This window comes from Triticum urartu, chromosome 5A (assembly GCF_056163025.1).
Source record: "Triticum urartu cultivar PI428250 chromosome 5A, HENAU_Tu73, whole genome shotgun sequence".
NCBI classification, from domain to species: domain Eukaryota; kingdom Viridiplantae; phylum Streptophyta; class Magnoliopsida; order Poales; family Poaceae; genus Triticum; species Triticum urartu.
In genome coordinates, this window is record NC_141877.1 from 620,581,809 (window position 1) to 620,653,897 (window position 72,089).

At 43.0% G+C, this 72,089-nt stretch overlaps 2 protein-coding genes across 3 annotated transcripts; one reads left to right on the plus strand and one right to left on the minus strand.

Moving 5' to 3' along the window:
* The first annotated feature begins 16,618 nt into the window (after positions 1 to 16,618).
* On the plus strand, positions 16,619 to 19,635 carry LOC125511116 (ADP-ribosylation factor). Of its 2 annotated transcripts, XM_048676404.2 has the most exons (7): positions 16,619 to 16,795; positions 17,147 to 17,339; positions 18,166 to 18,236; positions 18,591 to 18,710; positions 18,810 to 18,928; positions 19,163 to 19,244; positions 19,386 to 19,635. In XM_048676404.2, exons 2-7 carry the CDS (start codon positions 17,192 to 17,194, stop codon positions 19,389 to 19,391), a joined length of 546 nt encoding a protein of 181 aa, XP_048532361.1. In that variant the 5' UTR covers positions 16,619 to 16,795; positions 17,147 to 17,191; the 3' UTR covers positions 19,392 to 19,635. The 2 variants fall into 2 exon arrangements, with proteins under 2 accessions (XP_048532361.1, XP_087378202.1); XM_087522076.1 differs by lacking the exons at positions 19,163 to 19,244; positions 19,386 to 19,635 and having other exon boundaries at positions 18,810 to 18,932.
* Positions 19,636 to 21,290: 1,655 nt separating this feature from the next.
* Positions 21,291 to 36,246, minus strand: GYRA (DNA GYRASE A). The gene is made up of 27 exons (XM_048676403.2): positions 35,781 to 36,246; positions 34,685 to 34,754; positions 33,096 to 33,161; positions 32,432 to 32,533; positions 32,302 to 32,346; positions 32,090 to 32,188; positions 31,888 to 31,974; positions 30,703 to 30,773; positions 30,508 to 30,616; positions 30,319 to 30,381; positions 30,068 to 30,133; positions 29,846 to 29,934; positions 28,792 to 28,840; positions 28,353 to 28,439; positions 28,189 to 28,282; positions 27,298 to 27,368; positions 27,120 to 27,209; positions 25,100 to 25,225; positions 24,657 to 24,814; positions 24,222 to 24,303; positions 23,973 to 24,137; positions 23,779 to 23,880; positions 22,867 to 22,991; positions 22,437 to 22,557; positions 22,156 to 22,207; positions 21,964 to 22,063; positions 21,291 to 21,680 (listed from the first exon to the last, which is right to left on the minus strand). Exons 1-27 carry the CDS (start codon positions 36,152 to 36,154, stop codon positions 21,587 to 21,589), a joined length of 2,757 nt encoding a protein of 918 aa, XP_048532360.1. The 5' UTR covers positions 36,155 to 36,246; the 3' UTR covers positions 21,291 to 21,586.
* Positions 36,247 to 72,089: the final 35,843 nt, after the last annotated feature.

Here is a 72,089-nt window from a genome sequence, read left to right on the forward strand (position 1 = left end):
CCATAAGAAAATCATGAACATATTGCAAACCCTACATCGGGAATCCCTCACGCTTGCGCGACACGGAGAGCACCATAGGACAGCACCAATAATAAAACATGCAACTCAAACCAATCACGATCATCAAATAACCCATAGGACAAAACGGATTACTCAAACATCACAGGATGGCCATACATCATTGGGGAATAATATATAGTGTTGCGCACCATGTTTAAGTAGAGATTACAGCGGGTAAAAGAGGGGTTACACCGTTGCATAGAGGGGGGAAGAGTTGGTGATGATGGCGGTGAAGTTGTTGGTGAAGATTGTGGTGATGATGATGGCCCCCCTCCTTCTTCTTCATTGACCTCCTCCCTAGATGGGAGAAGGGTTTCCCCTCTGGTCCTTGGTCTCCATGGCGTGGGAGGGGCGAGAGCCCCTCCGAGATTGGATCTGTCTCTCTGTCTCTCTCTATTTCTCCGTTCCCAGATTCTACCCTTTCACCGTTTCTTATATTCCCAGAGATCCATAACTTCGATTCGGCTGAAATTTTAACATGATCTCTATCCAGATATTAGCTTTCTTGCGGCAAAAGAAAGGGCATCAACCGCCTTACGGGGTGCCCACGAGGGTCAGGGGCGCGCCCCTGCCTCATGGCCCCCTCGGGCATCATCTCGCTTGGATTTTTCTTCCAAAAAATCACATATATTCCAAAAAAAATCTCCATCAGTTTTTATCCCGTTTGGACTCCGTTTGATATGGATTTACTGCGAAACAAAAACATGCAACAAGTAGGAACTGGCACTGGGCACTGGATCAATATGTTAGTCCCAAAAATAGTATAAAAAGTTGCCAAAAGTATATGAAAGTTGTAGAATATTGGCATGGAACAATCAAAAATTATAGATACAACAGAGACGTATCAAGGACACTTAGTCCTCACCGTATTCCCCTTGAGCTAAGGTCACACAGACCTCACCCAATTACTCATGGTAAGTCTTCAGGTGACTTCCAAACCTTCACAGACTTGGTCACCCGGTGATCCACAATTTCCTCTTGGATGCTCTAGACCATGACGCCTAACCGTCTAGAAGATGCATAGTCTTCAAAGGTAACAAGCGTCGGATCCACGCAGGATCAATCTCTTCAGTGATGCTCAATCACTTTGGGTTTGTAGGTGTTTGGGTTTGGGTTTTCCTCACTTGATGATTTTCGCTCAAAATCCTCGGAGGATGGGATGCTCTCAAATGACAAGTGTCAGTTTCTCTCGGAGCAGCCAACCAGCTAGTGGTTGTAGGGGGCGGCTATTTATAGCCTAGGGAGCAGTCCGACATGATAAGACATAAATGCCCTTCAATGATATGACCGTTAGGTGGAATGATATTTTGGGATAGCTGGCGCGTAGCACAGCAACGGTCGGAAATTTGACTATCAAATTCCTCAGGGCTATCATGTTCCTCACTTGTAGGCAATCCGCACTGGCGAATTCCTAACTCCTCAGTCAGAACAAATTCCTCAAGGACCAGAAGAACTTCGTCTCTGTCACTGAAGAAGTTGACTGAACTACATGAGATTTCCAATGGCTTCACTCGAAGGGATTGGTAGGTGTAGGATTTTGAGTTGAGCATCACTTGGAAACTTTTCCTTAGTATTTCCTCGACCCCCTTTAACAGTACGGTGTTTCCTATGACTCGAGAAAGAGAAAAATGAAACTATGAAAACAAAAGTCTTCACGCTTCATGTTCCTCGAATGAATACCAAGTCTTCATGGTCACACCAATTTCTTCACTTATAGACCTGTGTACACTCACAAACGCATCAGTCCCTTAACCTATAAGTCTTCAATACACCAAAATCATTAAGGGGCACTAGATGCACTTACACTTATAATAAGCTAAGCGTTCTTGAGGACACACAGGAATTTCATCTAGTCACTTTCATAATGTTCGTTTTACTCGTGTTTGCTACTTTGATAATTTGATATGTGAGTGGACTGGTGTTTGGGTGTTGTTCTTACTTGAACAAGCCTCCCACTTATGATTAACCCCTCTCGCAAGCATCCGCAACTACGAAAGAAGAATTAGGACAAATCTAACCATAGCATTACACATATGGATCCAAATCAGCCTTACGGAATAGCGCATAAACTAGGGTTTAAACTTCTATCACTCTAGCAACCCATCATCTAATTACTACTCCACAATGCATTCCAGTGTCGACGTTCACATAACACCACTAGGGGAATCAACAACATACATATCATCAAAATATCAAGAAAATATCAAATTCACATGATTACTTATGACAAGACTTCTCCCATGTCCTCAAGAACAAAAGTGACTACTCACACATCATATTCATGTCCAAGGCCAGAGGGGTATTGAATAGCATAATGGATCTGAACATTTGATCTTCCACCAAATAAACCAACTAGCATCAACTACAAGATACCAATATGAGGTTTTGATACAAAGATTGAATACAAGAGATAAACTAGGGTTTGAGATGATGGTGTTGGTGAAGATGTTGATGAAGATTGGTCCTCCCACGATGAGAGGGTTGTTGGTGATGACGATGGCTTCGATTTTCCCCTCCCGGAGGGAAGTGTCCCTGGCGGAATCGCTCCGCCGGAGAGCAAAAGTTCTCCTGCCCAAGTTCCGCCTCGAGACGGCGGCATTCCGTCGCAAAAGCCCTCCCCTTATTTTTTTTCTAGGGAAAATGGGCTTATATACCAGAAGATGGGCACCAGAGGCTAGGCGCGCCTTGGTGCCTCGTGGGCACCTGGGTGCCCCCCTCTGGTACTCCTTTGCTCCAATATTTTTTATTTATTTCAAAATCAATCTCCATGAAATTTCAACTAATTTGGAGATGTGCAGAATAGGTATCTCTGGCATAGTTTTATCAGGTCTAGAATTCCAACTGTAGGCAATCTCCCTCTTCATGTAAGAATAGGTATCTCTGACATAGTTTTCTCAGGTCCAGAATTCCAGCTGTAGGCAATCTCCCTCTTCATGTAAATCTTGCATATTAAGAGAGAAAATGCATTAGAATTGCTCCACAAAGTGTTATATTGATTAAAAACACTATAAATAGCAGTAAGAAATCATGGTGCAAAATGGACATTGATACGTCTCCAACGTATCTATAATTTTTTATTGTTCCATGCTATATTATATCCTGTTTTGGACATTATTGGGCTTTATTATACACTTTTATATTATTTTTGGGACTAACCTATTAACCGGAGGCCCAGCCCATAATTGTTGTTTTTTTGCCTATTTTAGGGTTTCGAAGAAAAGAATATCAAACGGAGTCCAAATGGAATGAAACCTTCGGGAACGTGATTTTCAGAACGAACATGATCCCGAGGACTTGGACCCTACGTCAAGCAATCAACGAGGAAGGCACGAGGTAGGGGGCGCGCCTACCCCCCCCCCCCCACATACGCGCCCTCCACCCTCATGGGGCCCACGTTGCTCCACCGACGTACTCCTTCCTCCTATATATACCTATGTACCCCCAAACTACCAGATACGAAGCCAAAACCCTAATTCCACCGCCGTAACTTTCTGTATCCACGAGATCCCATCTTGGGGCCTTTTCTGGAGCTCCGTCGGAGGGGGTATCGATCACGGAGGGCTTCTACATCAACACCATAGCCTCTCCGATGAAGTGTGAGTAGTTTACTTCAGACCTACTGGTCCATAGTTATTAGTTGGATGGCTTCTTCTCTCTTTTTGGATTTCAATACAAAGTTCTCCCCCTCTCTTGTGGAGATCTATTCGATGTAATCTTATTTTGCGGTATGTTTGTTGAGATCGATGAATTGTGGGTTTATGATCAAGTTTATCTATGAACAATATTTGAATCTTCTCTGAATTCTTTTATGTATGATTGGTTATCTTTGCAAGTCTCTTCGAATTATCAGTTTGGTTTGGCCTACTAGATTGATCTTTCTTGCAATGGGAGAAGTGCTTAGCTTTGGGTTCAATCTTGCGGTGTCCTTTCCCAGTGACAGCAGGGGCAGCAAGGCACGTATTGTATTGTTGCCATCGAGGATAACAAGATGGGGTTTATATCATATTGCATGAGTTTATCCCTCTACATCATGTCATCTTGCTTAAAGCGTTACTCTGTTCTCTCGAACTTAATACTCTCGATGCATGTTGGATAGCGGTCGATGTGTGGAGTAATAGTAGTAGATGTAGGCAGGAGTCGGTCTACTTGTATCGGACGTAGGATGCCTATATACATGATCATACCTAGATATTCTCATAACTATGCTCAATTATGTCAATTGCTCAACAGTAATTTGTTCACCCACCGTAATACTTATGCTCTCGAGAGAAGCCTCTAGTGAAACCTATGGCCCCCGGGTCTATTTTCCATCATATTAATCTTCCAATACTTAGTTATTTGCTTTGCTATTTATTTTACTTGCATCTTTATTTCTCTTTATCATAAAAATACCAAAAATATTATCTTATCATATCTATCATACCTCACTTTCGTAGGTGACCATGAAGGGATTGACAACCCCTTTATCGCGTTGGTTGCGAGGAGTTTATTTGTTTGTATAGGTGCGAGGGACTCGTGCGTGGCCTCCTACTGGATTGATACCTTGGTTCTCAAAAACTGAGGGAAATACTTACGCTGCTCTGCTGCATCACCCTTTCCTCTTCAAGGGAAAACCAACGCAGTGCTCAAGAGGTAGCAAGAAGGATTTCTGGCGCCATTGCAGGGGAGCTATGCAAAAGTCAGCATACCAAGTACCCATCACAAACCCTTATCTCCCGCATTACATTATTTGCCATTTGCCTCTCGTTTTCCTCCCCCCCCACTTCACCCTTGCCATTTTATTCGCCCTTCTTCTGTTCGTCTTTCCATTTGCTTTGATGTCTTACTTGGCTCGTTTGCTCGTTTGGTTGGAATAGTTATTTATTTATTGCTAAACAGATAACCTAAGATCTATGGATCCTCATCCGCTTGCTAATCTTTTTAAGAGATCCAATTATGATGAACCAATTGCTAGTGAGTTTTGTGCACTAGATTATCTTTATGAAGTTTTGCTTGAAATTCGTGAATCTGAAAATTGTGATAAAGTACTTTATGGAGTAATTCACGATGAATCTTTGAGTAGAAAGCATGATTGCAATTATGATAGTATAAATTCTATTAATGTCAATTGTGCTTATAATATGCAAAACCCTAAGCTTGGGGATGCTAGTTTTGCTATGACTACTATGTGTTGCAATGATCATGATTGGGGTGATTCTTCTTATGATCTTGAAAATTTATTCATGCCCCATGATAAATATGAGATTGATTATAATGTTTGCAATAATATTATAGGTGGGTTTAGAAGAGTGTCAACTTTAGATCCCACATATTTGTAGAATGTTCAATCTTATGAAGTTTTTGGTAAAAGTGGGTTTGGAGAAGTCATGACTTTAGTTAATGTTAATCCCACTATTTTGGAAGAGTGTCAACTTTGCATGCATGTGGATCGTGTTGAAAATATTTTATGTGATAGTTATTTTGTTGAATTTACTTATGGTCCTACATGTAATTATTATGAGAGAGGAAAATATGGTTGTAGAAATTTTCATGTTACTAAATTACCTCTCATTATGTTGAGATTGCTATTGTTTCTTTCCTCTTCCTTGCATATGCTAGTTTTTGCTTGCCTTGATAATTTGTTTGCCTATAAGATGCCTATGCATAGGAATTATGTTAGACTTAGATGCGCTTCTCACGTATTTTATGATGCTCTCTTTGTGCTTCAATTATTGTCTTTCATGTGAGCATCGTTGAAATCTTATGCCTAGCTATAAGGCTTTAAAGAAAAGCGCTTGTTGGGAGACAACCCAATATTTTCCCTTGCTGTTATTCAATAAATAATTTATCTAGCCTCTGTTTTGGTTGTGTTTTTTGTGTTTAATTAGTGTTTGTGCCAAGTAGAACCGTTGGGAAGACTTGGGGAAAGTCTTTTTAATCTTGCTGTAAAAAACAGAAACTTTAGCGCTCACGAGAACTGCTGCCATTTTTATTTGGAAAGTTCTATTTAGTTAATTCTTTTTGAATATGATTAATAGATAATTTCCTCACGTCCAGAAATTTATTTTAGAATTTTTGGGGTTCCATATCTTGCGTTAGCTACAGATTACTACAGACTGTTCTGTTTTTGACAGATTTTGTTTTCCGTGTGTTGTTTGCTTATTTTGATGAATCTATGGCTAGTAAACCATAGAGAAGTTGGAATACAGTAGGTTTAACACCAATATAAATAAAGAATGAGTTCATTACAGTACCTTGAAGTGGTGTTTTGTTTTCTTTCGCTAACGGAGCTCACGAAATTTTCTACTTTAAGTTTTGTGTTGTGAAGTTTTCAAGTTTTGGGTAAAGATTTGATGGATTATGGAACAAGGAGTGGCAAGAGCCTAAGCTTGGGGATGCCCATGGCACCCCCAAGATAATCTAAGGACACCTAAAAGCCAAAGCTTGGGGATGCCCCGGAAGACATCCCCTCTTTCGTCTACTTCTATCGGTAACTTTAATTGGAGCTATATTTTTATTTACCACATGATATGTGTTTTGCTTGGAGCGTCTTGTATTATTTGAGTCTTTATTTGTTAGTTTACCACAATCATCATTGCTGCACACACCTTTTTGAGAGAGACACTCATGATTCGGAAATTGTTAGAATACTCTATGTGCTTCACTTATATCTTTTGAGTTATATAGTTTTTGCTCTAGTGCTTCACTTATATCTTTTAGAGCACGTTGGTAGATTTGTTTTATAGAAACCATTGTTCTCTCATGCTTCACTTAGATTATTTTGAGAGTCCTACAAAACAGCATGGTAATTTGCTTTAATTATGTTAGGCATTCAAGATTAATAATAAAATTTTCTTATGAGTGTGTTGAATACTATGAGAAGTTTGAAACTTGATAATTGTTTTGAGATATGGAGATGGTGATATTAGAGTCATGCTAGTTGAGTAGTTGGGAATTTGAGAAATGCTTGTGTTGAAGTTTGTGATTCCTGTAGCATGCACGTATGGTGAACCATTATGTTAAGAAGTCGGAGCATGATGTATTTATTGATTGTCCTCCTTATGAGTGGCGGTCGGGGACGAGCGATGGTCTTTTCCTACCAATCTATCCCCCTAGGAGCATACGCGTAGTACTTTGCTTCGATAACTAATAGATTTTTGCAATAAGTATGTGAGTTCTTTATGACTAATGTTGAGTCCATGGATTATACGCACTCTCACCCTTCCACCATTGCTAGCATCTCTAATACCGCGCACCTTTCGCCGGTATCATACACCCACCATATACCTTCCTCAAAACAGCCACCATACCTACCTATCATGGCATTTCCATAGCCATTCCGAGATATATTGCCATGCAACTTTCCACCGTTCTGTTTACTATGACACGCTCCATCATTGTCATATTGCTTCGCATGATCATGTAGTTGACATTTTAGTTGTGGCAAAGCCACCGTTCATAATTCTTTCATATAAGTCACTCATGCATCATTGCTATCCCGGTACACCGCCGGAGGCATTTATATAGAGTCATACTTTGTTCTAGTATCAAGTTGTAATCATTGAGTTGTAAATAAATAGAAGTGTGATGATCATCATTCATAGAGTATTGTCCCAATAAAAAAAGAGAAAGGCCAAATAAAAAAGAAGGCCCAAAAAAGAATTAATAAAAAGGGGCAATACTACTATCCTTTTTTCCACACTTGTGCTTCAAAGTAGCACCATGATCTTTATGATAGAGAGTCTCCTATGCTATCACTTTCATATACTAGTGGGAAATTTTCATTATAGAACTTGGCTTGTATATTCCAACGATGGGCTTCCTCAAATGCCCTAGGTCTTCGTGAGTAAGCAAGTTGGATGCACACCCACTTAGTTTCTTTTTGTTGAGCTTTCATATACTTATAACTCTAGTGCATCCGTTGCATGGCAATCCCTACTCACTCACACTGATATCTATTGATGGGCATCTCCATAGCCCGTTTATATGCCTAGTTGATGTGATACTATCTTCTCCCTTTTTGTCTTCTCCACAACCACCATTCTATTCCACCCATAGTGCTATGTCCATGGCTCACGCTCATGTATTGCATGAAGATTGAAAAAGTTTGAGAACACCAAAAGTATGAAACAATTGCTTGGCTTGTCATCGGGGTTGTGCATGATTTGAATACTTTGTGTGGTGAAGATGGAGCATAGCCAGACTATATGATTTTGTAGGGATAACTTTCTTTGGCCATGTTATTTTGAAGAGACATAATTGCTTAGTTAGTATGCTTGAAGTATTATTATTTCTATGTCAATATTAAACTTTTGTCTTGAATCTTTCGGATCTAAATATTCATACCACAATTAAGATAATTACATTGAAATTATGCCAAGTAGCATTCCACATCAAAAATTCTGTTTTTATCATTTACCTACTCGAGGACGAGCAGGAATTAAGCTTGGGGATGCTTGATACGTCTCCAACATATCTATAATATTTTATTGTTCCATGCTATATTATATCCTATTTTGGACATTATTGGGCTTTATTATACACTTTTATATTATTTTTGGGACTAACCTATTAACCGGAGGCCCAGCCCAGAATTGCTGTTTTTTTGCCTATTTTAGGGTTTCGTAGAAAAAGAATATCAAACGGAGTCCAAACGGAATGGAACCTTCGGGAACGTGATTTTCGGAACGAACATGATCCAGAGGACTTGGACCCTACGTCAAGCAATCAACGAGGAAGGCACGAGGTAGGGGGCGCGCCTACCCCCCCCCCCCACATACGCGCCCTCCACCCTCATGGGGCCCACGTTGCTCCACCGACGTACTCCTTCCTCCTATATATACCTATGTACCCCCAAACTACCAGATACGAAGCCAAAACCCTAATTCCACCGCCGTAACTTTCTGTATCCACGAGATCCCATCTTGGGGCCTTTTCTGGAGCTCCGTCGGAGGGGGTATCGATCACGGAGGGCTTCTACATCAACACCATAGCCTCTCCGATGAAGTGTGAGTAGTTTACTTCAGACCTACTGGTCCATAGTTATTAGTTGGATGGCTTCTTCTCTCTTTTTGGATTTCAATACAAAGTTCTCCCCCTCTCTTGTGGAGATCTATTCGATGTAATCTTATTTTGCGGTATGTTTGTTGAGATCGATGAATTGTGGGTTTATGATCAAGTTTATCTATGAACAATATTTGAATCTTCTCTGAATTCTTTTATGTATGATTGGTTATCTTTGCAAGTCTCTTCGAATTATCAGTTTGGTTTGGCCTACTAGATTGATCTTTCTTGCAATGGGAGAAGTGCTTAGCTTTGGGTTCAATCTTGCGGTGTCCTTTCCCAGTGACAGCAGGGGCAGCAAGGCACGTATTGTATTGTTGCCATCGAGGATAACAAGATGGGGTTTATATCATATTGCATGAGTTTATCCCTCTACATCATGTCATCTTGCTTAAAGCGTTACTCTGTTCTCTCGAACTTAATACTCTCGATGCATGTTGGATAGCGGTCGATGTGTGGAGTAATAGTAGTAGATGTAGGCAGGAGTCGGTCTACTTGTATCGGACGTAGGATGCCTATATACATGATCATACCTAGATATTCTCATAACTATGCTCAATTATGTCAATTGCTCAACAGTAATTTGTTCACCCACCGTAATACTTATGCTCTCGAGAGAAGCCTCTAGTGAAACCTATGGCCCCCGGGTCTATTTTCCATCATATTAATCTTCCAATACTTAGTTATTTGCTTTGCTATTTATTTTACTTGCATCTTTATTTCTCTTTATCATAAAAATACCAAAAATATTATCTTATCATATCTATCATACCTCACTTTCGTAGGTGACCGTGAAGGGATTGACAACCCCTTTATCGCGTTGGTTGCGAGGAGTTTATTTGTTTGTATAGGTGCGAGGGACTCGTGCGTGGCCTCCTACTGGATTGATACCTTGGTTCTCAAAAACTGAGGAAAATACTTACGCTGCTCTGCTGCATCACCCTTTCCTCTTCAAGGGAAAACCAACGCAGTGCTCAAGAGGTAGCAGACATATCACTCCCACCACAAAATATCAGCCAAGTATGAAAACTTTCTTGAGCTTGCTGGTTTCTATCATCGGTCTGTGAAGGACTTCAACACCATCGTTGCTCCAATGAGTGAGCTAACAAAGAAAGAAATTCCCTTCAAGTTGGGCAAAATACAAGAGAAGGCCTTCCCAGAATTGAAGGCTAAGTTGGCATCTGCAGCATTCCTTGCACTGCTTGACTTCGGTAAATATTCTGAAATTGAATGTGATGTGAGTGTTCTTGGTATAGGAGGAGTATGCATGCAAAAAGGTTGGCCATTGCATATTTTAGTGAGAAAATAAGTGGTCCAGCTCTTAGTTATTCTATTTATGTCAAAGAATTATACACACTTGTGAGAGCTTTGGAAACATTGCAACGTTCTTTATGGTCTAAAGAATTTTTTATACACTTTGACCATAGGACTTTTAAGCATCTTAGGGGTCAAATAAAACTAAGTCGTCGACATGCGAAGTGGAGTGAATTCATATAGTCATTTCCCTGAATTGTCCAATACAATAAAGGGGAGTACAATGTTGTACATGGTGCTTTGTCTATACGTTATATTTTACCCTCACATCTTGATACCAAACTTCTTGAGTTACAACGCATGAAGGAACTAGACCCATATTTTTCTGAACCATACACCAAATGTAGTGATGGAAAAGGTCGGGAAAAGTTCCACCTGCACGAAGGGTTTTTGTTTCAAGCTAAAAAATTGTGCATCCTAAATTGTTCTGTTGTTTGTTACTTTTGCACGAGACTCGCGCTGGTGGTCGCATGGGGCATTTTGGAGCTAAGAAAACTTAGAGTCTGTTGGTTGACGAGTTCTTTTTGGCCAAGGACGAGGCACGCTATGTGTTGTGTTGTGAGATTTGCCACAAAGCTAGAGTCACACTTAATCCCCTCATGGACGTCATACGCCTTTATCAATTCCTAGTACACCTTGGGAAGATATTTCTAAGGACTCCTTTCTTGGTTTACCATGTACTAAGGAGGGAGTGTCGGTATTTGTGGTGGTTGATAGGTTTAGCAAGATGACTCATTTTATTCCATGTCACAAAAGCTTCACATACTGCTTAATTATTTCTCAATGAAAGTTGTGTTGCTACATAAAGTGCCACATACCATTGTTCCGACTATTACACAAAGCTCATGAGCTATTTTTGGATAACTTCGTGGGCAGAGCTTGGAGCCAACTACTCTTTTCCACCACACATTACCCAAAAACAGATGGACAACCCGAAGTTGTAAATTGCACACTATCCATGATGCTAAGAATAGTTTTAAATAAGAATTTGAAGATGTGGGAAGAGTGTCTACCTCACGTGGAGTTTGCATACAACAGGGCAATACATTCAAGCACTATACTTTGTCCATTTGAGATTGTATATTGATTCAAACCTGCTACTTCCATAGATATTTTGCCTTTACCATTGCAGGAATAGTCCAACCTTGATGCACAAAAAGCGGGTTGAATTCATGAGAGGGCCAAGGAAAACATTGAGAGATGACTAGGCAATATGCAAAATGAGCAAATAAGGGAAGAAAGAATATTTTGTTTTAAGAAGGAGATCTTGTGTGGGTGCACTTGCGGAAGGATCATTTTCCGGATCAAAGGAAGTGCAAGTTGCAACCATGTGGAGATGGCCCATTCAAAGTGCTTGAGAGGATAAATGATAATGCCTACAAGATTAACCTTCCAATGAAGTATGCAGTCGATCCATCTTTCCATGCCTCCGACCTTTCTCCATACTTTGGCCCATCAGAATCGAGGACGACTCTTTTTAAGAGGGCAAGGATGATGAGGACATCACTGCCATCGACAAGACTCCAACAACTATGCGTCCAATCACAAGAAGTCGCGCCAAACAAGTAACTAATTGGGTGAACGCTAACTTAATTTTCCATATAAAACTGATGAAATGGTTGTGCGTTCATCACCTTTGCTGTTGTCTGAACTTAGGACAAGTTGAGGGAAGTCAACAATCTTTGAGCTTGCGAAGAAATAAAGTTTGTCGAAACAAGTTTTGGATATAAATCTCAAGTTCCGGAATGTGCCTATGATCTTTTGCTATCCCGCAATCATTTGCAAGATGAAACATGACAATGTGCTATACCACCAGAATATCGTTGAAGTCTACTTTCAACCCAAAAAATCTTGCATCATTTGGAGTAGTGTATCAAAATTCATGACCATTTGGGTGGAAGTTGAACACATTATCAATGATGCATGAGAATTTGAGAAGCTTGCCAATGACTCTCCAAGTTGACTGCTTACTATCCCCCAAGGAATCCATGCAAAGATGGTTATTATTTGGAATCCTTTCACACCTATCTAAGTGGTATTGTCCTAGTTACAAATCATTTTAGAGAACCTTTTGTCAAATCATTCAGCTACAAGCTTATGCAGTGAGACCGGGAGAGACTCTTCTCACCTTTGCTCTTGTGAGTTCATCCGGATCCACGAGAAGGAGCCTCTAGTTCCCCATAATTCATGCTCTATGGTTCTAGACATTTTATGTGAGTTTGTCCTGCTTTGTGATTCTGTGATTGTACAGACAACATTTCAAAGTTCTTGCAGCTTCAGATAGCCTTCCCCGACACAGGAGTCTCATCCAACCATGATGGTTAAAGCTAGTTATCCCGGGTACTCACAGCTAGTTACCCTCCCTGATTTGATCCTACGATGTGAAGATCAGGACACCCTTCCGGAGTTCCCTCTCCGAGAATTCATCTTTTGTTATTCTAGTATATTTATATTACTTTTTTATACCTTTAATTGATGATCTTTATTTTATTGGAAATCGTGTAAAGATTATTTGGATTTGATACAGCTACGTGTGCAAGCTGGGTGTGAACTCCTCCACCGGACTCATCTCTGCGATCGGGTCTACATCAACAACTTACATGTCGTTGCTTTTACAGGCTACTATGTTTCAACCACATTGCTTCGAAGGTTTGGAGGAAACAATGAGCTTTGGGCGCTCCGCGGAGGGATGCAAAAGAAAGATGGTGTTGTTTTTTAGGAACTTGAATGTAATTTCTTATTCCTGTAAAGGGGCTCTTGAAAGGATTTGCTTATGTATAATACCGGATGATCCGACGCGCTTTGTTGCGCCCGGGAGCACATACATCTCACATGTGGCTAATCAAGCTACATAAATTGTGACCTAAGTTGTGTTACCTTTGCTGCGCCCGGGATCTTCTAAAGCTTTTTCAAATAAACTCCAACTCTCTAACCTCTAGGATATACACCTATAATTTTGAGGGTATGACACAAAAGTTTCATTATTATGTAGGTCTTAATTACATGAATACCAACAAACTATAATGTTCCAAATTTTGGGTATTTGTCATAGCTTAGTTATGTGTACATTTGTTGATAACAGTGTTCATGACTGTCTAGCAAGAACTAACAAAACTTAACTCAGATCAATAGAAAACATCCACACAAACTAAAAAGATCGAGATGGACCTAGAGGGGGTGTGAATATGTACAATTACATTTTTTAATTACTTATTAGCAATTTTAAGAAAGTGTGAAATATAAGTGTGATCCTAACAATTGCAAAGGCGAGTCAAGTACTAGCAATGATAACAACAATATGTAAAAGCTAAACAACACAATGTGATATATCAATTGCAAGGACAAGGTAACAAAGTAACCACAAGTAAGGAGTTAGGGTTAGGGATAACCGAAACTCTCGACATGAGGATGTATCCCGATGTTCACTTCCTTGGAGGGGAGGTAGTCACCGTTGGAGGGATGGATGTTACCACGAAAACACACCAACACAATGAAGGCTCACCCTATTCTCCATGGGATATATGAATGCAATTCACAACCGCTGGTCTAGACCTTAAGGTGCCCTACAAACCTTCACAAACTTTACGGGGGTCATCACAACAATCGGTTCATCTCCGAAGAACTCCTACCGCCTAGGAGTCTCCAACCTCCAAAAGTAACAAGACCAAATGGGGGAAATCAATACTTGATCAAATCACAACTTGATTTGGTCAAAAGAGGGAGAGGGAGTGGATCTATCACTTGGTGAAATCTCTCTCAAGAACTCTCAAAAGTCTCTCCAGGAGCTAAGATTTCGTGGTGGGGGGGTGAGAGGGAGCACCTGGTGTTCTTCGGGTGTCTTGTAATGAAGTGGCAACCCTCTACTAGAGTGTTAGAGGGGTATATATAGTGACCAAAAAACAGAGTCGGTTGGCTATTTTCTATAAGGGTCTAGACGTCCGGGTAGCAACCGGGATATCTGGGACCTCTAACTTTCAAATAGCACAACCAAGAACGAAGAGATATGAGGCATCGCCTGGTTTCCCTGGTAGAAACATGGTGAGTCCGGAGGATGCCTGGACGTCCGGGATGAATCTCGGATGGTCCGTCTAAGTGAAAAAACTACTAGTATTAGTTATGAGATTTCTAGACATACGACTTGCAGTCAGACACGGCTGGGACATGCCAGATGAAAACATTGCTTTGTTTAACTGTCCGGGCATCATATATGAGCTGCCATCGGACACTGGGGGTGGATTCCAGATGGTCTCACTTGGATATAAACCTTATATTGTCTTCGATTGGGTTAGCCGGCATCTATGATGCATCCCAGATGTTCGGGTAGCACCTTGGACAATCTAACAGATGACATGGATTTTGACTTCTAGACAATTTGAACCAAGCGACTAGGTTGTCTTAAGACTTTTTGGTAGTGATGTGAGTGGAATGATGCTAGTACAAGTCATTGATCTCTTAAATTAAACAAATTTATTCCCTCCGTCTCATAATGTAAAACGTTTTTTGGACACTGCAATAGTATCAGAAAACGTCTTACATTATGGGACGGAGGTAGTACTATATTATACCATAACACAGGAAGAATAAGTGTTGTTAGTTACCATCTCATGTTCAAAATCACCAATCAGAATGATGCTAGTACAAGTCATTGATCTCTTAAAAAACAATAAAGTTACTAAATTATACCATAACACGATAAGAATAAGGGTTATCAGTTACCATCTCATGTTCAAAATCATCAATCAAAAGCATCAAGAAGTGTTTTTTTCTCAACCAAGCAACTCTTAGCTGTCCTGATCATCACACCATCTTCATATTAATTCCACAAGGCACAACCATGTTTTTAGCAGATCTACAGTGCAAAAGATCATCTATACTAGTGACCATGATATTAAGCGATGAACAATAAGTGCACCTACACTCGTACCAATTTCATGCAAATCTGGAAATTGATTTTTGAACACGGTGATGCTTGTCGTTGTATTCGATAGCAACAATACAAATGTTTAGCACCCAACCATAAATAGCAGGAAACAGAATATTTATAATTATGTATAAACAACAACCACATATCACCATAAACCTCTCTCACTTCTATCTCAATCTCTCAACCTCCGTCCCAACCTCCCGCTCTTGTCTCACTCTCAATCTTTCTCAAATCGCCCTCTCTTTTAATCTGACGTCTCACCGAAGCTCTATCCTCTCTCTCTCTCTCTCTCTCTCTTTCTCATATGACCGCTCCATCTTTCTCAAGCTCAGTCGACCTCTCTCTTAGTCGCCCTGCCCACCGCAACCCTGCCTCCCCATTGCCGCCCTCCTCCGTGCCGGCAACCCTCCATGGTGCACACGCTCCTCCGCGTGGGATGCCTGCTTTGTCATGAGCTCATCCATGCAAGAAGCCCGCCACGTATCCCATGGTCTCAATCAAGGTGGAAGATGAGACTAATCTGTAGCGGTTGAGTGGCGTGGATGATGATTCCTGGACGCAGTTGCATCCACACGCAGGAGGCAGGGGAGTCCGGGGTCCAGATCGGGAAGAGCGCAAAACCGGGCATGAGAGTGACCAGTGTTGGAAGTGTTTTTTTCGCTTTGTTCAAAATGGTGACGCGGGAGCTGATGAATTTGATCCAAAAAACGCATTTTAATGAAATTGAGCCAACCACAACTCTCGCTAGCAACTCTTATGGCATTTGCACAGGAGGGTTGAGTTGGTGAAGGTGGTGCTCACAATGACGCTTGTGAAAGGAGACCCTGTCCATGGCAAGGCTAGATCACCACCTTCTCTGCATGTCTCCCGTGTCCAATACAAAAGGAGACCAAGTCAAGAATGAAGGAAATAAGAACGAAACACTTTGGGGAGTGGCGACCATGAAGGGGCATTCAAACCATACCAACTAATATGGGCTCACCTAGCAGGTAGACACCGGGCTCAAGCATTGTTCCCGGTCGCGATGGACCAGGAATCAACATTTCCTGTGTCTTTCTAAAAGAAAGCAAAAACATACCACATGGTGTTTCTTAATCTTAATTTGGCAAAAGAATGCCAATATTGTCTTTTTTTTGTCATTCTAACTAATAATATTGTAAGAAAAGAAAAGGTGAGCGAGGAAATTACTGTTTTTTTATTTGAACTGGTGAGGAAATTATTGTTGCGGGCAATGGAAAAGGTGTCGATAGAGCGAGACGCGTTCAACCGACGCGACCCGTACAACACAAGCGCTGGCTCTCCACCCTCGCGTCGCTTAAATACGACGCCGCAGGCCCCAACGCAAAGGCCACTCTCTCCCTCCCCCCTTCTCTCTCGCGACCTCCTGTTTCCGCCCACCTTCTCCGGCTCCGGCGCCGGCGAACCCACCGCGGATCGAGCGATTCCTCCGATCAGGTGACCGACCCGCCTCCCTGGATCCACCCCCTCCCCCTCCCCCTCCCTCCCCTTTGCGGGCGCGCTCCTCCATTCGCGAGATCCGTCCTTTCCGTCGGTGGATCACGCCGAGCGGGTCGCCGGTTCGGTAGATCTCGCAGGGATCCATGGCCATTCCCGCACCGACGTCTCCTCGCCGCGCGCTGGATCCGCATGCGGATCCCGTGCCCGGCGCGTAGATCGCGGGGCCGGGCGCATGGCGATCGGTGATCCCGGGGCCGTTCGGTTGGGGCCCGGATCTGGCGCGCCGCGTTTAGATCTAGCGAAATGGGATGCCGTCTGACGCGTGGGGATCGTGATTCCGTGTTGCAGGAGAGGCGAGCCGGGAGGAAGAGCACCTACGCGGGAGGAGAGGAGATGGGGCTCACGTTCACCAAGCTGTTCAGCCGCCTGTTCGCCAAGAAGGAGATGCGGATCCTGATGGTGGGTCTCGACGCCGCCGGAAAGACCACCATCCTCTACAAGCTCAAGCTCGGCGAGATCGTCACCACCATCCCCACCATCGGTGAGCACCGGTCCTGCGCGCATCGCATGATTCCTGCCTATTTATTCATACCAAGTTATTGCTTAAATTGGGAATCTGTAGCGGAACATGCAAATGCTTGGCAATGTGATCCCAGCCGGTGCTATTTCGAAACGCAAGTTTTGCAAAATAACTGCTAGAATATCAATATGAAGCTATTAATGGCTAGGTAGTTGGATGATCTAAAAAATGGTTAGGTAGTTTTTGTTCATTAGGATCTCTCTGCAGGTCACGGGGGTAGTGCACTTATGCTGCTCATAGGGATATATATTGACATAACGACAGACAAGTCCCAGATTTACCGGTTGTTGCATTTCTTTCTTACAACCATATAAACGTAAGAAAATCGGTCCTGAGCTAGATGTCCTTTGGCGAAGTTCCAGTTACTTTGGTATGGTCAAGTTTCCCTTTAAACAAATGCCTACATGCCAATAGGAAGTCATTGATAGTAACAAACAAATGCCTATATGCCAACAGGAAGTCATTGATAGTAACGCTCATGCAGTTTTGGAGCATCCAGTGAGTAATTAAAAGCCCACTACAACCAACTAGCTACCCTATCTCAAAGTACACTGAAGTTGACTTAATATTGCCTTTTGTAAATCGACTGCTTGCTTCGTATGCCATTGGATGATATTATTTGCCAGTATAATATCCTCATGTGCATTTTATGGACTGTGCTGAAAGGCTAGACCATCTTGTCCTTTCATGCAAATTATATTATACTGTAGGTCAGATATGGACATTTGTTAATCTGCAATACATGTTCTCTCTGTTTTTCTCAAAATTGTCTTTCCTCCGAATACAGGGTTCAATGTTGAAACTGTGGAGTACAAGAACATCAGCTTCACTGTCTGGGATGTCGGGGGTCAGGACAAGGTACATAAATAACATATGATGCGCCTTGAAACTGAATTGTTTTTATAGTACCTGCAATGTATGATTTTCCAGTATCTCACACATAATTTCTAATTCACTATGGAACAATATAGGAATTGTTTTTATAGTACCTGCAATGTATGATGTACCAGTGTCTCGCACATAATTTCTAATACACTATGGAACAATATAGGAATTGTTTTTATAGTACCTGCAATGTATGATGTACTAGTATCTCACACCTAATTTCTAATACACTATGGAACAATATAGAGCTCGTATCTCCCTTCTCTGGATTTGTCACACAGCTTTTGTTAAAATGGATTCTAATGTTTAGCATGTTTGTAAAAACAGATCAGGCCACTGTGGAGGCATTACTTCCAGAACACACAGGGTCTCATCTTTGTTGTGGACAGCAACGATAGGGACCGTGTTGTTGAAGCAAGGGATGAGCTCCACAGGATGCTGAATGAGGTAAATTCTTACACTACGCAACGGTCCCATCTGCATTACTTGTTGTACTTTATCCTAGCGATTTCGAGTGCTCACAGTTGACATGTTCACTGATTGCAGGATGAGTTACGTGATGCTGTGCTGCTTGTGTTTGCTAACAAGCAAGATCTTCCAAATGCCATGAATGCTGCTGAGATCACTGATAAGCTTGGCCTGCACTCCCTTCGCCAGCGACACTGGTAGCCATGCGCAGACTTCCCTTGCTTGTCTTTTCTGTAATTTAAGATATATATGATAGTCATCCTTGTCGTTATAACTGGCTCATTCGCCCCAACCAACACATATAATAATTTTACAGTACTTGTGTGAAGAAAATGAAATTGATCTGCTGCCCTTTGGCTTTGTAATGCATGTTGGTGCTCTTATATTTCTTTACGGAGGGAGTAATAAATTGTTGTTGTTGTTGCTTGCAGGTACATCCAGAGCACTTGTGCTACAACAGGGGAGGGACTGTATGAAGGCCTGGACTGGCTGTCCAGCAACATTGCCAGCAAGGTATGCATAGGCTTTCCTTCTTGGTGGTTGTCTTCAAAACTTCCTTCTCTAGAAGAGGGACGCAGTCTCCCATCTGTGAAATTTATTTACAATGACTTGTTTGTCAGTTCATTAATGCCATCCATTTGAACGCACTTGCAGTCCTAAATTTTCGTCAAGATTTTGAAGGAGCTAGGAGCGCTTTGGATGGACGATTGAATCACCGGGTACCTAGGGATTGTGTTGGGATGGGATGGTGCTATGCTATTCCCGTATGTACTGTGTATTTTCCTGAGATCAACAGTTACTGAGCCAGCTCCGGCTGTGGTTTCACTGTCATACTATTGTTTTATTGTATTCGAGCCCTAAGATGTTTCTGAAGTAAACAGCTAAAGAGAGTCCTGTTCAATTTCGTAATAAGTGTTCAAGCATCTATCTATCTATCTATTCCTGTATATATTCAGCACTGCTCCACTTTTATTTGCGCATTTGTTAGTAGCACCTGGGAAAGAAGATAGTACGATATGCTTTTTTGATGAGGATAAGAACGGAGCTGCTCAAAGGCACACCTCAGAAAGACGAGAAGGTCCCTTGTGCGAGCAAACTATACAGCGCCTGCGTGTCATTGCGACACCCAAGGGCTCTCTGTTAAGTCGACACACAAAGTTATCAACAGCTGCGGGTTGGAAGGAGAAAGTTAGGAGCTCGATCTGGAAAAAGAACTGCCCAGGGAGAGATAGGACATCATTGGATGTGGCGAAACATCATCCCTCGTGTACGAATATCATGAGGCGGCGGTGTGGAAGTGGAACTTATGCGCTCGCGTGCGGCCACAAGGCACAGAACTTATAAGTGCCCGATCTCCACCTGAATAACTTGCCGGAGCAAACGAGGATGCGCACCATCTGCCTGTTAATGGAGCTGCTGGACTGAGCGGAACAGGCCACACGGGGAACAGGCGCCTGAATGCCAACGAGTTCACCTTCCAGCTCTCGGGGGGAATGGTCGGAATTATACTCATCACCTAGCCAAACAAATTGCTGCTCACCGCCCAAGCGGAAGCCACCACCAGAGGTGATGGGGCCTGGGCAGCATTGCTGGGGTATGCCTTTTTGCAGCAGCGGAAAGTTACCCCACACACTTGACAAAGATTTTGGAATGGGTAGTGGACCTTTCACAATTTGCAATGATAACACACTTCCATATTGCAATTGCATGGAGGGCTTCACCATAACATCCCCAAAAGATTGGGAGCTACTCCCTCCGTCCCATAATATAAGACGATTTTTTACACTACACTAGGGTTAAAAAACATTTTACATTATGGGACAGAGGGAGTAGAAGATAGAACCACTGGGTGCTCGAGAAATAGGGCTTCACCATAACATCCCCAAAAGATTGGGAGCTACTCCCTCCGTCCCATAATATAAGACGATTTTTTACACTACACTAGGGTTAAAAAACATTTTACATTATGGGACAGAGGGAGTAGAGGATAGAACCACTGCAGACAAGTTCTACTCTGTGCCATGCGTTGAGTTGCCCGAGAATGCCTCAAAAGTAAAAGCTGTTGCAAGCGCGAGTGTCTGCGCACAAGTTTGCCTGAGTAACTGTTCTTGCACCGCATTACAATGTGGTGGCACTATCAATTCAACTGGAGAAAGGTAAAGATTTGGAGAAACAAAAGTAAGAGCACTAGCTGTATACTGGATGGTGTTCAAGGTTGTAACAGAATCACTGCATTTAGATACACTGATTGACAGCGTGCCACAACAAAATTCACAAAGAAGTTAGGGGCAGGCAGTTTTGGTTCTGTATTCAATGGGTTTTTAAATGAATCTTCTTCGCCACAAACTATGTGCTCTGAAACAAGCTTTGGATCTAACATTTGCTAGGTGGTCAAGGTGCTAGGGCTGTGGTGGAAGGCCATTTCCGTGTGACTTCCAAACTACCCCCTCATGTTAAACTATGCTGCGGATGACGGTAACCACCACTTAATGGAATGCTAGGTGTTCCACCTTCCAAAAAAAAAGGCATCACTCAACGCCAGTGGGATAAGAGCACTGATAACAGAAGGGGTCTCTCTGACCATAGAGAAACAAATTTTGCAACCCAGCGTGCAAGATTTACATCGACTGCTAATGGCATGATGAGTAGTACATCAGTTTCTAGACAAAACGTTAATGGCAGCCAGAGTTCTACTTCTACCCCGCCGAATCAGCGTCAAATCACGATGTCATTCCTAGCTTCTACTGGAGAACAGCATGAGCCACCCAACATAACAAAATTTGCAGCTCTCCCCAGCTTGGAATGCAACACGAACCACCAGAATCTACTTCTTCCGTCTTGTAATGTAAGCTGAATCAATCTTCCAAGATCTCTTCCGCGGCTGTGGCTGATATTAGTGAAGCTGACTGGATCTTCCCAGCATGCTCCAGCCTCATCAGAATTACTCCCCTGTGGCACACCAAGCAGAGCAATTAGTGTCGAGTGTACAAGCATGAGGTAAACACAACTAGAGGTCTGTGATTTAGTGATCTAAAACGTGCATGAGGTAAACACAACTAGAGGTAGCATTTGACAATAGACCTTTAAGGGAATGCGAGAAGAACTTGAATACTACAGAGCTTGTCCTAGATCAATGCTTGAAACAAGGAACATCTCGGCTTTGAAATACTCGGCAGAAGCATTTAGATTACATTATAAACTTGGAGAGAGAGAGAGGGAGAGCGAGTATTACTTTGCCCCACGACCCTGGATGGATATATCTTTGACCTTGATTCTGTTTACAGTGCCACCATGGCTAACTAAAACAACCTGCTCCTCACTTGCATCGTCATCTATCATTTGATTTGTACACACAAAAAATCAACATGTTAAAACAAAGTTTATCTGTCGTTAGGAAACAAAAAAGGACTGCAGCAGAAGTTACCAGTCGGTTCCCCAACGACAAACACAGCAGCTAAGCGGCAATCTTCTGGAAGCTGCAAGCCAAAATAGCATATACTATCAACAACTCCATGAAGCTCAGATGAATGATGTAACCATCTGAAGGTTATTTTCAGGTTAAATGTACTTGAATCTTTTAGGCGTGACAAATTTCAGTGACAACAGAAGCTACAAGTTCCAAGGTGTACTTCACGTTTTATTCAATATGAGGTACTCTAGACAAAACGATTCGCTGAACACGGTAAATCAGAAACTTTACTATACCTTGTAGCCTCGCAAGCCTACTCTATTGAAGCTTGATTGACGGAAAGCATTTAGGGGCACACGCTTCCCATAACCATTTTCAGCTATGAAGAGCAGCCATGGAGGACTCAAGTCTCTGACCCTGGAATGCATAAATAGTTCAAAGATAATTTGGTCAGTGATTGGGCAGTAGCCGGAAGGCAGTTCAGACTGCAAAGTTGCACAAACCACTGGCATCAAAAAGCACTGTCAAAGAGGATACTTTTTAAATGCATTGAGACAAGCCAAACTGAATACAATTCACCTACCATCAATGCATTGGATTTCTTGAAAGAACAAATTTTCTTCCTTATTATTTTACTGAACTGTTAAATTTTGATGAACTTCATCCATCTGGTCTTGCTAATTACGAGCTGATTTTAAAAATTCAAAAAAATTGGTGCCAAACTACCTGCTGACAGTTTTTCCAGGCATTGTATGGGTTGTCGATGGAATTATATCCATGGCTGCCATCTTGTCATCTTCCTTTAGCCTCATTGCACCCATACCTCTTGTAGTTCTTCCATGCGGACGAAGCTGGGATGTGGAGCAAATATAATTAAATATAAAGAATAGATGTCAGTGAATTGGCAAAGAAAAAATGGTACACATGAAGCAGCAGGCAAACAAATCCAAAGGAGACAAAATATCATTTCTAACAAGAAACAGACAATAAAAGAACAGAAGAAATATCTATTCTTTATTGCTTGTCACTTCTGAAACATTTAAAGTCAAGTATTATTGCTTGTCACTTCTGAAACATTTAAAGTCACTAGCATAACACAAGAAAGATAATACTTGCTGAAATTAGTGATAGGCTTTAGATAAAATTATTTGAACTGATATTTCTGAACAATGGCATGCTCAGTTCAATCATTTATCAGATATCTGCGAACATGTGATTTGAGAAATCAAAATAAGCCCCAATATTTCTTTCGTCATACTCCCTCCGTTCCAAAATATAAGGTGTATTAGGTTTTTCAAAAGTCAAACCTGTGCGTGTTTGACCAAGTTTTTAGATAAAAATATCACTATCTACAGTACCAAATTTGTATAATTAGATTCATCATGAAAAGTAGTTTCATATTTTATTTATTTTGTATTGTAGATGTTCATACTTTATTCTATAATCTCAGTCAAACATACACAAGTTTGACTTGCATGAAAATCGACACACCTTACATTTTGGAGTATATAACTTTCTATCACATGGAAAACCAGTTCAGTCAACATTTTCTCCACTTGCACCATTGGTCATTCGACTTCGCAAGCATCAGTTAATCACAAAAAATACAATACACAGAGATGCATTTTTGCATCCTACCTTGTTGCATGTGTTGACTATAACCATCCCACTTTGTGAAGCCAAAGCAACAAGGTCGTCATCCCTACAGAGACGGACCCACTTGAGCTCGTCGCCGGGAACCTAACATATTAAAATGGTAAATGATACATCACAAATTCAAGATAACCCAGAAGTATGTTATTCAGAAGAAACAGACACATGAGCTAGTATACCAGGCGCATTGAAATGATTCCTGTTGACCTGATTGACGCGAAGGCATTAAGAGGAACTTTCTTGATATAGCCGTTAACAGTCAGCATCACTAAATATTGGTCTTCAACAAATTTATTCACAGGAACAATGGAGGTTATTCTTTCCCCATCAGACAAATTGAGCAGCTGAAGACGAACAATCAAAGTAATGGTCGGTCAGTTTGTCATCTGCTAAATTGCATTAGCATGGCATATTATCAAGCCCTGTACCTGTACTAATGGAGTCCCAGCAGCAACTCTTGTGCATTCAGGTATCTTATAAGCACGTTCAGAGTATACTATCCCCTTGTCACTGAATCAAACATCGTTCAATAATCCAGTTACATGAGAGAACAAAACAATGAAACATAATTTAAATTTTAAATTCAGGCAAGCCATGTGAACTGCTTCAAATGCAAAAACATATTTCAAGAGTATATTTTGGTTTTCAAGATATTATTTAATTGGTAGAGTGTCACAGCTTATGAAAGACAAGCTGTAAACAATAGTAATGGAATGAACTTGAAGGGACTCGGTTGAACATTCTAGTTGACTGAAAACACTATATAAAAGTTATGAATCACTTCCCCACATACACAGGAAGGCCCTGTCTGAAACAGTTCAATTCCAATAGAAGAGGAATTTTCCCAACAAGGGTTCACATACCTGAAATAAAGAACATGGTCATGTGTTTGGCAGACAATGAAATCCGACATATTGTCATTCGTTCGCATCTTTCCAACAGATTTTCCAATTGTCCCCCGGTTTTGTAAATTGAAGGTGTTGGGATTCATCCGCTTAAGATAGCCTTTCTCGCTAAGAATCTTCAGGTGCCAAATGTTGTCAGGTTAAGAGAGGTGCAAACATAAGTAAGAAAAGGAAAATGGGTTCAGCAAAAATCTACCTAGGACCATAAGGGTACATTAATACATACTCCCTCCGTTCCTAAATACTTGTCTTTCTAGGCATTTCAACAAGTGACTACATACGGAGCAAAATAAGTGAATCTATACTCTAAAATATGTCTACATACATCCGTATGTAGTAGTCATTTGAAATGTTTAGAAAGACAAATATTTAGGAACGGAGGGAGTATTTGTGTTTCTTACCAAAAGCATTTCTTCGTTAGGAATAACATCCATATCATCAACTTCGCCGTTTGCTGAATCTTCTAGGAAAGAACGTCGTGGGGTAGCAAATTTGCTCTTTAAATCAGCTGCTTCTTGTTCGATAAGCTAACACACCCACCAGAAAAAAGCGTTAATAACTGGGAGTGCAATCTGAAGATATTTATCCCAGAGGAAAAAACAGTGCAGACACTAGTTAATTAACAGCTAAGAAATTACAGAGCCTAGAAAGCATTTTCTACCAGTTGTATTGAATGTACAGTGGCTCAAATCTGCACAAACTATGCTCGACAAGGTGGCCCTCTTTCACCATACATGTTCTTATTTGTTGCTAGAACTCTCTCATACTATTCATGATGAGGTTGGTAGCTAAAAAACTGTTGGGAGAGCTACAGGGAATTCTCATTTGCCTTTTGCAGATGATAGTATGATGTTTAGGAGGGGCAATGCACACCAGGCTCAGGTCATTAAAGAAGCTCTTAACTGGTTCGAGCCAAGTAAAGGCTAGGAACAGTTTGGACTTGTAAAGTGCCACAGAAAGTAAAGGTGTTCACATGGAGGTCAGGAACATATTCCTCCGCTACAAAGAGGCTAGAGCATTGTGGGCTGAGATGAGTTTGGCCTGGAGTCTCTCTGCTGAAAGATGTTCTGCACACAGAAGGAGTGGCTGCTAAACATGCTTGCTAGCGCCGGCGAGTCGACAAGGCAGAAATTCTGATACTGTTTTGGTGAGTGTAGCATTTGCAGAACAGTTCCATCTTTTGGTAAGCATGGCATTTGCAGAAGAATTCAATCTCTGGAGATGGCCAAGATACAGTAACAGCTACAGTTTCGCTTCTCATAAGCTACGAGTCACTGAGAACAGGACAAATCAAGTTTTAACAATGAAAGGCGAAGGGTCTGGCAGGAGAATAATTGGGACAATGTATCACATGCCAGAACTCCCTGGATAAGCCTAAGTGGAAATCCCCACCAGAGGGGTGGGTGAAAATGAAATGTGGATACCTTGTTTAACCAAACTGATGGTGCTTCAAGTGCAGGTATGGTAATTTGGGACTCACGAGCTTAAGTTGTTTTAACGGCATAGCATGTTCTGCCAGCATGTTCTAGTGCAGAGTTAGGGGACGTCCTCGCATGCCTGGAGGGCCTTCGACTATGCATCTATGCCATTAGCCCATTGCCAGAGTCCAGTGTGGCGGTCATGCAAGCCCTAATTTCTCAAAGGATGATCGATTGGTTATTCATCAGGTAAGCAATGAGGCCACGGTTGTTTTACTTCTTCTGCCAGGTGCTCGTGTGTCCAAGGTTTCGAGGAGAGTGTAATAGGTTGTTCATGATATAGCTAGATTGGCGTCTGGAGTTGGTACTATTAATTTGTTTACTCATGCTGCTCCTTCCTGCATGTCAAAGGGCATCGGTTCTGATTGTGGATTGTGATAACTCTTATGTTGGTTTGATCAATAAACTCTATCATTCTCCGCAAACGAAAACAAAATGCTCGACCGGTCAAAAGTAAACCAGGCATCCTAGATATCACAATGATACTGTATTTTCAGCAACTGAGGTAATAGCATGGCAGGAAGGCACCATCACATGGATCATACATATATCAGTGACTCCTGACAAAGCAAGGTGATATTTGGCCTGTCATGCTATTTATTTGATGAAACTAACATGAGTACCCCTTGAAAAGTACCTTTGGATATATCTAGGAATCAGAAGTTAAAGAGACATAGGAGATGAGAAAGCGAGGGACACAGAAAGTCAAGTGAAATGACAGGAAAATGACCAGTTTTATCACCAGGTTTTCATGCTCTCACATGTTAACACTTAGCATTGATATTCTTTACCAACAAAACTGAAGAGAATTCAGATTTTTAGGTATATTGTTAATACTTTTCCTACATCAAGAAAATAGTTCATAGAGCTCAGAAGATAACAGGATATAATGCCAGATAAATATAGAACAAGCAGAATAGATGAAGAGCTTAAAATGACGAACCTGAAACATAAGTTTCTTGCTTGACAGGAGCTCATTTAACTTTGAAATGCTCTCCGACAATGAATTAGCTTCATCAATAAACTTCTTCCGCTGCAACAAACAGAGGTCCATTCAGATTCCCCAAATAGGTAAATAATTTTGATTAATTGTGAGACAAATGGAATCTATAAATGGCAACCTCAAGGGAAGTAAGTTTCCTAAGTGTAATGTCCAAAAGTGCTTCTGCTTGCTTCTCAGATAGACCATATTCTGCAAATGTAATTCAGGGTAAAACATACAGATCTGCCAAAAGCACATATAGTCAATCAATCAGCACGTTATTTGACGTCACTACTTTGTAATAATGGATGTTAATGTGGTCAATACATGAAGAAACCATTCACATAGTTGATTGCTCTTCTTAATATAATCGCTGATGGTACTTTGAAAACAAAACCAGTGTTAACTGTTAAGCTTCATGCACTAGCCAACGCAACCAAAAGTCCAAACTGATGGAAAGGGCTAGGCAATCCACATACACACTTCAACATTAACCAGCATGGAAAAATCAGAAGGATAAGAATACAGTGGTGCTAGTGTTAGTTATGTGCAGAACTCAAAATCAAATCTTCATTCTTGAGTTCCAGTAACAAAATTAATCAAGGAAAATATTGAACAAAAACATGTCCATACTAGTGCCCTTGTACTGCAAATTTGCATGATGCAGGAATAACTGTACAGCATTCGGCTGCATTATAATTTGCCACAGCCAATTATAGCCTTAACACCAGTTTCTACAATGGAATCTCTAGGAGAAGTTGGATAACAAATGCAACCTGCAACTATGTTTGTTTAAGCTTGGCCACATTATAGCTGTGAATCCTGTGAGTTAAAGATAACAACTAAAAAGCACTCAACCAGGTATTTTTAATGGAACTGTTGTAGAACTGTAGAGCTAAGGTTAGAAGAACAGAAAATAGGAGATAGTGTGAGTCACATCATTGAACAATTTCTAGATTTTACCTCATGGAAAGATCAACATTATGACTAAATGAAATAAAACCGACAAAATTGAACTAGAAAACGTTACCCTTTGCTAAAGCTTCCTTTGCCACGGTGTGATTTGATGTTTCTCTTATCACTTGAATTACAGCATCTAAATTGTCAAGACCAATGACAATGCCCTGCAGGACTAAGCAAATTAACCATCGACCTTTTGTTGTCCAAACAAGGCAGAATATCCAAATGATTTACCTCCACAATATGCTTTCTTTCTAGAGCTTGTGAAAGCTTAAACTTTGCACGCCTTTCAATAACAGAGCATCTGAAGTCAAGGAACGCCTAGAGCACAATCAGGATTTCAATGGAAAGTTAGGCCTGAAGTTCAAAAGGACATAAACTGCTAGATCATGTATCCTACTAATCAATCATAATTTTGGAGTGTGCATGTGCAGTAACTACAATTGCTGAATGTATCTTATGAAAGCTTTTCCTCAAAGATAAACTACTGAAGGTTAATTATTGTCCAACAGTTAGTTACTTAATGTCATGGTATACAGTATAGCACACTAGCATTTGCAACTTCAGATAGAATCAACACATATTTTCTAGTGGACATGACATACAGAAACATTAACTCCATTGAACATGACATGGAATGGGAATGGACAGGATAGGGTGAACATCACAGCACCTGAAGAATTTCCTTCAGTCCCATCAGTTTTGGATGCCCATCAAGAATACTGAACAAGTCAAGGAAAAAAACAGATGTAAGAACTGAAGACAGGTCAAGTTAGTTATTACTGTTTAAAAATGCAATGACATAGATACAAATTCTAGATAGTATGGCAACCATGCACAGACAATGCACGTTTGATTAACATAATCAAAGCATGAAAAAAAAAACCTCTTATAATTTACATGTACACTTACCAATTTTTACATGTTCTTATCTTGAAACTTTGATGTGGAAGAGAATTATCAAAACATGTTTGTGCACACTTTTAAGAAAGGCCAGTATAGATAACATGCACGTCTTGAGAGTCAGAAATGGACACTTTTTATTAAAAAAATAGCAACATTTTTTATTTAGAGTGTAATTAGGAGGCAATAACGACAATAAAGAACTTAAAAGTACAGGAGAGATTAGGGTAGGGTACATTAGTCCACAACCACTGGATGTATATTTAATAAATTGGATTAAAGGTTTTGAATGGGAGCATCCGAACCTAAGATGTGATTTATATGGTACAGATAACCATAATAGTATTTCTTTAAAATAAAGAGCTCAAACACGTCAACCGAGATCTTAAAAAAATTATTAGGATCATCAGATTGCCTTCATACAGGGATGCATGCATAGCTTGACGTAAGGTACTCTTCTTCGCAGGAGCTTCACATAAGGCCTTAAATAGCTGTTGTTACATCAAATAAACAATTCTGCCAATTATTTTAGTCGTGCTGGTACATATCACGTTTGACGTGTGTATTGCATCAAACATGGCATCCAGTTCTCCATATGTGATTGCATTTTTTGCAAATAAGTTAATGCATGGTATGGGTCAATGGATGCTTCTAGTGGCTAAGGGTGAAACATGATTGATAGTCTCCCTGTCATACAACGACATCAGAAAAGAAAATGAAGAGCAAATACTATGCACCATGTGAACAATTTACAGTCCTGCTTTTACCGTAGAACACATGACCAAAAGAAACAAAATCATACAACTATATAAATGATTACTTACGCTACCATGTTGCAGCTAAAACTAGACTGCAATGCTGTATGACGATACAGGTTGTTCAGGACAATGGCAGGATTTGCACCTCTTTTCACCTGGAACGGTATGAAAGAGAAGGTAATGGATTCCACATAAGCAACAAGACAACTAATATCCTTGGACCCGTAATTTCAGTCTTAAATGATAAAGATAAGCTCAGCACATAAAGTCAAAGATGATAGTACAAACCTCGATAACTACACGCATTCCAGCACGGTCACTTTCATCCCGAATATCACTGATGCCTTCTAACACCTGCACTTAGTACCAAAAATGGGTTGGTGGTTCATAGTGGTGGTATCAATGACAGAATTCAAATTAAGCTTAAGTTACAGCCAACCAACTAACTTACGTCCTGTTTTTTTATGGATAAACCCAAACACCAAAAGGCTACAGCACGAGTAATAAAAAATAACTAATTATGTCCCAAATGAAGTTACCTTGTCTTCAACAAGCTCCGCTATCCTTTGGACTAGAGTAGATTTATTTGTCTGGTACGGAACCTGCACATAAGGATAAAGAATTACAAATTGTAAAATATGTTCACTTGGTTACAAAGGTAACTTGATTACAAGGTAATATGGACTGTCAAAAAGGCATTGCTCTGAAAATACTAACAGGAATCAAACCTCATTAATTATGATAGCCGTGCGCTTGGTTTTCTCATCAATTGTTTCCATGACGGTTTTGCCTCTCATCACAATTCGACCACGCCCGGTTCTATAGGCCTCCAAAATACTATGCAAGCAGAAAAAGAAATGCAGAATATAACACCTTAGTGTATGGTAAAGGGAAACAAGACCAATGAAATATGAATCCAGTACCCATCATTTCCCATGAGTATCCCTCCTGTAGGAAAGTCAGGACCAGGCATGTATTCCAGTAGTTCTTGGAGCTTGCATACAACAGAGAATCACAATCAAGATAATGAGAATCAATAAAATGTAGAAGCAGAAGGAGTAGAAGACTTGGAAGTGAACAGAACTAGAGAAATCCATTTAAGAGCAACAGTCAACTGCTGTGAACCTAAGAATTTATCCTAGTATGACTACACCAATGCCAATGTTCTGAGGATATTTTCTTTAGAGAATATGCAAATGATGCACTCGTACTTTTTATTAAGAGACAATCAGACAATTATTGAGCACAGTACAATTGCATGCTGCCCTTTTCTTTTAGACAATTAGATTGATTCACTATGCCTTAAGTAAAACAAACAACTACAAGAGTTTGCCCGCAGAGATTGTTGTCCACTTGTTCTGCTTAATTGCTTAAGAGAAAGAGTAGCAGCTACTTAACAAATATTCCCTCCGTTCCATATTAGTTGTCACCGAAACAGTGATACATCCGTTTGAGCGACAACTAATATGGAACGGAGGGAGTACATAACAATTTAGTGGCGTTGCTTCTACAGCTCAGATGTGCGAATGCGTAAATTATACACTTCAATTCGGCCAAAGAAGCTATTAGAACATTCTGCTACTAAGGGCAATCATTCGGAAGGCTTCCCAGACACAATCCAAGACCAGCATGGCAGCACTTATAATTGGCCAACAGACCTGACATGCTACATCAGCAAGTTTCGGCTGGGCAATTGCCTTATACTCCCTCCGTCCCACAACATAGCTTGAACAATGATCTTATATTATGGGACGAAGGGAGTACTAGTATCCTGGCCCTAGTGTCTTCCACGTAGTTTTAGCACAAAAGAATGAAGGCTAAGCAACTAGCATTGCAATTGTACTTCCAAAGCTTTGGTCATGATCAGAGAAGTGCAGCATGACCATATATCAGAAAAGGACAGCATGCACTTTTCCCTTGATTTATATGAACATGCATTGACAAATTCTATCACTAAAGGCCTACCAGGCATCACCTGAGTGCTTTAACCAAATGTGCCACCAGCGACCAACAACTGGTTATTTATGGGTTCATCATGCTATGTACTATGATGCAATTAACAAACAAAGATCGATTGATTGAAAAGGAGATAATGATAGAATACTTACCGTAGCATCAGGGTTTTGAATTATAGCAGAGAGTGCATCAACAAGTTCTCCCAGATTGTGGGGAGGAATATTCGTCGCCATTCCAACCTGAAATAATACCACATAAAAAAAATCATATCCAGAACATCACATCTCTTTTTAGCATAAATAGGTGCCGAAATGAGCTGAACTCTTCTTAATAAGCTTATAAAAGAGCTCATACTGCAATTCCAGAAGATCCATTCAACAGTAGTGATGGAACACGAGCTGGCAACAGAGATGGTTCTTTCTGTGAATTATCAAAGTTCGGAACGTAGTCAACCTGTCCAATGGCAAACGAGTAGCATGAAATAGGTAGGAAAAAGGAACATCCACACAAACATGTGCATGCACACACACAGAGAAACACATAAGAACTGAAGCGCAAAGATTTACTGTATTCAGCTCCAAATCAGTCAGGAACATGGCTTCTGTTAATGGCTGCAAAATAACAAGAGGGTCCGTGAGACTTCAGTTGGTGAAAAAGTCAGCTCGCCTAAAAAAATTGAAGTGGACCAAAACCTACATCCAAGCGGCACTCTGTGTATCGCATTGCAGCGGGAGGATCGGCATCTATTGAACCAAAGTTACCATGTCCTTGAACAAGTGGGTACCTCATTGAAAAGTCCTGCAAGCAAATTTGACATATGTGATGCAGCTTCACGAGTGTAGCTTGGTTTTAAATTGGAGAGATGTGATAGATATAGAAATTCTACATGCAAAAATTAGTACGTACAATTTGAAATATTCAGGTATCTGCCTAACATGAACTGAATTGTCACTACTATTTCATACTCCCTCCGTCCCAAAATAAGTGACTCAACTTTGTACTAGCTTTAGTACAAGTTAGTATAAAGTCGAGTCACTTATTTTGGGACGGAGAGAGTATTAATTAATTAATACTACTGTAATATAGTTTACAGAGGTTGTCCAGTCACTAAACTCTGTTTCCTGTCATGGCTATCTAAATTGACATATAATGCAAGTACCCAAGTTTAAATGAGGATCAATCAGCATCTGCTTATCGTGACCCACCCAAAAGGGGAATAGGTCTGGTGAAGTGCACGAATTTACATTGTATGGCATTCTTTCATGGAATACGTAGACAGATAAAAAAACTTAAACGGGTGACCTGTCAAATGTCATGACACCACCTGGCCTTAAAAATAACATCTACACAGTAATGTTACCTGAGCCATTCGCACTAAAGTTTCATAGACGGCTGAATCTCCATGAGGATGGAATTTACCGAGTACCTGCAAGAAATATGAAAAGTTCACGTCCTTACACCTAATAGGCAGAAAGGCATCAGCCGAAAACCACAATATTGTTCAAAAATGTTATCAAAAGAGGTACAGAGGTAATGCTGCTCTGACATTATCCATCAACATAAATAACATTTTTGCTGATTTATTTACAACCTGAAATTTTCCAATTTATCATTGTAACTATGTCAAATGTGGCAAGTAGCAACTCATTCACAACTCAGCCTAGGTGATTATAAATTTTCTGGTCCTGCCTCTAAGGGTAAGGAACTAGATAGGTGAGCCGATATATGCTTAACTAGATAACTCCAAATCCATGGGCAGGCTAGACAAACATGATATGCAGTTTTGAGACCACCAGTTCTGTAGCAAAATAAGTGGTGCAAAATAAACTGAAAATATGATCACAGTGGTATAACAAAATGTGCCTGCTCCAAAACAAAACTCTTTTTAGTGTATTGGTTTAATGGTTATTGCTGCTGTTATATGATACCCTAGAAGCCCAGAAGCAAATAGTTTGTTCGCCATGAAGATGCAATTGAACAAAAAAACAAACACCTATTAGCTTACAGTCATACCACAATAACTGCAACAAATTGCTTCTTTGACAGAGCGGAGTCTCAAAAACTTCAACGCACAGCATGAAAATGAATTTACTATTTGAGAGAGCGATTATTTGGAAAGTGCTTTGCTGGATACTGATGTTAAATGGGAAAAATCACCATTATAGCGTGTCCACCGCATCCAAATACTAGGGAAGCCATACTAGGGAGGGAGGGGACTGTATTCCTGATGATTCGATGGTTCTAATGTACATGTTAGTGTTTCTACTTATGAGGGAAAAACATGGTTTGGGGTGTGCAGTTGACATTTATCCATGTGGACACACTTAAGACATTCTATAAAATCACGGTGGATTAACATGTAAACCGAATATAGTGCCACCATTTCCATTTTTGAACTCCATGCAGTATAACTGGACACACTTAAGACATTCTATAAAATCACGGTGGATTAACATGTAAACCCAATATAGTGCCACCATTTCCATTTTTGAACTCCATGCAGTATAACTAAGTCAACTAATTCACGACCCCATTACATGGTGCAACTGCAACACTGTTATCAACACAAAATGCTTGATTACACAGGTAATGCACACTTCTCCTATCCAAGTGCTATCACACCGAGACACCAAAGAAACAAAAGCCTTTTAAGCCATCTCCACAACAGTAGCAAAGCAAAAAAAAAAAGATCTACAGATCTATTCTGAAATTGGAAGATATTTGACTCTCTTTCATGAAACAAAAGGTACTTAGTTTTCAGTTTTTTTTAGATCCTGGTCATATCAGCTTGGGCTGACCTCTAATGGCCTCAGAGGAGCTGTAAGAGTGAGCGTATTATTTGCACAATACAAAGTCAACAGCAAAGTAAAACAAACCAACAGCATGGTACAGCAGGAGGGGAATATATGCTTCAAATCACCAATGACACAAGAGTTCCTTCATGCATACCTCACCAACGACTCTGGCACATTTTCTGTATGGCTTACGAGATGCAAGGCCCATTTCATGCATTGCATAGCTGCAGAGAAAATGAGGATATCACCCAGATGGGTTGGAGCAAGGTTAATAACAATACTAGAATGAAACTAATCTGCAAAATGTGCTAGCGTAGCACTAGTCATACAGATAACTTCAGAAATGGAAGAATACTCATATGATCGTTCAGTACTTCTTCAGAGTAAGAATTCAGATGCTATGTAAACCTAAGATACTTCAGAATGTAGATTAGCTCAAGAGACAGATTCAGGCACAACAGCTGTTTTACTATACATTCACTGCAATGGGAGCAATTTGACAAAAGATAAGCATCTCCAGGCAGCTACACTGTACAAAGTTATCTGGTAACTATGGTAACAACTTGATTGCTTAACTCAACAACAATCTAAGGGTGATCAACAGAACATTATAACATTTAAGAAAACATCAATTTGTTTTTCTTCAAAGTGATATGACTTATTAGACAGGCTAGTATAGCCAAAACGGCCATCAAGGCTACTCTTACAAAGAGATGGGGACAAAATCCTTATCTGACTGCATTCAGCAATGAAGACACCCACAGCAATCCGACGCATGAACAAAGTGAGAAAAAACAACCCAGAACCATTCACAACTACAGTATGTATGGTCACGTACTCTCTGATCACAAACTACGCACAATTTGTACTTCTTTATCAAACCCATTGGACAACAGCTCAACCATTATTGGTTTACCACTAGAGGTCGTTCCTGCATACTTCCAGACCCTGCAGTCTACGGGCATGTGGCAAAACCAAACCCTCTCCAGAAAACTTACACCAATTGTTTACAAAGTAGTATGGACTAACGAGATGGTAAGGCAATCGGGTGTCTCGCTGGTGAACGAGTTAAACCACCGAGCTGCAAACGAATCAGCTTCAACCTAGCTCCTAAACAAGCTCAAGCACACCCAAGCCCCAATCGACCGAAATTACTTGGCGAACATGTAAATCCAGCGAAGCCTCTAATCCGACAAGCGAAGGCGCGCACCGAGCAAGCTGGGGTAAATAAACGAGAGGGGGGAACTCACAGTATCCGGCGGTGCACCGGCTTGAGCCCGTCGCGAACGTCGGGGAGGGCGCGGCCGAGCAGCACGGACATGGCGTAGGACATGTACGCGTCGGTGGCCTCCTTGTGGAGCTCCACCTGCACAATCCGCTCCTTGGTCACGGCGGCCCCATCCCCGTCGTCGTCGCCGTCGCGGCGGCGCGCGCGAGGGGCAGACTTCCCGGAGCGCGAGGAGGAGGGGGAGGGGACGGCGCAGAGGAAGCGGAGGGCGGGCGCGGGACCCGCGGCGGCGCGGCGGCGGGAGGCGGCCCCGGCGGCGGCAACGAGGGAGGCGGAGGGCCCGCGGAGGAGGCGCGGGAGCGGGAGGCGGAGCGCCGCGGCGCGGGAGAGGGCCATCGCGGGAGGACGGGGAGGGGGAGGGCGCGGCGGCGGGGCGGGGCTACTGCTGCCGCGGCATTAGAAGGGGGTGGAAATGGCAGAGGGGGAGGAGGAGGGGTGGGTTTTGCGAGGGTTTTGGTTTTGGATTGGGGTGGGGTGGGGTGCGGAAAGGGGAAGGAGAAATAAACAGGAGGGAGATGGAATCCGGTGGGGGTGGTGGATGACAGGGGGCGGAATGCTCGGGGCCTCGGGGCGAGAGATGCAAATGGACGGGTGGCACTGGCCGAGCTTGATCCGACGGCTGACCTTCCTCGCTGCGCTGCTCCGAAGAAGCCTCTCTAGGTTTCACTCGAAGTAGGAAAAAAGTAGGGTGATTTATCAGGCGAAAACCTCCATTCAGTGCAAACTTGGAAACATTTAATCCTTATCATCGTAGTCCCAGGTGGACCGTGGACGGCGATAGGGAAGGTGTTCTCGTCCAGGCCGTTGAACATCAATGCATTTGAGAGAGCCATGCAAAGAACGTGGGGCCTTCACCACACAACTCGTTTCTGCGCGTTGCGCAACAATGTTTTCATGGGCAGATTTGGAAGTGAACGCAATTGAAAACACATAATGAATAATGGTTCATGGCAGTTTGATTTCAGTGGCATGGTTCTGAGAGATTATGTGGGAGACATTCGGCCATCGAAGATGCCCTTTGGTAGTATTGATGTTTGAGTAAGGGTCAATGATCCCCCAGATAAAAAGATGTGAAGTGTTTAGTAAGGCATTGGGCGACTGGTTGGGGGGGAGGCAATATGTGTGGACGTGGATAAGGAGGGATGGACAAGAGGGAAATATTCCAGAGTTTGTGCAAAATTCTCTCTATTCGAGCCTTTGGCAAGAAGCCTCGATCTTCACTGGAAGACAAAGAGGGAATTGGGTAAGAGTTCCAATATGAGAAATATGGCATTCTTGCTTTGGTTGTGGGAGGCTGGTTTATGGAGAGGAAGGGTATGACCCACATGAAGATTTTGAACTGCAATGGGGCGAGCGGATAAGGGTGTCTCCCGGCTGGGACAAGGGTCTAAGGATACGACCGCGACGGCGTCTATGTCGTCAAGTAATATGAGTCATGGGAGCTCTTGCTCGAGTTGGGGGGGGGGCATGGTCAACGTGGACAACCCATGTCAGAGACCTACCGCCACGTAGCAATTTGTCTCAAGAGCACATCAATGTTGAGGAGCCTTGTATGGAAGTGAGGAGGAATGTGAGACACGAGGAAGTTACCAACCCAACTAGACCTCACTCGAGGAAGGGGCGTGCAAAAAGATCACCTGAAAGGAGAGCAAGCAGACATGGTTGGAGCTTGAGGCGTGTTGGTCATCAGATGCATCCTAAGTCCTAACGCCTTCATTCGGAGACTAAGGATCAACAGAGGAGTCCTTCGGCTATGAAAAAGAGATCGAAGTAAATATGGGTGGCTAAAGGGGAGGACAGGATGACACTGGTTGATAATTTTATGGGCAAGAAAGTGATAAGGATTCTTAACTCCATCGGTTTTTTGACGGGATCTCAGAACCTAATGATCAAGTGGCGGGCCCTGCTGGTCAGGCCCGCTAAGACCAATGAACATCTTGGCCTGGAATTGTCGGGGACTTGGGTTGGACTCGATAGTGGGTGAACTACAGACTAGATATGGTCCTAGAACTCAACGGTGGTCCTTCTGTCAAAAACCAAAAAAGAAGCGGGGGGTGAATAAATTGCGTTGGAGTATGGGATTCCGGCATGGTCAAACAACTAATTGCGGGGACGAAGTGGTGGGCTTGCACTTTTGGTGGAGATATGGCTATAATGTTACAGTGAGGCCCTGGTTTCAATATCGTTTCAATGTTGTCGTTTCATGTGATGGTAATAAAAGCTAGAGATTCGCTTGAATCTACAGTGAATAATGCATTGGGCTGAGGAAGAACACATGTGATGTGATGTGCTACCCGAGACCTCAAGATGACAGATCATGGTTGTGTGTGATGGCATGCAAGACATATAGGGTAGTGTAGCACCTTCATGTAAGTATCCCAATAGTTATAGTTCCCAACAAAGAGCAGAGGAGAGTATGGTGAGTGTCGTTTCGATCACACACAAGTTGTCACCGGTCTTGACAGTCTTGTGCGAAGTAATTGTCTGAAAATCTGCAAATGATTTTTTTGTCTCATGAAACAAATGTAGGAGAGTGGTGGAAAGAGTTGATAGTTGCAGCGCCAATAATAACGACTTGAAAGTAAATAACATTACTCCTATAAAAGAAATATGGGAGTACCCGTCTCCTGGGGGCCGTCGTTCGTTCTAGGTGGCGTGCCGCGGGGGCCTATCGGGGAATCTCCGTGGTGTTCGATCTGCCCGGACGATGCGCACCTGGCCCACCGCCTCGTCAGTCCATGTCGGGTGGACCGTGGGCGCGCCCAGGGTCACAGTCATGGGTGGCTTTGGGTGTGCCCGCGAGCGAGGCCCTGTGCATTATCCCGCGTGCGATGGGTTAGGCAGACCCGCATGTCGACGTCTGCTACTTCTTGAGCTTGCGTTGGTTTTTCCCTTGAAGAGGAAAGGGTGATGCAGCAAAGTAGAGATACGTATTTCCCTCAGTTTGAGAAGCAAGGTATCAATCTAGTAGGAGACAACACACAAGTCACGGAATACCTGCACAAACAAACAACAACTTGCACCCAATGCGACAAAGGGGTTGTCAATCCCTTCACGGTTACTTGCATAAGTGAGATTTGATAGAGATAGATAAATGATAAAGTAAATATTTTTGGTATTCTTGGTTTATAGATCGGAAAGTAAAAGATTGCAAGATAGTAAATCGAAAACTAATATTATGGAAAATAGAACTTATATGATGAAAAATAGACCCGGGGGTCATAGGTTTCACTAGAGGCTTCTCTTATGATAGAAAATAATACGGTGGGTGAACAAATTACTGTCGAGCAATTGATAGAAAATCGCAAAGTTATGACGATATCTAAGGCAATGATCATGAATATAGGCATCGCATCCGTGTCAAGTAACCCGAAATGATTCTCCATCTACTACTATTACTCCACACATCGACCGCTATCCAGCATGCATCTAGAGTATTAAGTTCATAAAGAACTGAATAACACATTAAGCAAGATGACATGATGTAGAGGAATTAACTCAAACAATATGATGAAAACCCCATCTTTTTATCCTCAATGGCAACAATACAATGTGTGCCTTGCTATCCCTACTATCACTGGGAAAGGACACCGCAAGATTGAACCCAAAGCTAAGCATTTCTCTCATTACAAAAAAAACCAATCTAGTTGGCCAAAATAAACCGATAGTTCGAAGAGAATTACAAAGATATCAAATCATGCATATAAGAATTCAGAGGAGATTCAAATAATATTCATATATAAGCTAATCATAACTCCACAATTCATCGGATCTCGGCAAACACACCGCAAAAGAGTATTACATCAAATACATCTCCAAGAACATCAAGGAGAACATGGTATTGAGAATCAAAAAGAGAGAAGAAACCATCTAGCTACTAGCTATGGACCCGTAGGTCTGAGGTAAACTACTCACGCTTCATCAGAAGGGCAATAGAGTTGATGTACAAGCCCTCTGTGATCGAATCCCCCTCCGGCAGGACGCCGGAAAAGGTCCCTAGATGGGATCTCATGGGTACAGAAGGTTGCGGCGGTGAAAAGTGTTTTCGTGGCTTGTTCTGGTGGTTTGGGGATATAAAAGTATATATAGACGAAAGAATTAGGTCAGGAGGTGCATGAGGGGCCCACAAGGGTGGGACACGCCCTACCCCCTGGTGCGCCCTCCGTCCTTGTGGCTGCCTCGTGGCTCCTCTGACTTCATCTCCAAGTCTCCAGGTTGTCTTCTGGTCCAACAAAAATCATCGCAAATGTTTTATTCTGTTTGGACTCCGTTTGGTATTCCTTTTCTGCGAAAATCAAAAACGGGAAAAAAATAGGAAGTGGCACTGGGCTTTAGGTTAATAGGTTAGTCTCCAAAATAATATAAAATAGCATCCCTGGGGCTCTCCGAGCCGTCCGATCTGCCCGGACGGTGCACACCTATGCGACCTGCCTTGGGGGTCCATGACGGGTGGACCGCAGGCGTTCCCAGGGCCACCGTCATGCGGTGGCTTTCGTCATGCGCCCTATTGCGTGCTCGGACGCACGTGACGGGAGAGATCGGGCCGTCTATCAGTGTCTTTGGACCTGATCGGGCTTGTTCGCTCACGCCAACGGGGGCGCTCATGCTTGGACCGAGCCACTATCATGTGGTGGTTTTCGGCCACGCGTGTGTGCCCGTCTTGACCGCTGTTTCGCATCCGCGGGGGGTATAAGTCTGGGTTGACATCGTCCTTTGGCCCTGGCCAGGTTGTGTCCAACTAGGGGTGGTGCGTGTCGGGTGGTGGTTGCAGAGTGTCGTCCGGCTAGGGGTCGCGATGGCAGGCCAACCGACCTTGAGGGCCATCCGGCCAGGGGTTGCGACGGCAAGAGGCCGGGTGGCTAGCATTGTTTGGTATTTTGCTTATGGCGGTTGCGTTGTTCCTATAAGTTAGCAATCGTATATAGTACCTGTACTTGTCGTTATGATTTAGTTCAGGAATATTCTATATGCCCAAAGTCACACTTTACTATTTTTATGGATGCCAATTACTGCATATGCCATTTTGCAGATGCTGAAACCATAACTGCTGCTATATATAAACATTATTAATTAATTCCTTAAAATCTGCATCAAGCATCTCTGTCATTGTTGTGTGATTCAGTTCATCAATGGGAGCCATACTTTTACATCATTTATGCATCTGCTATTTGTATTCTTTCAGCGTGCATATATGCAACATTAACTCTCTAGATTCTGCATCAAGTTGGTAATTTGTGTTTGCTGATATAATAGTATCTGCCTTTTCTAAGGATTCCAGTTTTGTCTCACTCTCTGGTTTCTTATACATCTTACAATCATTGTGTGTTACCCTTCTAGATGCAATTGCTGACCTAAGTTCCGTAAACTGAACAAATGACAATGCCAGTTACTAGTTATTGCTTGCATGTGCTCTTTGCCTTCCAACTGGAGATGATGAAAGCCTAGCTGCACACAACATTTCCAACTCTTTAAATTTGCATCAAGTTGGTCAATTTGTGCTCCCTGATATAATATTATTTGCCTTGTCTAAGGATTCCAATTTTCTCACACTCTGGTTTCTTATTTATCATAGTCACTGTCAGCCTTCTAGATGCAGTATGCTGACACTAAGCTAGGTTCTCTAGACCCCATAAACTGAAAAATGACAACGACGTCTCACTTAATGTTTCTTTGTTCGTGTCACCAGATCAGCAAGAGGGTATTCGATGTGACCAGGAGCGAGTCCGTAGACCCGTCGAAACTGGATGGATCCACGCAGGAGAACGACATGAAGACTGCCGAGCTCCTTGACGCAGACAACATGACCAACGTACCGTTTGAGCTATACACGACCCAGACAACTGTTGCAGTTTCCAGGGAGGAGTTCCTGGATGTCGTCTGTGATGCACTTACCCTATACGTTTTGCTAATCTTATATGTTTCCTGTGCTCATATCATAGCTCTGCAACTACACTCAGTCACCGATCTTGAGGTATTTGAATGCTTTTAAAGTGAAAGTGCTATGGCAAACAAAACAAATGTATTGCCTACCATTAATATCCATCTGTGAAGTATTTTCCTATAGGAATTTGTTTCATCAACGACCTTTCCTTTTTGTGCGCTCCCGGTGCTTTACATTAGAATGAAGGAGGGGAAGGAATCAGTGACAATGTTGCTATGCGGCACAAGTGGATGCGGCAACTCCACTCTTATCATCTTTGTTGGTAAGTGTTTATCTGTAGATAGGGAAACCATTCACTAGTGATACAAGTTGATGAACCCCTTCTGCTCACATTAGTATATAGTTATATTCTATATATGCATACCAAAACCAAGCCGCTTGCTAAAAGTGAGTTACACTGATATACTGAGTACGGAGTTCAAATAAAATGCTGATAATGTGCTTGAGAAACATTGTGAAAGGACCCTTCGGATGACATTTTAATACTGAATCTAGCCGTATATAGTCAGTAGACTCCAAATTTTATGGGGTATCTTTTCTTATCTAATGCAAACTTACATCTGAATTCGTAATAAAATCTGAAGGCTCTAAAGATAGGTACATTGTTAGTAGACAGCTCCTTGGTCCCAAGAGCGATAATCACACCACAATAGCCCCATCAGCCACGGCGTCTTCATGGAAATGTTCGATCGTGCCCTCCAAGCGACGCAGGCCCATCAATTCAGGATAGCGAGCGTAGTAGGCCTCGGTGCGCCGCTGCCACCGCGCCTTCCACTTGGCGTGGCACGTGCCCAGGTCATCGTCCGAGTTGTAGTCGTCGGAGGAGTACCCCTCCTCCTCCTGCGTCGTCGCGTCGGTCTCCCCCTCTCCGCCCTGGCCTTGAGGATCGCCGCCTTCATCACCCTCGCCTGAGTAAATAGCATAAAACTACTACTTTGCAGGCTAGGGTTCCAAAAAACTACATGTTTTTAATTTTTCTCATATAACTACCAAATGGGTGGTCGGCTGTTTTAAAAAACCCAAAACATCTAGTGCTTTATAGTTGATCCTGATAATGACAATTGGGACCCGCACGTAAGAAAACTGATTGTTTGACCGTTAACTGACATGTGGGGTCCACATGTCAGCTCTCTTCCTCATTCTCTTCACTCCTCCTGCCTCTCTTCTTCCCTAGGAGATCGATGGAGTGACGGCCGCCGCTCCTTCCACCAGTGTCGGTCGCCCCTCCTTCCACCTCGTCGGCGTCGGCCGACCGCTCCTCCGTCTCCACTACTACCCCCTCTCCCTGGAACCTCTTCTCCTCACCGTTGGTGTCGGGAGGCAGAAGTGAGGTCGGGGTGCTCCTGCACGAGCTTCCCGCGAGGCCACCGTGCTCCGCGTCCATGGCGTCAGTGGCGGCGCTGATGCCAGGCAGGGGAGAGACGCGCTCGTGGGGTTGCTCCGGTGCTCCAGCCACGCGTCCTCCTTTCCCAGCTCGAATCCCCTCCATAGTTGTGGTCAACGCTCGGGTCCGAGCTCCCAAGGCCGGCCGCCATGACTAGGCTCAAGCTCGAGCTCGAGCTCCTGCCTCACGAGCTTCCTGGCCCGCACTTCGCACGCTCGCAAGCCTGCCTTCTGCGCCCAGCCGCAACGGCCATCGCCCGATGAGCGGTGCTGCCCCCTGGCGCCCGTGCGGAAGGGAGCTCCATAGCGGTGCCATGGCTGCTGGTGGCGACGGAAGGGAGCACCACGCGCCGCCCGCGACGGAAGGGAGCTCCAGGGCGGTGCCATGGCTGCTGGCCGGCGACTCACGGCGGTTGCTCGCGCACGGCCACGGGAGGGACCCGATTGCTTTTTTCAGAAGTTTACAATGACCTGATTGCGTTTTTGAAAAGTTTGCATGGGCTTGATGGCATTTTTGAAAAGTTTACAGACACTGACATGTGGGACCCACATGTCAGTTAACGGTCAAACAAACAGTCAAATAGATGGATCATTTAGGTGCGGGCCCGACCTGTCATAAACCTATTTAATCTTGATAGAGGTCAAGGTGTCCCGTCTTTCAATGAGACGGTGGCTATCATTTTGGAGGAACTCGACTTTGACGATCCGACTACGAACGTGCGAGGACGTCGCGCCTTAGCAATCGCTAAACCAACTCCGAGAGGTTATTGACCACGCCGGAGCATGATCAACCTGACCACGAAGGTTTGTTTCCTGCAGGCAAACGAAGAACAAGTAAGAAACTAAGATTGCAATCTGGATATTGCGAATATAAGAGGAAAGCTTTATTGATCAAGGTGGGGTTCTGTGACGCCTTTGTCTGGTCGTTGAACACAAACGAAGTACACGAAGTTGCAGCTATGGCGAACTTTAATCTAAACAAAACCCAAAGTCTAAACGATGCCCTAAGGGTTGTATATATGGAGGAAAGAGGAGGAAATTTCGTGGCCCTTGGAGGAGGGGTACGAAACCAACCCTAACTCTTGTTTCCCCACACATGCGGACTCTAAAACAGCCTATACTTAAGTATTTCGAAATTATATGGGCCTGGCCCAATAATAAGGTGTCACAGCACCTAGAATAGCCTTTGGACGAAATTTATGAAGTGGCATCTTGTATATTTCGTCCAAGGCTTCATGCACTCATTATGGTGGCTTCAAAGTCCTAAAATCATCACTTGCAACCCCATTCTTGTTCCCCTTGCGCATGCCATCATCTCCATGCTTGGTCTTGTTCCAGTGTTCATCCCTCTTATCCATGCCAGGCCCTTCATTTGTAAGCAAAACAAATGTATCCAATTTAGGCAGGATCATATTCTCATGAACATTAGAATCATTACTAAGAAACGAAAGTACCTGATAATTTAATTAGCACGTGCGAGCTCTAGTAATTGGTCCAGTATATGTAGCAGTAGGGGCTGTGGGTGTAACAATGGTATTGATGTCCTCATAATCCTCCCCTTCTTGAAATGAAGTCGTCCTCGACGGAAGCTCATCTTCCTCACCCAAATAAGGCTTCAAATCTGCAATGTTAAAAGTGGGACTAACCCCAAAATCTGCAGGCAGCTCAATTTTATATGCATTATCATTTATTTTCTCTAACACCTTAAAAGGACCATCGGCACGTGGCATTATCTTTGATTTGTGCAAATTAGGAAATCTATCCTTACACAAATGTAACCAAACAAGATCTCCAGGTGCAAACACAACATGTTTTCTACCCTTATCTTCAACAAGTTTATATTTAGCATTCATACGCTCAATGTTTCCCTTAGTTAACTCATGCATTTTTAAAATCAATTCAACACGTTATTTAGCATCAAAATTAACCTTTTCTGAAGATGAAAGAGACAACAAATTAATAGGTGCACGAGGTAGGAAACCATACACAATTTCAAAAGGGCACATCTTAGTAGTAGAATGCAATGAACGATTATAAGCAAATTCAATATGAGGCAAGCATTCTTCCCACATTTTCTTATTATTCTTCAAAACAGCCCTAAGCATAGTAGACAATGTTCTATTGACTACTTCAGTTTGTCCATCAGTTTGGGGGTGACAAGTAGTACTAAAAAGCAGTTTAGTCCCCAACTTAGTCCATAAACATCTCCAAAAGTGGTTAAGAAATTTAGTATCACGATTTGAAATAATAGTATTTGGCACACCATGCAAGCGAATAATTTCACGAAAGAACAAATCAGCAACATTAACGGCATCATCGCTTTTATGACATGGTATAAAGTGTGCCATTTTCGAGAATCTATCCACAACAACAAATATACTATTCCTCCCCTTCTTTTTTCGAGGTAAACCTAAAACAAAGTCCATAGATATATCCTCCCAAGGGACACTAGGTACATGCAAAGGCATATATAAACCATGAGGATTGAGTCGTGACTTAGCTTTTTGACATGTAGTGCAGCGAGCAACAAAACGCCCAACATCCCGTCTCATTTTTGGCCAAAAGAAATGTGTAGCAAGTACGTCCACTGTCTTCTTCACGCCAAAGTGTCCCATTAATCATCCTCCATGCGCCTCCTGTAACAACAAAAGAAGAATGGAGCTAGCTGGAATGCATAGCTTGTTAGCACGGAACACAAATCCATCATTAACGACGAACTTGTTTCATGTTCTTCCTTCTTTACAATTCTGCATTACATCTTTAAAATCAGCATCATGCACATATTGATCTTTGATGGTCTCCAAACCAAATATTTTGAAGTCAAGTTATGAAAGCATAGTATAGCGACGAGACAATGCATCAGCAATAACATTTTCTTTACCCTTCTTGTGTTTAATAACATAAGGGAAAGTCTCAATGAATTCAACCCATTTAGCATGTCTACGATTCAGCTTAGCTTGACTTTTAATATGTTTCAAAGATTCATGACCAGAATGTATAACAAATTATTTGGGCCATAAATAATGTTGCCATGTCTCTAAAGTCCGAACAAGAGCATATAATTCTTTATCATAAGTAGAATAATTCAGACTAGGCCCACTCAATTTTTCCGAAAAGTATGCAACAGGTTTGCCATCTTGTAATAGCACACCTCCTAATACAATTCCATTAGCATCACATTCAAGCTCAAAAGTCTTATTAAAATCAGGAAGTTGGAGTAAAGGAGCATGTGTCAACTTATGTTTCAATACCGTGAAGGCTTCTTCCTATGCGGTACACCAAACAAAAGGCACATTCTTCTTTGTAAGATCATTGAGAGGTGCAGCAATGGTGCTGAAATCTCTCACAAAACGCCTATAGAATCCAGCGAGGCCAAGAAAACTCCTCACTTGTGTGACCGTTTTGGGCTGCGGCCAACTCTCAATAGCTTCAATCTTGACTTTATCAACTTCAATTCCCTGTGGAGTAACAACATAGCCAAGAAAAGATACTCGGTCGGTGCAAAAGGTGCACTTCCCAAGGTTACCAAACAAACGTGCATCCCGTAGAGCAATAAAAACAACACGTAAATGTTCCAAATGTTCTTCCAAAGATTTGCTATAAATCAGTATATCATCAAAATAGACTACCATAAATCGTCCAATGAAAGCACGTAAAACTTCGTTCATTAGTCTCATGAAAGTACTAGGTGCATTAGTTAACCCAAAAGGCATGACTAACCATTCATATAATCCAAACTTAATTTTAAATGATGTTTCCCATTCATCTCCCAATTTCATACGAATTTGATGGTATCCACTACGCAAATCAACTTTGGAGAATATTGTAGAGCCACTCAATTCATCAAGCATATCATCTAGCCTAGGAATAGGATGCCGATAACGAATAGTAATATTATTAATGCCTCTACAATCAACACACATACGCGACGTACCATCCTTTTTAGGCACTAGTATAATAGGAACAGCACAAGGACTAAGCGATTTGCGTATATAACCTTTGTCGAGCAGCTCATGTACTTGGCGCATAATCTCCTTCGTCTCCTATGGATTGGTGCGGTATGGCGCACGGTTAGGCAGCGAAGCACCGGGAATTAAGTCAATCTGATGCTCAATCCCTCGAATAGGCGGTAATCCCAGTGGCACGTCTTGTGGAAAGACGTCAGCAAACTCCTGCAAAATGTTAGTGACAACAGGAGGCAAAGAAGAAGGCATGTCCTCGAATGAAAATAATGCCTCTTTGCACACAAAAGCATAGCAAACATATTTGCTGAAATCTAGATCATCAATATCAGATTTGGTGGCAAGTAAACATGCACTTTTCAATTTAATTTCAGAAGCAACACTAGATGATTTATTATTAGGCTTCATTCATTGCTCAAATTCTTTTGCCATAATCTGATTTTCACTCTTATTTTTCTCCTGTTTTGCTTTATTAGCTCTATTAATATCATCTTTCAAAATGGAATCAGGAGACATAGGAAGCAAAGTAATATGTTTATCCTTATGAACAAGAGTATACTGATTGTTTCTACCATGGTGTACAGAATTTTTATCAAATTGCCATGGTCTACCAAGTAATAACGAACATGCTTGCACGGGTACCACATCACAATCAACATAATCAGCATATGTAGAGATACTAAAATGCACATGAACAGTACGTGTTACCTTAACCTTGCCGCTGTTGTTGAACCATTGGATGTAGTAAGGACGTTGATGTGGTCTTGTGGTGAGAGATAGATTCTCCACCATCTCCATGCTAGCCAAGTTGTTGTAGCTCCCTCCATCTATGATGATGCAAACAGAACGTTCCTTCACAACTCCCTTTGTATGGAACAAATTATGCCTTTGATTTTGCTCAGCTTGTGTAACCTGCACACTCAAAACACGTTGAGCAACTAAACGTTCATACTTGTCAGCGTCTACAGGAGCCATGTATTGCGTCTCATGATCAGAATCATCTTGAAAGTGCTAGTGATCGACTACAGGGGGGGTGAATAGGCGATTTTTATGAAAGTCTTCAAAACATGGAAGTTTCGAAGACAAACGATAGAAATAAACCTATTACCATGCAGCGGAAGGTAGACTACACTAGGCAAACCATAGTCAAGTATTCAATGAAGTGAAAGCACAATGACTAATAGCAGCTAGGCAGTAAAGATCAGGTAGGAAGATATTGTGAAGCCAATCAGAACAAGCAGTCAATCAGTGAAGACAAAAGATAATGCAATCATACAATGACTTCACAAGGACCAACAGTAAGTAAAGGGAAGGGAAGGATGAAACCAGTGACTCGTTGAAGACAATGATTTGTTGGACCAGTTCTAGTTGCTGTGACAACTGCACGTCTGGTTAGGGAGGCTGAGATTCAACTCAGAAGACCTCGTCTTCACCTTATTCCCCTTGAGCTAAGGACACCCAGTCCTCGCCCAATCACTCTAGTAAGTCTTCAAGGTAGACTTCCAAACCTTCACAGACTTCGTTCACCGGCGATCCACAATGACTCTTGGATGCTCAGAACGCGACGCCTAACCAGCTGGAGGATTCACAGTCCTCAAGTGTAATAAGTCTTCAGATCACACAGACAGGAAGACTTAAGTGATGCCTAACACTCTTTGGCTCTGGGTGTTTAGGGCTTTATCCTCGCAAGGAATTCTGTCTCAAAGGCTTCGAGGTGGGTTGCTCTCAAACGACTAAAGCCGTACTCTAACTCTGAGCAGCCAACCGTTTATGGTTGTAGGGGGTGGGCTATTTATAGCCACTGGGCAACCCGACCTGGTTTGTCCGAAATGACCCTTGGTCACTAAGGAACTAACACGTGTTCCAACGATCAGATTTCAAACACACACGGCAACTTTACTTGGACTACAAGCAAAGCTGACTTATCCAACTCTGGACAAGATTTGCTCTCATAGTCTTCACTCGAAGACATAGGATTTTGGTTAAGCATCACTTCAGTCATTCTGACTGGTTCTCTTGGACCCCACTTAACAGTACGGTGGTTCCTATGACTCAACAAAGAAAAACACAGAACGACGAAACTGCTAAGTCTTCGCGCTCCATAGTCTTCACGCGATGTATTCTCTTATCATGGTCTTCAATGTGAATGTCTTCACATACCACCTCTGACTTCAATGTCTTCATACATTTTTAGGGGTCATCTCTGGTAGGAAAACCGAATCAATGAGGGACTTCTACCTGTGTTATCCTGCAATTCTCACAAACACATTAGTCCCTCAACTAGGTTTGTCGTCAATACTCCAAAACCAACTAGGGGTGGCACTAGATGCACTTACAATCTCCCCCTTTTTGGTGATTGATGACAAACTAGTTGAAGTTTTCAACGGGGAATATAATATGTGAAATTGTAAAGGATAGGGGATTGTCTTCATAAGTGGCAAAGGCTCCCCCTGAAGATGTGCATATAAGTAATTTGCTTTTGGTATGCAAATGCACATGGCAGGTTGTACTTGTGGAGATCCTCTTTAACTTATGATGACAACTCATTATGCAAGATATGACGTGACGAAGATGATGATATGCATAATGAAAAATGGACGTCTGCAAAATGATCTAAGTGCGGAATTTATCGTCGCACATGCGGAATTTATCATCGCATCACAGAATAGCAAATAAGTAGCAGACGACCATCGAGTTTGAGTGTTACAACTCAAAGAACAAAATGTATCAAGACGCGAGAGTTGTAAACACTAGGCAAAATATAAAACTACCGCCCATATGAACCCGCTTGAAGACTATCAAACTCATATGCTTCTCCCCCTTTTGTCAGTAAGGACCAAAAAGGTTTGAAGACATAGAACACCTACTCGTTCCCGTGAGGAGTTGGTGAAGCAGCAGGGTCTTCGGTGTTGGTTGGCGGTGCAGACGAACTTGGTGCAGTGTTGATTCGCGCTGAAGGTGGTGAAGTAGCATCGTCTTCATCATCAATGACACGTGCATTCACTGTTGCAGCAGAGGAGGAGAACTCAGAGTCTTCAAGAGACGGAGTATGCTGCAGCACAGTCCTTCTTGGAGGTGTTGAGTCAAACTTGAAGCGTTCAGAGAAGCCATCCTCTTGAAGATCATCTTCAGAACACATAAGCGTCAGCCCTTTCCATGTACGCCTAAAAGTTTCATGGGCAACAAAGGCATTCTTGGTGGCAAGGTTGCAAATCCTGTTTACGTCCACCAAGAGGCTTTGCATTTGGCGCTTCAGCCAGTCATGATGCTTATCCTGTGTCTGATGAAGGGCAACCATAAGTTCTCGGTCGTTGAGAACACGAGATCACTTCTTGGGCCGTTGGGCAATGGTGCTTTCAGTTGCTTCAGTGAGGGCACGATGAGGTGCACGGGTAGTACCAGCCAGAGGATAAACACGAGCGACTGCTGGATCTCCGTCAATGTGTTGTGAGAAACTTTGCTTATCAGCATTTTGAAGACTAAGGGGCTCCTTGGCAGGCTCTGGATAGATGGCTTCAACTGACATATCGACATCAGGCATAAAGATCCGATGATTGCGAACAGAGGGCTGATAGGTGACAACTGAGTGTAGTTTGATCAGCCGCATAACCCATGGAGCGTAAAACTTCAAGCTGTAACATCCCAAATTTTCAATTTGGAATGTTATACATTAGATCATCATTGCATAGCATATTTTATTTTTGCATTTTGGTTGATCCTAGAAAATTCTACGCAACTCAATGACCCACGGAGAGAGTTGGGGATTTCGTTATTTTCATATTTGAGTTTTCTCAAATTTTGAGAATAGGATCATTTGATTTTATTTATTTTATCATCAATTATTTCTATTACAAAAATATGAGAGAGGGAATAAAATGACTTTCCCAAAATAGAGAAATATTGAGGATTTAATAATAAAATCAAACGAGATTTTATTTTGGAGTTTTTCGGTGTTTCATTTGAATTTAGGAAAAATGTGCGTTTTTCAAAATTGCATTTAGGGCCCAAATAAATGTTCACTTTGTCGGGCTTGATTTTAGAAGCCCGGGAAAATTTATTTCGGGATTTTTGGAGTCCGTTTAGTATTTCTTTTTATTTTTCTTTCGAGCAGAATATTTTTTTAAAAAGGGAACCGACCTAACCGGGCCGTGTCCGGATAGGACTCTGGCCCGGCAGGCTTTAAAAGCCGGCCCAGCCCCCCCGGAGAGGAACCCTAGCCCCAGCCCCGAGCCGCCCCAGCCGCCCGCGCCCCCAGCTGCCAGCGCCGCCGCCGCCGCTCGCGCCGCGCCGCCGCCCGCCGGAGCCGCCGCCCCGCCGAGGTTCGCCGCCGCCTCGTAATCCGTGCCGCCCGTTTTTTTAGAAAACCGATTGGTTTTCCGTCGGTTTTTTTTCGGTTTTTTTAGTTTTCGTTTTTTTAGAACGGTTTTTTCGGTTTAGGTTAAATAGCGAGCGTTCGCTCGTTTGTTCGTTTAAACGAACACGTTCATCGTTTAGATCTGGATAATGAACGTTCGTTCGTTAATCCGTTCATCGTTTTCTTTTTCTCGGATTAAATCCGTGATTTTTCTGATCGTGATTCCTGATCCGATTTTCGTTTTAGTATAACTTTTCGCTCGTTTATCGGAATCAGGCGATTCAAGCGCCTAGAGTTTCGTCTCGAAACCCTCTATCCGTTTAACCAAATTAAACAAGATTTTGCTACTGTAAAACTTGCCCTAGATCCAGATTACTAGAACGAAGTTGTTTTCTTTCGCCGTTTGACTTTCGTTGCTTCGTTCGATTTGATTCTTTTTGCCAACCGGAGTTCTTAAGTTGAACCTTCTGGTTAGATCTCTTATTTGAGTTTTACCTGTGCATTAGATGAGTACCTATTGTATGCTTGTTTGTTTGTCTGCGATAGAGTATCCAGAGTGCGCCGCGTGTTACTTCGAATCGTTAGGTTTCCCGGATCATCAGGAAGGCAAGTAACACTTTGATCATACCTTTTCTACTACCCAGTTTTATTGCATTAGATCAATCCTCACACATTGCATGATTAGGATCTAATTAAATTGTGGGATGGGAAGTAGATGAGGTAGTACCTATTACCTGTTTATTATCAAACCTTTGGGAGTTACTTCTACGATTGCTTATTATGCCATGCTATGCTAGTAGATGTGGATTGGGTGAGTGATATCCATGACAGATGTGAGATTGATAATTAATGGTTTATCTAAGGTGGCAACTTAAACACACATCTGGGTGGATTGAGGCACCTGGGTATTCCAGGACTTGTCTGTTTTCTTTTGGACCGCCACCCAGACTCAAAGGGATCATGAGACTATTCATACTAGAAACTTTCGTGTGCAGCCACAAGCTATTATGGGCTCTAGCATAGTTGACTAAGTTGTGCGAACTCTCACAGTGGTAGACTAGCAGATGTAGGGGATGTAGGTGGTACGGTCTACCCGATCGTAAGGTGCTAGCACTTCTGAAAGACTATGTCTCGGTCATCCGTCTTCTCAAACACCATGTAGTGCGAGAAAACAAACGGAGGCGATCGAGTCTTGTGGGGAAAAGTGCGCAAACCTCTGCAGAGTGTAACAAACTAATCATGATTAGCCGTGTCCCCGGTTATGGACATCTTGAGTATCTGGTACTTGGATTATCATGTGAATCTCATCATGTTACTTTAATTAATATTGTTGGGTTTTAATGATGATACTTAACTGGGATTGGGAATGCTGTCAACCATTCTCAATGTTTAACAACCACCTTGATAGTAATTAAAATTTTATTCCTTTGAAGTAGGGAAAAATTGGCTTTACGCAAAACTGTAACCATAGAGCTTTCCACCAGCCAAATATGCATATAGTATAGCTGTCTCATTCCATTACTCTCTATGTGTTACCTTGCCAGCATATTCCATGTGCTGACCCGTTTTTGGGCTGCAACGTTAATGTTGCATACTTTTCAGACGACGATTAAGGAGTTTTTAGGTCGTGGTTCTATACTCAGTGATACCGTTGGAGTTGATGGACTCACTTATCTTCCAAGCCTTCCGCTGTTATCGTTATTAGATGGCCTTAAGACATATTTATTGTAATAAGTTCTCTCTTGAGACACTCGATGTAATAAGTGTGTGATTGCTACTTTGCTATAAATCCTCCGAGTACTGTGTGGTGTCAGCATTACTGATCCAGGGATGACACCGGAGCACATAGATCAGACTGTTTGAGGTCTGGTCGCTACAGAGATGGTATCAGAGCACACGCTGACTGTAGGACACGACCACTAAGCTAAAGACCTAGATCACTACTCACTCTCTTCTCTTCTGACCTCTCATCTTTTCTATTCTTTAGGATGGCGGATGCAAGGAATAAGTTCACGCAACCGGATGAAGATACACCCTTTGGACATCACTTGAAGGAAGTCACTAGATACCTGAACATAGGAGTACCAAGCTTCACGGGAACCTACAACGCCACTTTACCTGAAGAAGAGCGCTGGATGATTCAAGTTCAAGTTCCAGGAAGGACGTTCATGCCAGTCACTGAGCCCATAGAATTTTCTTTTGATGCACCAACTTGGAGTCTAGGAAAGAGCATGGCAGCTCACATCATCATGGGACGCATTGGAGAAGTCTACCGCAAGGATCTCAGGGATACTATCTACCGGATTTGTGGGCACCAAGATGAACACTGGGAGATGATCAGCACCAGGAATGATAGATCAATTGCAGCTTTTATCCAAGAGTTAAACCAGCACATTCGACGACAGGAGAACCAGATGTGCGCCGACATGATAGATCTGAAGAAGGCTAAGACCAGAATCAAGGAACTGGAGGAAGAACTCAAGGCTACACGTGAAGATTATGAAGAGGAAATTGAAGTATTGGTGGATAAGAATGCCGACCTAACAAAGAAGATTGGAATATTTATGGGAGGCCCGACGCCAGTAGAGGAAGACAAAGAACCCAAGGAGATTAGCCCGGAAGACTACATCATCATCGACGGCACCGACTCGGAAGCAGATAGTAGCGATGATGAATATGTTGATGAAGCTGGAGCAGATATTATGGAGTCAACAACCGTAGAATATTTCTAATAGACCACCTCACCGGTAGTAGTAGTCCACCATGTAAATATAGTAGTCCGAGTACTTTTGCGATAGTTAGATCGATTGTATGCCCTTGTTTGATTGATTGAAGTGAATTGTTTGCTTTTGCCTCATATGCATATGGGTAGTGTTTTCTCTTTAGACCCTCTCTATTCTTATATCTCATATTTTCTAAACCCTCAGATGCCTCCGAGACGTGACCCTGGATTTGCCTTTCCACCGGAGCTCACCCAGTTGATCCAGTAGCAGAACACATTGATGCAGTTGCTAGTCCAGAATCAAAATCAGGGGAACAACAAGAACAACCCACCACCACCACCACCACCTGTTGACCACTTATCCCATTTTCTTAGGCTGAATCCGCCGGTGTTTTCCAGTAGCACCGAGCCGATAGTAGCAGATGATTGGCTCCGCAAGACAGCTAGGGAGTTGACCACAGCAGGATGCACAGATGCGGAGAAGGTGAAGTTTGCCGCACATCAGTTAGAAGGACCCGCAACATCATGGTGGGAGAATTTCACAGCCACCTTCCCAGTCGACACTGTCACATGGGACCAGTTTCAGCAGGCCTTCCGTACTGCCCATGTTTCAGCAGGAGCTATGGCCATGAAGAAGCGTGAGTTTCATAACTTGCGCCAAGGAGGACGGACAGTTGGCCAGTATGTGGAGGAGTTTAGTAAGCTAGCACGTTATGCCCCAGATGACGTTGCTATGGATGCAGCTAAGCAGGAGAAGTTTCTGGAAGGACTGAATGATGAGTTGAGCATGCAGTTGATGGTAGCCACCTTCAATAACTACCAGGAGTTGGTAGATCATGCTCTTATGACTGAAGGGAAGCAACAGCAAATTGAGAATCGCAAGAGGAAGTATGGACAAGGAAAGTACAATTCAGGAGCTCAGCAGAAGCCACATTTTACCCCTAGACCGGGAGGACATTTTCAGCATACCCATGGGGGAGGTAGCTCGCACAATCACAATGGCACTAAGAATGGTAATGGCAATGGAGGAAGCAACGGCCAGAACCGCACCAACCCATCAACCCCAGCCAAGAAGGACTTGAGCCAAGTCACTTGCTATAAGTGTTCGAAGCCAGGACATTATGACAATGAATGTCCTGAAGGCCAAAATGGCAATGGAAGTTCTGGGAAGAAGCCGAACCCTTTCAACAGGGGACAGGTGAACCACGTTAGCGTGGAGGAGGTTGAAGCTCAGCCCGATGCAGTAATAGGTAAGTTTTTGGTTAAGTCATTTACTGCACTCGTTCTTTTTGATACTGGAGCATCGCATTCATACATCTCAAGGGGATTTGTGGATAAGTATAACCTACCAACCCAAGCCCTTAGGTCACCCATGTTAGTAACCTCGCCAGGAGCAGAGTATGTGGCTAGTCTATGGTGTGATCGGTTACCATTAAGGATTGGTAACTATGTTTTTCCCTCAGACCTAGTAGTATTGGAATCTCAAGGATTGGATGTGATATTAGGCATGGATTGGTTATCAAAGTATGAAGGAAATATTGAGTGTGCTAGTAAGTCAATTTTGCTTACCACACCAGAAGGGAGAAGGATCAAGTATGTATCCCGGCATGTGCCAAAGAGGACCCAAGTAAATTGCCTAACAGGAGTTGTGCAGGAGGAAGTACCAGTGGTAAGGGATTTCCTTGATGTATTTCCAGAAGAGTTGCCAGGCATGCCACCAGATAGAGATATTGAGTTTTTGATTGAGCTATTGCCAGGCACTGGGCCAATATCAAAGAGACCATATAGGATGCCAGCAAAGGATTTGGTGGAAATTAAGAAGCAGATTAAGGAGTTACTGGATAAGGGATATATTCGCCCATGTTCTTCGCCTTGGGGATCGCCAGTACTTCTAGTGGAGAAGAAGGATGGATCGTTAAGGATGGTTGTTGATTATCGAGGATTGAACGAAGTAACGATCAAAAACAAGTACCCACTACCAATGATCAACAATCTGTTTGATCGATTGCAAGGAGCTAAAGTATTTTCCAAGATCGATTTGCGATCAGGATACCACCAGTTGAAGATTCGAGAATAGGATATTCCGAAGACAGCTTTTACCACCAGGTATGGGATGTATGAGTATACCGTTATGTCATTTGGTCTGACTAACGCGCCTGCCTATTTTATGAACATGATGAACAAAGTGTTTATGGAGTTTTTGGATAAGTTCGTCGTAGTGTTCATTGATGATATCCTGGTATATTCGAAGAATGAAGAGGAGCATAAGGAGCATTTGCGTTTGGTACTTGGAAAGCTCAGAGAACACCAATTATATGCCAAGTTCAGCAAATGTGAGTTTTGGTTGAAGGAAGTAGGATTCCTCGGACACGTTATATCCGGAGAAGGTATAGCAGTAGATCCCGCTAAAGTTGAAACCGTGACCAAGTGGGAAGCCCCAACAACAGTTGGAGAGATCCGGAGTTTTCTTGGACTCGCAGGATACTACCGGAGGTTTATTGAGAATTTCTCAAAGATTGCGAAGCCTATGACGGAGTTGTTGAAGAAAGATACCAAGTTCATATGGACGGAGGAGTGTGAGGCTAGTTTTCAGGAGTTGAAGAAACGCTTGGTTACCTCACCAGTGTTGATTTTGCCAGACCACACCAAATATTATGAGGTGTATTGTGATGCTTCACGTCGAGGACTTGGAGCAGTGCTTATGCAGGAAGGGAGAGTTGTTTCATATGCCTCAAGACAACTAAAGCCCCATGAGTTGAATTATGCCATGCATGACTTGGAGTTAGCAGCCGTAGTGCATGCATTGAAGACATGGAGACATTTCCTCATTGGAAACCATTGTGAGGTGTACACGGCTCATAAGAGTTTGAAGTACCTTTTCACACAGAAGGAGTTGAATCTCAGACAAAGGAGATGGTTGGAGCTTATCAAAGATTTTGATATGAAATTGCACTATCACCCCGGAAAGGCTAACGTAGTAGCTGACGCGTTAAGCCGTAAGAGCCATGTCAATACGTTAATGATGGGAGGGATATCCAAGGAGTTAGCAGAAAATCTTCGTGAACTATGTGTGGAAATAGTTCCGAGAGGCTATGTAGCAGCACTAGAGATTCAGTCAACTTTGATGGATAGAATCAGAGAAGCTCAGAGAACTGACAAAGAGATTGCCGCTATAAAGGAGAAACTGAGCAAAGGAAAAGCTAAAGGATTTCGTGAGGATGAGCACGATACCCTATGGTTTGAAGACCGTGTTTACGTGCCCAATAACCCGGAGATCAGGAAGTTGATTTTGCAAGAGGCACACGATTCACCGTATTCAATTCACCCAGGAAATACCAAGATGCATTTGGATTTGAAGGATATTTTCTGGTGGACGGGAATGAAGAAGGATATTGTGGAGTATGTAGCAGTTTGTGATGTATGCCAGAGAGTAAAGGCAAAGCATCAGAAGCCAGCAGGATTGTTACAATCATTGCCGATACCCGAATGGAAGTGGGATAAGTTAGGCAGGGATTTTATCACGGGATTGCCCAGGACTCGTTCAGGCTATGACTCAATTTGGGTTGTAGTTGATCGATTGACGAAAGTAGCTCATTTCATCCCAGTAAAGACCACTTACACCAGTGCTAAGTTGGCAAAGATATACATGACCAGAATAGTATGTCTGCATGGAGTTCCGAGGAGTATCGTATCAGATAGAGGAACCCAGTTTACCTCAAAGTTCTGGAAGCAGTTGCACGAAACTTTGGGTACCAGGCTAGAATTCAGTACAGCTTTTCATCCACAGACAGATGGACAGACCGAGAGAGTCAATCAGATTTTGGAGGATATGCTGAGAGCTTGTGCGCTAGATTACGGATCTAGTTGGGACGATAATTTGCCATATGCAGAGTTCTCTTACAACAACAGTTATCAAACCAGTCTAAAGATGGCCCCTTTCAAAGCTTTGTATGGAAGGAGGTGCAGGACACCGCTGTCGTGGGACGAAGTTGGAGACCGCCAGTTGTTTGGACCTGACTTGATTAAAGAGTCTGAACAGAAGGTGAAATTGATTCGCGATAGGCTCAAGGTAGCCCAGTCCAGACAGAAGAGTTATGCGGATTCTAAACGCAAGAAGACAGTTTACGAAGTCGGAGATAGAGCTTATCTTCGAGTATCTCCACTTCGGGGAACAAAGCGTTTTGGAGTTAAAGGGAAGTTAGCACCACGATTTGTAGGACCATATCGAGTATTGGAACGTATGGGGGAAGTAGCCTATAGATTGGAATTGCCCGAAGAATTGTCAGGAGTACATGATGTGTTCCACGTTTCTAAGTTAAAGAAGTGTCACGCAGAGATGGCTGACGTACCGTTGAGAGATACAGTGCCTTTGGAAACTATTCAGCTGGATAACGATTTGACCTACGAGGAGAAACCAGTTAAGATCCTCGAGTTTGCCAGCCGAGTTACTCGCAGCAAGGTTATCAAGTTTTGCAAAGTTCAGTGGAGCCACCACACGGAGGATGAAGCCACCTGGGAGCGAGAGGAAGATTTGCTCAAAGACCACCCTCACCTATTTTCTAGCCAACCCGAATCTCGAGGGCGAGATTCATCTTAAGGGGGGGTAGGTTTGTAACATCCCAAATTTTCAATTTGGAATGTTATACATTAGATCATCATTGCATAGCATATTTTATTTTTGCATTTTGGTTGATCCTAGAAAATTCTACGCAACTTAATGACCCACGGAGAGAGTTGGGGATTTCGTTATTTTCATATTTGAGTTTTCTCAAATTTTGAGAATAGGATCATTTGATTTTATTTATTTTATCATCAATTATTTCTATTACAAAAATATGAGAGAGGGAATAAATGACTTTCCCAAAATAGAGAAAAATATTGAGGATTTAATAATAAAATCAAACAAGATTTTATTTTGGAGTTTTTCGGTGTTTTATTTGAATTTAGGAAAAATGTGCGTTTTTCAAAATTGCATTTAGGGCCCAAATAAATGTTCACTTTGTTGGGCTTGATTTTAGAAGCCCGGGAAAATTTATTTCGGGATTTTTGGAGTCCGTTTAGTATTTATTTTTATTTTTCTTCTGAGCGGAATATATTTTTAAAAAAGGAACTGACCTAACCGGGCCGTGTCTGGATAGGACTCTGGCCCGGCAGGCTTTAAAAGCCGGCCCAGCCCCCCCGGGGAGGAACCCTAGCCCCAGCCCCGAGCCGCCCCAGCCGCCGCCGCCGCCGCTCGCGCCGCGCCGCCGCCCGCCGGAGCCGCCGCCCCGCCGCCGAGGTTCGCCGCCGCCTCGTAATCCGCGCCGCCCATTTTTTAGAAAACCGATTGGTTTTCCGTCGGTTTTTTTGGTTTTTTTAGTTTTCGTTTTTTTAGATCGGTTTTTTTCGGTTTAGGTTAAATAGCGAGCGTTCGCTCGTTTGTTCGTTTAAACGAACACGTTCATCGTTTAGATCTGGATAACGAACGTTCGTTCATTAATCCGTTCGTCGTTTTCTTTTTCTCGGATTAAATCCGTGATTTTTTTGATCGCGATTCCTGATCCGATTTTCGTTTTAGTATAACTTTTCGCTCGTTTATCGGAATCAGGCGATTCAAGCGCCTAGAGTTTCGTCTCGAAACCCTCTATCCGTTTAACCAACTTAAACAAGATTTTTCTATTGTAAAACTTGCCCTAGATCCAGATTACTTGAATGAAGTTGTTTTCTTTCGCCGTTTGACTTTCGTTGCTTCGTTCGATTTGATTCTTTTTGCCAACCGGAGTTCTTAAGTTGAACCTTCTGGTTAGATCTCTTATTTGAGTTTTACCTGTGCATTAGATGAGTACCTATTGTATGCTTGTTTGTTTGTCTGCGATAGAGTATCCAGAGTGCGCCGCGTGTTACTTCGAATCGTTAGGTTTCCCGGATCATCAGGAAGGCAAGTAACACTTTGATCATACCTTTTCTACTACCCAGTTTTATTGCATTAGATCAATCCTCACACATTGCATGATTAGGATCTAATTAAATTGTGGGATGGGAAGTAGATGAGGTAGTACCTATTACCTGTTTATTATCAAACCTTTGGGAGTTACTTCTACGTTTGCTTATTATGCCATGCTATGCTAGTAGACGTGGATTGGGTGAGTGATATCCATGACAGATGTGAGATTGATAATTAATGGTTTATCTAAGGTGGCAACTTAAACACACATCTGGGTGGATTGAGGCACCTGGGTATTCCAGGACTTACCTGTTTTCTTTTGGACCGCCACCCAGGCTCAAAGGGATCATGAGACTATTCATACTAGAAACTTCCGTGTGCAGCCACAAGCTATTATGGGCTCTAGCATAGTTGACTAAGTTGTGCGAACCCTTACAGTGGTAGACTAGCAGATGTAGGGGATGTAGGTGGTACGGTCTCCCCGATCGTAAGGTGCTAGCGCTTCTGAAAGACTATGTCTCGGTCATCCGTCTTCTCAAACACCATGTAGTGCGAGAAAACAAACGGAGGCGATCGAGTCTTGTGGGGAAAAGTGCGCAAACCTCTGCAGAGTGTAACAAACTAATCATGATTAGCCGTGTCCCCGGTTATGGACATCTTGAGTATCTGGTACTTGGATTATCATGTGAATCTCATCATGTTACTTTAATTAATATTGTTGGGTTTTAATGATGATACTTAACTGGGATTGGGAATGCTGTCAACCATTCTCAATGTTTAACAACCACCTTGATAGTAATTAAAATTTTATTCCTTTGAAGTAGGGAAAAATTGGCTTTACGCAAAACTGTAACCATAGAGCTTTCCACCAGCCAAATATGCATATAGTATAGCTGTCTCATTCCATTACTCTCTATGTGTTACCTTGCCAGCATATTCCATGTGCTGACCCGTTTTTGGGCTGCAACGTTAATGTTGCATACTTTTCAGACGACGATTAAGGAGTTTTTAGGTCGTGGTTCTATACTCAGTGATACCGTTGGAGTTGATGGACTCACTTATCTTCCAAGCCTTCCGCTGTTATCGTTATTAGATGGCCTTAAGACATATTTATTGTAATAAGTTCTCTCTTGAGACACTCGATGTAATAAGTGTGTGATTGCTACTCTGCTATAAATCCTCCGAGTATTGTGTGGTGTCAGCATTACTGATCCAGGGATGACACCGGAGCACAGAGATCAGACTGTTTGAGGTCTGGTCGCTACACAAGCCAAAGATATCAGATCTTGATGCAGCAAGTTGGCGGATGAAGAAGTCTTGTGCATTGAAGCATTTGCCGTGAAGAATATGGAAGACCAAAGTCTTCATTGCACCTTCCAACTTTGCATGTGGAGAATGTCCTTTGATGGGCCAGAGAGTTCGCCTTATAATGTGATAGATAGTGTGTGTCAGATACTCAAGGTCTTCAACAAAGAACTCCTTAGGATATGCAACATATGGAGGCAAAGGCTTCATCATGCTAAGCATCTGACTCATGTTTGGTTCAGGCTTGTGAAAAATGCTCTCCATAGCTACACTGTGAAGCTGACAACCAGGTTCATAAAGATCTCCTAGAGTGGGCAGACCAGTGAGCTCAATGATATCAAAGGCTTTGGCTTCCTGATGAACATTTCCTGTCATCCACTCAAGGACCCAAGTCTTCGGATCTCTGTTGTAGCCACGAATATGAAGAGTGGCATAGAATTGGAGCAGCAATTCTTCGTTCTAGTGCTCCTTGTCAGTGACGAACGGCAACAATCCAGACTCTCTGAAGCAATCCAGAGCTTCTTCCAAACAAGGCAGACCAGTTATGGCTTCAGTGTCAAGACGCATATGTCGGAAAATGCGACCTTGATTGTACAGAATGCATGAGTAATAACTGCGTTGCTGATAGCTCCAGAACCGATCAGAAGATATTCTTGCCTTGGTGTAGGGGTTCTTGGCGCTATCAAAGAAGGTGTTGTGTGCCTTGAAGCCATTGATATTAAAAGATCCGGGTGCAGATGCAGTACCTGGAAACCTGGGCAACCTTGGCATTGACTTCTGAACCTGAGGCCTGTGCTCAACATGATAGTCAAACTGAGGACCAGCAGCAGGCGGAGGAGTCAGAAAAGGCCATTTGATAGTGATAATTTGGCCATAGTTGAATGCTTGCTCGATAGTGTGTGGCCTTGGTGGCGGAACATGAGCAGTGGCATCAACAGAGGCGTCAGGCTGCACATCTGTTGCAGGTGCATCGTTGGCTTCATTGGTCTCTGGCACAATGTTAGGTGCAGGCTCCACAGTGTCTTCATCCATGACCACGTCATTGGCTTCAGTGGTGTTAGTGGTGGTAGCCTCAGGATTCTCAACCTCCACTTCAGAAGCTGGAGGGTCGGTCATGTTCTCCTCGAGAACAACATCTTGGTGAGATAGGGGTGTAGCAACTCTTGGGGCTTCTTCTTCATCGGCTGATGCAGCCAGAACATCTTCAGCCATTTTGGCTTCGGATTCAGACACGTGCATTGTGGGAGTGACTTGGGGCCTTGGTCCTTTGCGAAGCCTGCGTAATACGGGCAACGCTTGTGGAGATGGAGTGTGCTGGGCCTCATAGTCATCACCATCTTGCACTGTTGGGGTAGCTTGCGGTTGGGGAGAGCTTGGAGTGTCTTGTCTCTGTGGGTGATCAGCCCATGATGCATCCTGAGCAGTTGGCGTCAAAGGACGACCAATGCTGATGAGTTTGCTGTGCGTGAGCACAGGCGATGATACTAGTTGGTGCTCGATCTGAGGAAGGACTTCATCATCTTCAACATTGTCATGGTGACCAATGTCTTCAGCAACGGTGGGGTCAACTGCTGGAATGTCTTCAGCTTCAGGAGCCTCTATGGAAGCAGGCTCATGAACTACTATCCGTCGTTCTTGATGCGAGGAATCAGGGCGAGCAACAGAGATGGGTTCTACAACAAGGGGCTCTGTGGGAGCAGCCCGATCTTTCTTGGTTCTGCGCTTCTTCTTGGAGGGAGCGACATCAGAAGCATCAGGATTTTTCCTCTTTCTGGCTTCAGCCTCGGCAGTCCTCGTCTTCTTCAGTTTTGAAGCGGTTGACCGGACCTTTGGCTTCGAGCCAGTCATGCTGCTTGGAAAGACTATGCGTGGCTCTTCCCGCCTTGAAGGTGCAGATTGGTCTGTTGATGGCTTCTTCTTCTTTGCAGCCATTCTTGGGTCGATGCCAGGACGACCAAGAGCCTTGTGCTTCTCAGCCTTATTGTAGGCTTGCACACACTTGTCAGCCAGGCTCTTCATGCGCTCACGAGAACCTTTAGCTTCTTCACACTTCTTGAGAAAGGCTTCCTTGAGCTCATGCAGCATAATCTTGAAGTTTTTCACATCTTGCATGCTGAGCTTGGTCATGTGCTTCTTGAACTGAGCTTTCTCATAGTCGATCTTTTGCTTCAGTTCAACGATGCGCTGAGCTAGAGCTAGCTCAGAAGCAATGGCGCCAGTGAAGGAGACACTGAGGCCAATTGGAAGTTGCAGATCTTCAAAGCTGAGGTTGGGCGTGTCAAACCACTCATCAATGAAGTTATGGATGATTGGCACATCAAAGAGAGGCAAATCATTGAAGATCTCTGCTTCTTCCTTGCTCTTGATCAGTTGCTCAAGAGCGTCATCTGCAAGATCTTCATCGCTGGACAGATCAATGGCGTCATTGCGCAGAATAGCAGCAGCAGTCAGTTCTTGGCTGGTGGGCTGCAAGGGCATCTTTACTCTCGAGGGCTTGGAGATGCGTGACAAATCTTCAGACTACACACTGTGTTCAGGAGGTGTAGTGGCCAGAGGCTTCGCCTGTAAGACCTTTGGTGCAGGAGCAGGCTTTGAAGCTTTAGGCTTCTTCAGTTTCTTTGGCTTCGGCGGTGCAGGCGCTTCATCAGATTCAGCGTCATCTGCAGGCTCATCCACGGCTGTCCCTTGAACCATGATATGAGTGATGAGACCTTCCAGGTTGTAGAAGGGCCCAACAAGATTGGGTTCAGCTTCACGTGTGCCATCAGCATGAGGAGCAGAGGGGCCTAGATTGAAGTCTAAACCTCGTGACTTCTTGTTCTCTTTGGCCGAGTTCTTGGCAAACTGAAGGTTGCGCTTGAACAGATTATCATCGCGGCACCACAGTAATGAAGATGGGTCTGCATCCGCAGGCTGCGGTCCACGGACCATGCAAGGATAGAAGCCTTGTTCAATGGCTTCAGCTCTAGACTTGGGTTGAAGATTTCTGTATAGAATGTCTCCCCATAGTCGTTTGATGGTATTCTTCTCAGCATACTCCTGGGTCACGAACCTGTACTTGAACCACTGTTCTGCCCAATATCTTCGAATCCATTGGATTCATGTCTTGCGCTGATTGTAATCCTCTTCTAGATCTGTCTTGTACAGCTCTGAGAGGTCATCATGCAGATCTCTTGATATTCCCCCTCGATGCTGTCTGCCACCCTTCCTTGCTGATTTCTTTGTAGCCATGAACTTTAAACTGAAAGGCTTCAAAGGCTTCCACTTTCTGGTCAAACAGGAACTGGCTTCGGGAGAGTTAATGTGATGCTGTAAGAATTCTGCAAACGAATGCAGACTATGAGAACCAAGGGATTCTCCCACGGACATGTACCTGTGAAAGCATTAAGGTGCGAGGGAAGGGGAAGAGGTTATATGCATTCTCAGAAGATTTTGAAGATAAATCAATTTAGAAGACATTGACCTCATCGTGCGAAGACATTCACTCATAGATAAAGAGTTGGTTCCAGATTTGTACGAATCCACGAATAAGTACAAGTGAGGAATCTAACTACTTTGTGAAGCATAAGTGAACATACTAGGCATATTATGATATGCAGTATGAAATAGATCCAACTTGTGTGAACAGAAACTGCTTGTGGTAGAAAGTAATGAATCTATAGGATCAAAGGGGCCGTAAAAAGGAAGTTTTATTTACCACACAAAGAACTGCTAGATGGAGTGGGAGAGGAGGCCGAGCAGTTCGATCGTCCGTTCCCTAACTTGGCGACGGAGGACACCTACGGCGACGGCGGAGAAGACGATGTCCGCGGCCGGCGTGAAGACGGCGTCGGTGAGGTCGCGGCAGCTAAGCGCTTCGTCGCCGGCGTCGTCGAGGGCTAGCGGTGGCGCTAGGGTTTGTGCGAGAGTGGAAGAAAGGATAATGACTGTGGTGAGGCGTGTATTTATAGGGACAGGGATGGCACAGTGTTATTACACAGGTGCCCCTGGCGATTCACATCTGAAGGGCACGTGGCTATCATGCAACATATCGGAGGTTGTTCCACGTTCCCACGCACGCCTGGATTGTCGGGTGGTCGTTCCCACTTCTCCGGGTTTCAGGTGAAAGGATTTAGCATTGAAAACAGACTTAATGTTTATCTCTGTCTCTTCTGCTGACAAGGATGCAGAGAAGATATTCGACAGTTTCAATAGAATGCATATGATTTGGAGAGATAGAGTTTGAGATAGAAAGCATAGAGAGGTTAGGGTCCGATCACATTCACTTAGTTCAAAAGATTCAACAAGAAGACATAGCTATAAGTGAATGCTGTAGAGGACAGAACACTAGTATATATATATGAGAAAGACAATCAAATCAACATAGTGAAGATAATCATGAAGACAAGTTGAGATTGAGGCCAAACCAAATGTGAAGACATACCAAACGTAACGCCATGAGTGAAACACTTCAAACAGAAAAATTTGGTGGTGGCGTTACCCACCGTATAGGAAGTATTAGACCAAGACACGGCGCACAATTATCGTGGCGCTCCGAAGTCAAATTCCAGATTAATGTATTCACACTTAGAATGTATGTCTTCATTGATTGAAGATATACTTTACTTTGTGTGTTGTACATCTAAGTCATCAACATGCATAAGTGTTAGGATGTGTGCCTGATCACAGGACATTTGAGGATTCCAAGATATTTAGCTCACACCGTAACTTGCAAAACCTCTTCTCATCCAAGGGCTTGGTGAAGATATCTGCCAATTGCTCTTCAGTGTTGACGTGTATGATATCAATGTCTTCCTTCACAACATGATCTCTGAGAAAGTGATGACGAATTTCAATGTGCTTTGTCTTCGAGTGCTGAACTGGGTTGTTGGCAATCTTGATGGCGCTTTCGTTGTCGCAGTATAGTGGCACTTGCTTCAGATGAATGCCATAGTCCTTGAGTGTTTGCATCATCCACAGAAGTTGAGTGCAGCAAGATCCAGCAGCAATGTATTCAGATTCAGCAGTGGAGAGAGATACACAGTTCTGCTTCTTTGAAGACCAACATACAAGTGATCGTCCCAGAAAGTGACATGTGCCTGATGTAGACTTGCGATCAACCTTGTCACCAGCATAATCAGCATCCGAAAATCCAACCAAATCAAACTCTGAGCCCTTTGGATACCATAATCCTAGAGTTGGGGTGTGAGCCAAATATCGAAGAATTCGCTTCACAGCTAAGTGATGCGACTCCTTTGGTGCCGCTTGAAATCGAGCACACATGCAAACAGTAAGCATAATATCTGGCCTAGATGCACATAGATAAAGTAAAGAACCAATCATGGAGCGGTATACCTTTTGATCAAACTCTTTACCATTGTCGTCGGGACCCAGATGATGTTTGGCTGGCATTGGCGTCGTGAAGCCTTTGCAGTCTTGCATCCCAAATTTCTTCAGGCAATCTTTGAGGTACTTCTCTTGAGATATGAAGATGCCGTTGCGTTGCTGACGTATTTGAAGACCAAGGAAGAACTTCAGCTCACCCATCATGGACATCTGATATTGCTCTTGCATCATATATCCAAACTCTTCACTGTATTTCCGATTGGTGCAGCCGAAGATAATGTCATCCACATATATTTGGCACACAAACAGTTCGCCATCACATGTCTTCGTGAAGAGAGTGGGGTCGAGGGAACTAGGTTTGAAGCCTTTGCTCTTCAGGAAGTCTTTGAGTGTGTCATACCAAGCCCGAGGGGCTTGTTTGAGGCCATACAGTGCCTTGTTGAGCTTGTACACCATGTCAGGATGTTTTGGATCTTCAAAGCCAGGCGGTTGTGCAACATACACTTCTTCTTCAATCTTGCCATTGAGAAAAGCGCTCTTCACATCCATTTGATATAGAAGAATGTTATGATGATTTGCATAGGCCAGCAGTATGCGTATGGCTTCAAGTCTAGCCACAGGAGCAAATGTTTCATCGAAGTCAATCCCTTCAACTTGAGTGTACCCTTGAGCAATGAGACGAGCTTTGTTTCTGACAACTTGACCATGCTCATCTTGCTTATTGCGATACATCCATTTGGTGCCTATTATATTGTGCTTGCGAGGATCAGGATGCTTAACCAGTTCCCATACATTATTCAACTCAAACTGTTGAAGCTCTTCTTGCATAGCTTGAATCCATTCAGGTTCCATGAAGGCTTCTTCAACTTTCTTGGGTTCAAATATTGAGACGAATGCGACGTGCCCACAGAAATTTGTTAGCTGTGTTGCCCTCGAATGAGTGAGTGGACCTGGTGCATTGATGCTATCAATTATTCTCTCAATCTGTACTTCATTTGCAACACGAGGATGTACATGATGAAGATTTTGCTCTTGCTGATCATTGTCATCGTTAGAAGGATTGTCTTCAGGCTGAGCATTGTCTTTAGTTTGATCAGGTGCGGAGATGATAAGTTCCTCTTCAGGCTGAGATTCATATGGTATGATTTCTCCAGTTCCCATAAGTTTGATTGATTCACTGGATGGAACTTCATCTAGCACGTTTGGCAGGTGCTCTCTTTGTGAGTCGTTAGTCTCATCGAACCGCACATCCACTATTTCAACCACTTTATAGTGAAAAAGGTTGAAGACTCTGTAGGAGTGCGAATCCTTTCCATATCCAAGCATAAAACCTTCTGAAAGTGCGTTATATCGACAAGAGGGGGGGTGAATAGGCGATTTTTATGAAAGTCTTCAAAACGTGAGAGTTATGAAGACAAACAGTGAAGATTATGCCTATTACTATGCAGCGGAAGTTAGATTACACTAGGCCAGCCATGGTCATGTATTCAATAGAGTGAAAGCACAATGACAAACAACTTCAGTGTAATAAGGATCAGGTAGGAAGAAGTTATGAAGCCAAACAGATCATACATTCACGTTGTGAAGACAAAAGATAAAGCAAGCATGCAATGGCTTCACAATGAGTAACAGTAAGAAAAGGAAGTGAAGATAAAACCAGTGACTCGTTGAAGACAATGATATGTTGGACCAGTTCCAGTTGCTGTGACAACTGTACGTCTGGTTGGAGCGGCTAGGTATTTAAACCTTAGGACACACAGTCCCGGACACCCAGTCCTGAACACACAGTTCAGGACACCAAGTCCTCACCGTATTCTCCTTGAGCTAAGGTCACTTAGTCCTCGCCCAATCACTCTGGTAAGTCTTCAAGGTAGACTCCCAAACCTTCACAGACTTCGTTCACTGGCAATCCACAATGTCTCTTGGATGCTCTGAACGCGACACCTAACCGTCTGGAGGATTCACAGTCCTCAAGTGTAATAAGTCTTCAGATCACACAGACACGAAGACTTAAGTGATGCCCAATTTACTCTGGCTTTGGGTGGTTAGGGATTTTCTCCTCACTAGGAATTTTTCTCTCAAAGTCTTCAAGGTGGGTTGCTCTCAAACGACAAAAGCCGTTCACTGAAATCTGAGCAGCCAACAGTTTATGGTTGTGGGGGTGGGCTATTTATAGCCACTTGGCAACCCGACCTGATTTGTCCGAAATGATCCTGGGTCACTAAGGAACTGACACGTGTCTCAACGGTCATATTTCGAACCCTCATGGCAACTTTACTTGGGCTACAAGCAAAGCTGACTTGTCCGGCTCTGGACAAGGTTCGCTCTCATTGTCTTCACTCGAAGACATAGGTTTTTGATTTAGGCATCACTTCAGTCATTCTGACTGGTTCTCCTGGACCCCACTTAACAGTACGGTGGTTCCTATGACTCAACACAAAATAAAAAGAACTACGAAAGATCTAACTCTTCGAGCTCCATAGGCTTCATAACGTGTCTTCTTTTGTCATAGTCTTCAATGTGAATATCTTCATATACCACCTTTGTCTTCATACATTTTTAGGGGTCATCTCTGGTAGTAAAACCGAATCAATGAGGGACTTCTACCTGTGTTTTCCTGCAATTCTCACAAACACATTAGTCCCTCAACTAGGTTTGTCGTTAATACTCCAAAACCAACTAGGGGTGGCACTAGATGCACTTACAATCTCCCCCTTTTTGGTGATTGATGACAAACTAGTTGAAGTTTTCAACGGGGAATATAAAGTTGAAGTTTGTAAGGATAGGGAATTGTCTTCATAAGTTGCAAGGGCTCCCCCTGAAGATGTGCATATAAGTTAATTTGCTTTTGGAATGCAAATGCACATGGCAGGTTGTACTTGTGGAGATCCACTTCAGCTTATGATGACAATCCACTATGCATGTGAAAGTATATGAACATAATGACATGCATAATAGAAAATGGACGTCTGCAGAATGAGATAAGTGCAGAATTTATCTTCGCAAACAGAGTGGCGAACAAGTAGCAGATGACCATTGAGTTTTAGTGTTTACAACTCAAAGAACCAAATAAAGCAAAAGCAAGAGTTGTAAACACGAGGCAAAATATAACAAAACATAAGGCACCCGCCCATATTGACCCGCTTGAAGACTATAAACATCATATGCTTCTCCCCCTTTTGTCAGTAATGACCAAAAAGGTTTGAAGACATAGAGTTTTCTACGCGTTCCCAGGCGCAGCAGGGTCGGTGGAGTTGTTTGGCGGTGCAGAACTTGGAGGTGCTGAAGCAGGTGGTGGTGATGTAGCATCGTCGTCTTCATCAATGATTCTTGCAGTAACTGTGGCAGCAGATGAAGAAAACTCAGAGTCTTCAAGTGATGGTGTGTTGCGCATCACAGCCCTTCTAGGAGGTGTGGTGTCAAACTTGAAACGCTCTGTGAAGCCATCCTCTTCAAGTTCAGCTTCAGTACATATCATTGAGAGCCCTTTCCATGTACGACGACAGGTTTCGTGGGTAACGAAGGCATTCTTGGTGGCAAGGTTTCGAAGACGATTGACATCCACCAAGAGGCTCTTCATCTGACGTTTTAGCCAGTCGTGATTCCTATCCTGCTTTTGGTGAAGGGCCACAAGAAGCTCTCGGTCAGTGAGGACACGAGCACGCTTCTTGGGTCTTGGAGCATTGGTGCTGTCTGTGGCTTCAGTAGATGCTGGTGCACGTGTAGTGCCAGCCAACGGATATACCCTGGATATGGCTTCAACACCTTCAACATTCTGCGTGAAGCTCTGGTGTTCTGCATTATGAAGACTTATTGGTTGCTTGGCATGTTCGGGATATATGGCTTCATCAGAGGTATCCACATCTGGCAGGAAGATCCGATGGTTTCGGGCTGAGGGCTGATACGAGATCGCAGAGTGCAGTTTGATCAGCCTCATCACCCAAGGGGCATAGAACTTCAAACCAAATAATTCCGAGCCTGACGCTGCAAGTTGGCGTATGAAGAGATCCTGTGCGTTGAAGCATTTGCCATGCAGGATATAGAATATGAGAGTCTTCATTGCACCTTCAATCTTTGCATTTGGAGAGTGCCCCTTAATGGGCCAGAGAGTCCGCCGGATGATGTGATATATGGTCCTGGGCAGGTACTCTAGGTCTTCAACGAAGAACTCAGTAGGATAAGGTGTATCATGAGGCAATGGCTTCATCATTGAGAGCATCTGACTCATATTGGGTTCAGGCCTCTGGAATATGCTCTCAATAGCTTCAGAATGTAGTTGACAGCCTTCCTCGAAGAATTCGCCTGGAGTGGGCAGGCCGGTGAGCTCAATGATATCAAATGCATTGGCTTCATGATGGACATTGCCAGTCATCCACTCCAGGATCCAAGTCTTCGGATCTATGTTGTATCCTTTTATATGAAGGGTGGCATAGAACTGAAGCAGAAGCTCTTCATTCCAGTGCTCTTCATCAGTCACAAACGGCAGCAGACCCACTTGCTTGAAGCAATCCAAGGCTTCCTCAAGACATGGCAGACCAGCAATGGCTTCAACCTCAAGGCGCTTGTGCGGGAAGATGCGACCTTGGTTGTATAAGATGCATGAATAATAGCTGCGCTGAGAATAGCTCCAGAACCTATCTGATACAATCCTTTCCCTTGAATAGGGGTTCTTGGAGCTATTGAAAAATGTATTGTCTGCCTTGAAGCTGTTAATATCAAAGGAGCCAGGTGCTGATGCAGGACCTGAGAACCTTGGAAGCCTTGGGACTGGCTTCTGGACATGAGGCCTGTGCTCAATGTGATAATCAAACTGTGGACCTGCAGCAGACTCAGGAACAGAAGCGTCTGGCTCAGTAGCTTCACTGTCCGCTGAAGCATTTGGTGGGGCAGGCTCCACATTGTCTTCAGTGTTTGTGGTGGCAGCCGCAACATTTTCTTCCTCCGCTTGTGTAGTTGGAGGGACAACTTCAGGCACGTTCTCCCGGAGAACTGCATCTTGATGGAGCGGGGAAGTGGGTTTTGGTGGTGCTTCTACATTGTCTTCGGCTGATGCAGCCGGAATTTTTGCAGTATGGACTTGAGGCCTTGGACCTTTGCGAAGCCTACGGAACGCAGACGACGCTTGTGGGGTTGGAGTGGGCTGGGCCTCAATGTCTTCTTCCTCCTGAGGGCGATCCGCCCATGACTCATCTTGTGCCATTGGTGTCAGAGGACGACCAATACTGATGAGTTCGGTTGTTTCAAGCGGAGGAAGGGCTGCATCATCTTGTACATTGTCTTGGTGACCAATGTCTTCAGCAGCTGTGGGGTCGGCTGCTGGAATATCTTCAGCTTCAGGAGCCTCTGTGGGAGCAGG

What these genes read in the sequence shown, in the direction of transcription:
- LOC125511116 (XM_048676404.2), top strand. Translation starts at nt 17,192, where the DNA reads ATGGGGCTCACGTTCACCAAGCTGTTCAGCCGCCTGTTCGCCAAGAAG. An exon ending in ATGTCGGGGGTCAGGACAAG is followed by an intron (nt 18,237 to 18,590) that starts GTACATAAATAA and finishes TTGTAAAAACAG; the next exon opens with ATCAGGCCACTGTGGAGGCA. An exon ending in TCCCTTCGCCAGCGACACTG is followed by an intron (nt 18,929 to 19,162) that starts GTAGCCATGCGC and finishes TGTTGCTTGCAG; the next exon opens with GTACATCCAGAGCACTTGTG.
- GYRA (XM_048676403.2), bottom strand. Translation starts at nt 36,154, where the DNA reads ATGGCCCTCTCCCGCGCCGCGGCGCTCCGCCTCCCGCTCCCGCGCCTC. An exon ending in CTTTAGTGCGAATGGCTCAG is followed by an intron (nt 32,534 to 33,095) that starts GTAACATTACTG and finishes ATTTGCTTGCAG; the next exon opens with GACTTTTCAATGAGGTACCC. An exon ending in GCAAGAAACTTATGTTTCAG is followed by an intron (nt 25,226 to 27,119) that starts GTTCGTCATTTT and finishes TGGGTGTGTTAG; the next exon opens with CTTATCGAACAAGAAGCAGC.